This window comes from Brassica napus, chromosome C1 (genome assembly GCF_020379485.1).
Source record: "Brassica napus cultivar Da-Ae chromosome C1, Da-Ae, whole genome shotgun sequence".
Lineage (NCBI taxonomy): Eukaryota > Viridiplantae > Streptophyta > Magnoliopsida > Brassicales > Brassicaceae > Brassica > Brassica napus.
This window is the reverse complement of record NC_063444.1, coordinates 42111173-42173435: the sequence shown is the minus strand read 5'-3', so window position 1 is coordinate 42173435 and position 62263 is coordinate 42111173. Positions and strand designations below refer to the sequence as shown.

Genomic DNA, 62263 nt, shown 5'->3' with positions numbered 1-62263 from the left:
AGGACAAATAGTAGTATCGTTTTGCAGCTCTCGCTACGAGTATTACTTGAATACATTGATATTTCAAAGTGGACCATACGTTATAGAAAGTTCAGCGTAACACAGAAAACAGTTTTTGAATGATTGTGTTAACTGTTCTTTCCAGTATTATTGTTTTCTTTTGATACACATAAATAGTGCGGCAATATTCGATATATGAGAATGATTGCTAAGCTGAATGGAAACATGATAATAAATATTTAAATAAAGTTGAAATAGTTACCAATTCTTAAATGCTAATTGTACATATCAAATGAAGAGAAAATAATCTGATAGGTCTATCGGTTGAAAAATAAAGAACTAAAGCACCCTAGCAATTTGATGGGCCATCTCCTGTCTCTCTAGTCTATCATTAGTTAACCTGATATTCCAAAAAGCATCTACGTAATTTTCATTTCACTTACTTAATTTATATATGCATCTACGTGTTACATGTTTTCTTTCTTTGAATATGTTGTAAATAGAGAAGAGAAAGACAAGAGAAGAGAGGAATCAGTCTATCTTATTCTATGAATAATGAACTTTTTATATAGGGATACAATACGAGAGTTTAGCTAGGAAACCAAGTACAAGTAAATTTTGGTGAACAAGATTTTTTATAATTGACATCACAATAAATATAACACTTCTCTTTGATGTCTATTATGCGCGTATGATGATGCCTCGTTAAAAATCTTACCTGGAAAATCCGGTGGGAAAAACCATGGTTAAGGGAAAAAGAGTGCGGCGCGCAATTACTTTCCCTCATGTATACAAACGTCAAGATCCTTAAGACGACGTAATCCGATAAGATGAACCAACTTCTTGAAAGTAGAAGTGAGTAGCGCTTTGGTGAATAAGTCAGCTAAATTGTCACTTGAACGAACTTGAACGACACAAACATCTCCATTATTTTGTAGATCATGGGTGAAAAATAATTTCGGTAGAATGTGCTTTGTCCTGTCTCCTTTGATGTATCCATTTTTGAGTTGAGCGATACATGCAGCATTATCCTCATACATGACTGTTGGGGATTCTTTCCATGTAGATAGACCACAATCTTCCCGTATATGTTGAATGACGGATCTTAATCATACACACTCGCGACTAGCTTCATGAATGGCTAAAATCTCTGCGTGGTTAGAAGAAGTAGCTGCAATTGTTTGCTTCATCGAACGCCAAGAGATAGCAGTTCCACCACAAGTAAACACATATCTTGTTTGTGATCTAGCATTGTGGGGATCAGACATGTATCCATCATCTGCAAAACCAATCAAACCTTCTGTGGATGAATTAGGAAAGAATATTCCCATGTCTTTCGTACCTTGGAGGTATCGAAGTATATGTTTAATCCCATTCTAATGCCTACGAGTTGGGCATGAACTAAACCTTGCCAATAGATTCACTGCAAATGATATATCAGGTCTTGTATGACTAGCAAGGTACATTAATGCCCCTATAGCACTTAAGTATGGTACTTCAGGACCAAGAACTTCTTCATTCTTCTCTCTAGGGCGGAAGGGATCTTTATTCACATCGAGTGATCTTACCACCATTGGACTACTCAAAGGATGTGCTTGATCCATAGAAAATCGTTTAGCCACCTTTTCTGTGTAAGTTTCTTGATGCACTAAGATTCCATTCTTAAGGTGCTCAATTTGTAGTCCAAACAAAACCTTGTTTTTCCAAGATCTTTCATCTCAAACTTTTTCTTCAAGTAATCCATTGTAATTGAAATTTTTCAGGAGTTCCAGTAATGTTTAAATCATCAACATACACTGCAATTATAACATATCGTTTCTCAAATCTCTTTATAAAGATACATGGACTGATATGATCGTTTTTATAGCCTTTTTTTAGCAAGTACTCACTTAGGAGATTATACCAGATACGTCCTGATTGTTTCAATCCATAAAGAGATCGATTTAACTTTATGCTATAACTTATTCGAGAATTAGAATTTGCTGCTTCTGGCAGTTTAAATCCTTCTGAGACTTTCATGTAAATGTCAGTATCTAGTGGGTCATATAAGTAAGCTGTGACAACATCCATTAAGCGTAAATCAAGTCATTCTTTTATAGCCAGACTGATAAGGAACCTGAATGTAGTAGCATCCACCACAGGAGAGTATGTTTCTTCATAGTCAATTCCTGGTATTTGTGAAAATTCTTGAGCAACTAAACGTGCTTTGTATCTCACAATCTCACCATTTTCATTCCTTTTTCGCACAAAAACCCATCTATATCCCACTGATTTTACACCTTTAGGTGTACGGACTACAGGTCCAAACACTGCTATTTCTGCAATAGATTTTAATTCAACATCTATTGATTCTTTCCATTTTGGCCAATCACTTCTTCGTGTACACTCTTCAATAGATTTTGGTTCATGATCCTCATCCATAAGATCAACTGCTACATTATATGCAAAAATATCATCGACGTCGATTTGCTTTCGGTTCCATTTCATTCCAGACATGACATAGTTAGTTGAGATCTCTTCATTATCAGGTACCTGAATTTCTTCTTGTGTCATGTTCTCTTCTGGAGATTTTTCATTTGTAGTTATTACCTCGGTTTCATTATTACCAATTTCTGCTCCTTTTCTTTTTCGAGGATTTTTATCTTTAGAACCGATAGGTCTACCACGCTTCAGGCATGCCTTAGACTCATTAGCAGGTTGATTTTGTCCTTCTTGGATATTCATTCTAACTAGAGCATTTAGAGCTGGGATATGTGACATGGTCACTCTTTTTGGGTCAGTAAATGCATCTGACAACTGGTTTGCTAAGCTTTGTAAATGAATTATCTTTTGGACTTCTAAGTCACATTCTTCAGTTCGAGGGTCAAGATAAGATAATGATAATTCATTCCAGTAATATCTTTTCCCAACTGTTTCTTTTCTTCCCCTAATGTTGGAAAAACAAACTCATTAAAATGACAGTCTGCGAATCGGGCCTTAAATAAATCCCCTGTGGATAGCTCTGAATATTTAATTATTGATGGAGAATCATATCCAACATATATTCCTAACCTTCGTTGAGGTCCCATTTTAGATCGCTGTGGTGGAGCGTCCTGAACATATAATGCACATCCAAATATCTTAAGATGGGAAATATTTGGCTCCTGACCCCTAATCAATTGTGATGGGGAGAATTGATGATTACTCGTTGGCCTTATGCGAATCAACGCTGCTGCATGTAATATAGCATGCCCCCATGCAGAGACTGGGAGTTTTGATTTCATAAGCAATGGTCTAGCAATCAACTGAAGACGTTTAATTAACGATTCAGCTAAACCATTTTGTGTGTGAACATGTGCTACAGGAAACACTTATCCCAATAGACATGCAATAATCATTAAAAGCCTGGGACATGAATTCACCAGCATTGTCTAGGCGAATTGCCTTAAGGGGAAAATCTGGAAAATGTGCTCGTAATTTGATCAATTGAGCAAGCAGTCTCGCGAACGCCAGGTTTTGCGAGTTGGTACCAAAGAAACATGTGACCATCTTGTTGATGCGTGAATTAGAACCATAAAATATCTAAAGGTTCCACATGGTGGGTGAATCAGCCCACAAATGTCTCCTTGAATACGTTCCAAGAAGTTTATTGATTCATGAATTATCTTGGCTGGTGAAGGCCTTATAATCAATTTACCTTGAGAACAAGCAGCACATGAATAATCATTAGGAAGAATCTTCTGGTTCTTCAGTGGAGGCCCATATGAATTTGTGATTATCTTTCGCATCATTGTTGAACCGGGATGACCTAACCGATCATGCCAAACAATAATATTTTCGGTAAACTTCTGGTTTACTGTGGCATTTGCCTCAATTGCACTAATCTTAATGTAATACAATCCAGTGGAAAATGTTGGTAGTCTTTCTACTACTTTCTTAGAGCCATGAATAATACTTATAATGTGAAGAAATTCAATATTTCCTTCATTCATAGTCTCAATATGATATCCATTTCTGCGAATATCTTTAAAACTCAGTAAGTTTCTTTGAGACTTAGGGGAATACAATGCATCAACAATTTCAAGTTGTGCTCCCATAGGAAGTATTATGTTTACTCTTCCGGAGCCTTCAATTATCTTTACACTACTGTTATAGTGCTCACACTTGCTTCTCTATTTATTAAATGAGAGAAATATTTCTTATTTTTCAGAATTGTGTGACTAGTAACACTGTCTGCTAAGCATAAATCTCCACCATCCATTTCTCTTCAAATAAATAAATAAAATAAATTATAATCTCATATAAAATAATAAAATAGATTAAATTCATTAATGCAAAAGAAACAACATCATAGTAAATAAAAACCAAAACCAATAACTAAAAGTCAAATTATTAAAAGTCAATAAATAAACTAAAACAAAACATCTCTTAAAAGTCAATATAAGAATACGGAAAGGTCAAGGTGAGTGGCATCACCAAAATCAAAGTCATCCTCTCCACCTTCGTACACCATGTTTGTTTCCACATTTTTTCCCTTTTGTTTTACTGACTGTTGATACAAGGCAACAAGATGTGTTGGTGTACGGCACGTACGAGCCCAATGGTCTTTACTTCCACATCGGTAGCATTCATTTTCTTGTTTGTCACCATCTTTCTTTTCTCACTTCTGGTGAGAGTTAGAGTTCTTAAAACAAACTCCTCGGACTCGAATTTGACCATATCCACGTCCACGTGTATCTCTACGACCATGTACACGACCATGTCCACGACCACGACCACGATCGCGACCACGAGTGTAGCCATTTCCGTGGCCAGTGTTGTTCTGTTCAGTCACATTCGCTTCAAGGAATGGAGCAGAACCAGTTGGACGTAGTCCATGATTTTTCATCAAAAACTCATTGTTTTGCTCAGCCACAAAGAGACAAGATATAAGTTGGGAATACTTCTGGAATCACTTTTCACGATATTATGTCTGCAGGACAACATTATTTGCATGAAAAGTAGAGAATGTCTTCTCTAACTTTCAGCTTCCGTGATTTTCTCCCCACATAACTCCAACTTGGAAGTAATTTTGAACAAGGCTGAGTTGTAATCACTTACAGACTTAAAGTCTTGTAATCTCAGATGTGCCCATTCATAACGAGCTTTAGGTAAAATCACAGTTTTCTGGTGATCATACCTTTCCTTTAAGTCGTTCCAAAGGACTTGTGGATCTTTCACCGTCAAATACTCATTTTTGAGATCTCCATGGAGGTGATGACGAAGGAATATCATAGCCTTCGCTTTATCTTGATTTTGGGCTTGATTTCCTTCTCGGATTGTACCTTCAAGTCCCTTTGCACTAAGGGAAAACTCGGCATCTAATGCCCAAGCCAAATATTTGTTTCCAGTGATATCAAGAACTTCGAATTCAAGACTAGTAAAGTTCGACATAGCTCACTGAAATAATAAAATAATAATCAAATTTTATAAATAAAATAAGTCAAAATGAAATCATCCTTTTTAAAAAGTAAATAAGCTATATATGCGTACAAAATGTAGAAGGCAATATCAATATTCTATAATCATTGCATTAACGTTTCTCACAAGTAAAAAATATTGATTCAAGTTTCCATACAAATAATATATTCTCAAGTTATTCCAGTTTAGCTAAAAGAAAGAAATAATAATAATCATGCTCCACAAAACTAAATGTGTTACCAAACTATCAATCTACACGGCAAGGCAATAATGAGTTAACAATCTACATGTATTAATGTGCTAAAATAAACTCGTGTCATGTTGACCAATTCAAGCGAAGCATATCCCCTATATATTGATAAGCATTACAACTTCTTTTTGTAGCCACATGTCATCACTAGAATAATTTTTAGAATCATTAGAGAAATATGTTGGTCCATCTAATTATATAATAAGTTTTTTATTAAACTAACAATAAATTCATCATTAATGTACTTTATTATTTCCTTAAATAAAATTTACGGAATTGTCTAATGTGGCTAAAGTATATATGACAACTAATGATTTTGAATAATAAAGATTTGATAAAAAATAGTGTATCTTCTATCATATTTGTTTAATTTTAAACTATTAAATAAATTAAACAACCACAATAACCATATAATTAAAATTTAGATTTTTATGTATATGTTATATTTTAAATTTTTACAAACGGCTATAAATTACTAAAACTGTTAAAAGTCTCACATTCAAATTTTATGATCCATGATTTAAAATTTTTGTTATGACAAAATACAAATTATTACAAAAATTATATAAGTAAAAAGTCTAATTTAATTAATTATTAAGATTAATATATATATTGTTTTAAATTAAACTATAAACCATATAAAATACAATATTTTAGTTTCAAAATTTACTTTGAACAATTTTTTTGATAAAAGTTTTGAACGACATTGACAACTTATCTTTTTTTTAAATTATAAATTACTAAAACTATTATTCCCACAATGAAAATTTTGTTATCAGTAATTTAAATTTTTTTCTATAAAAGATACAAATGATCAAAAAAACTATATGAGTAGAAATCATCATTTAATAGACATTAATATTAAAAATATACTAAAATATATTATCTATGTTAGTATCATTTAAATTTAATAACATATCCTATCAAATAAAAAAAATATTTTATGGATTAATAAAATTGATTTATATGCTCGCACCAATTTAATTATATATTTAATAGTTACTAACTTTTAATTATTTAATATATGTATTTATTATTTCATAATGTGTAAAAATATTTAATACATAAAATAATTTTTATATATAATGTTGATCCCGCGCAAGACACGTATCTTAACCTAGTCTATATGTTAAAGAACAATATTATGGGATGCAGCTATAAAAACAATATTAATAAAAATATGGTATGCAGCCGTAAAGTTCTAAGATCAATGCAGCTGTTAATAGCTAGCATGAATTAAAATGTGTACAAGCGATGTGATTAACTACTATGATTTAAAGACATTGGTAGTTCACATGTTTAATAATAAACCATGAATCTATAGCCGTATTCAATTTAATGATAGCGATTGGTTATGACTATAGACAGCTATATAAAATAACAATAAAAGAGTATTAAGCCATATAAAAGAAGTAATAGCGTATGATTACTCGTGATTCGGTTTATAACGTCGATATGATCTCAACGAGATTCAATGATTTTCATTCCTTGAAAACAAGGTCGAATCAATATGGTCGACTAAAAACTTATAAACTCAATCAATCAAGTATGTGTCTGAATTATGAATCTATTCTTACAAACCATGAATTGATAGTAAGCATGATTTGAAAGAGGATTGAACAGAAACTAAAAATATAACAGAATAAGAATATATACCTATTAACTCAAGATCGTTAGAGCTTCGTGCTGATAACGTGTTGTAAATCTTGGTGAACAAGATTTTTTATAATTGACATCACAATAAATATAACAGAATAAAAGTTTTACACGTTTGTTTGGTTTAAAATAATATCAGTGGTGACTTTATGTTTAACTAAAACGAGCTTGATGATAAAAATGATTTATTCGAGGTTGATTATTTAGTGAACGTACACTAGATTTTGCTAAAAAGAAGTTTTTTTTTTTATAGAACTCTAGTTTTATAGTCTTTTACAGTTGTTGATTTGATGCTGCTCTATATATTATATTCCCATCAAATAGTTTACGTGAGAATATAATATAATTATTTCTTGTTAGTGTAGTGAATTTTCTAAAGTTTTTCCCCACTACAATTAACATACTTTCTCTATATTCATCTCTTCTTCTCCTTCAAAGACTTAAAATACATACAAAAAATTACAAAAAATCTTATGAAGCATCTGTCCTAGTCATGTAGTGATCATCATCGAATCAAGAATTCAACAAGAGCCGATTAAAGCCATGGCTAGTCCTAGCAACAAAGGCAAAAACATAGCAGAAGGATCCACGTCTGAACAACCGCTGCCGCAGCAACCACAACCACCTCCTAATTCACCAGCGTTAAGCCGGTACGAATCACAGAAACGTCGAGACTGGAACACGTTTGGTCAGTACCTTCGTAACCAGCAGCCACCAGTACACATCTCACAGTGCAGCTCTAACAACATCCTAGACTTCCTCCAATATCTTGACCAGTTTGGAAAGACAAAGGTTCATGCACATGGATGTATTTTCTTCGGACAAGTTGAACCAGCAGGACAGTGTAACTGTCCTTTAAAACAAGCGTGGGGGAGTTTGGATGCTTTGATCGGACGGCTGAGAGCAGCATACGAGGAGAACGGAGGGTTGTCGGAGAGAAACCCATTTGCCGGCGGTGGGATTAGGGTTTTTCTAAGGGAAGTGAGAGATTCACAGGCCAAGGCAAGAGGAGTTCCGTACAATAAAAGGAAGAAGAAGAGGAGGAATCCTATGCAGAGGCATGATGTTGAAGATGGTACTACGGGGACTAGTAGCTCCAACTTGCCATCTTAGCAAGCAAACAAACAAAAAACATATAATAAAACAAAAGTTGGGGTCAATTAATGGTAAGCATTTATTTCTCTATATATTTAATCTCTGTTAGTTTGCAATTATTTATCACGTTTGATCTATTAGCAATTCTACATATGTATTTGAAATAGATCTCCACAGTAAGCTCTTGTTGCATACTTTATCTTCATATATACGTCAAATTATAAGATTAAAGCTATGCTTAAGATCATTCATATTAACATGTGAACCGCTAGAATATGATTTATAATCTTCTAATTATATATTAACATGTGAATGATGTGATTCATAGTCACTTTTGTTAACTATATGTATGTGGGTTATATATATTTTCATGAAAACGAATTGTGATTATTCAACATAGTCACTTTTAATGTATTTGGGGATCTTAGCCAGGTAGCCTTTGCTAGTTTTAACCCCTCTAGATTCAAGTAACTCTTGTATCACAATGCCATTTCTATGAATTGAATTCACAGAGAAAAAAAAAGCCTAGAGGCACACACACTCGCAAGAAAACCCTAGTGTCGGCCTAGATAGGTATACGTTTTGTATTTATGAAATGTATAAACATAGATTATAAATATGTTGCAATAAAATGGCGCTATCAATTGAAATACATCATTTTTACATTATAGATTTTATATGAAAAATATTTTATCATATTGACAGTTTGTAGACTTTTTGTTGTTGTTGATTGATTTGTAATTCTGTAGACTTTTTAATATCATACTCTATTACTTTTAATTTAATCGTGAATCTTAGTCTATTCTTAAACATGCCTGCCTGCTTGCTTCGCACGTACTGTTATGGTGTAGTGATAAAAAAGAGAGTCATGCCATGGATTAAGCCCACCCCAATGGCGTTTCAATTTTGTCTTACTAATTCAATAATTAGAATTAGAATAGATCAAAATTTGATTTGCAAACTAACTTTAAACACAAATGCAAAATTAGTTTGTATGATTATAATAGTCATGGCCTAGATATCACATTTATATAGTCTTCCCGTGCTTCGTGCATGGTGTTAATATTTTTGGTTGTGGATGGTTTGCGCAAGTGTTTCTTGTGTCTACTTGACAAAAAGAAAACTGTTTCTTGTGTGTGTTGCTAGCATCCTGGGTTTGATACAAAATGCTGTGTGATGCATGAGATATGGTTGATTAATAATGAAAACCGCCTGTTCTTTGAATAAGTTTATCCCATTTGAAAGTGGTTAGTGAATAGTGAACCGATGGGTTATGATATGGCTTGACTGTTGGCATTTGTTTCCAATCTGATGTAAAATTTTCTCGCAGACTATTAATTTTTAAAGTGTCTTGATCTTTGGTACGGTATGCTTTTCAGGATTATGAAAATATTTTTATCGGAATAATAAATGTTTTATAGGAAAAATCATGTTTTGAGGTAAGTATATACGAGTTTAACAGATTGTAAATTTATTTATTCACATTATCAAATATCAATATACAAAACTTAAATAGGTATTTGCCTTAATTTGTTTTGCTCTCTTTGAGTTCTTTGTTTTCTCCGAAGTAAATTCACATTTGTACACTTCCAATATTTTCCCACAATCTTTGGTTTCTTTAGTTATAGTGGTCAATATTTATTGCAAGTATACTTTATTTGATTTGATTCTTATGGATTTACCTTACTTTTCGACATAGAATGCTCCTCCGACCATAAGTTAATCAATTAATATTTGTGTCTAGATATATTTAGATGTTACCCTTTATCAAAAAATAAACTACAATACTACACTTTGGGTCTTTGACTTCTTTAGATTAAAAATGAACCATCTCATTAGTTTTATGTTAGTTATTACTATGTGTTTTGTTGTGAACGAAAGTAGATCCGAATGCCATCCAAACACTTTAGAATTTAAAAACCAACTTGAACCTAGTCGTATTCTCAAAGTTAACTGCAAGCCCAACAAAAACGAAATTAAAGGTACAGAAGATATAAAGTTCAATGATATATACGAGCTTGAGGTTGATAAGAGAGGAAAAACGTTTTTTCAAATCATTTAAGGCAAGGTAAGCATTCTCTTACATTATGGAGGGGGCACATTTAGAATAGCCTATACAATTCGATGTGGTCACTAATGCACATATATTGTTGGTCCCAAGAGCATTTTCAAAAGAAACTTCAAAATTTTAAATATGAACAAAAGCAATTTTAAAACTTCAAAATTTGAAGTTCTGAACAATGAAACTTCATATTTGAATTTTTTATTATACAAATCTTCATATTTGATGTTTCTTATTTTTAAGTCCTTACAATTATATGTTTTTTAGTTATCTTACTAACTTTTATAGTTATCATTTTAGTCCTCTTATTTTTTTTCATGCAAAACTCAAAATAACATTAACGAAAAATATTATACGAAACTCACAAATAGTATTATCAGTGATAGAATATAATTTCTTGACAACAATTTATTTTCCTCACACATTTCTTTAAGAGCTAATTTTTTGGCTTGGTTTTGTACATTTAACTGAGCTATCTCATAACTCTTCATCTTGTTGATGCACTTTTGTAAAGAAATAAAAAAGTTGTTCATTTGATGAAACCAAAATGTCAACGGATGAATTATTACCTTTCACAAACTTTCTTTTGAGTTTTGATTTCTTTTATCCAATCGAAGATTTCAACAATTTAGCTTGAATGTACAAATAAAAAAATGAAGAATCTTATATATTACTTTGAAATGCATTGATTTATCATATCTGAGAGCATTATGGAAATAAATTTAAGGGCTTTTTGCAAAAGTAACTCAAAACTTGAAGTCAAACAGAAAACTAACCTTTTCTTTTGACTCCTTTTTTTTTGAGATTTTAACCCCACACCTGCATTTTATCTACGAAAATGCCATTAACATTTTGTTTTTTTTTTTTTCGAAAATGGCTTCTTTACTGTCTCAACCTCATCTTCTTCAAGTATTTACAATATTGCCACTGCAATGAATAGTGGCAACAACCTTGTACGAACTGTTTGGAGCTTTTAATGCCCTTTAATGCACGTAAATCTCTTTACACTCTCTCTGTTTCAATTGTTATGAACTAAAAACAACATTTCTTTCACTTTCTCTCTATATTCATCCAAAAAACTCAAGCTTTTGATTCAAAATATGGGCTATGGTTGACAGAGCCATATTTCTTTCGTTTTTACTTACGGTTGCTTTCGTTTGAGGTTCTGGGTGGTTGGAGAAGACCCTGTGTGCAAACAAAGTCATCTCACCTAGTTTAAGGTACGAATTTGAATTTTTTTTCAAGATCTGTTCGCGTAGAAGACTTACTAGTAAGTCATCTGTATGTAGAAGACTTACTGATGAGTCTGCTGGTCAAACGGACGACTTAAATTAAGTCGTCCAGCTTTGTTTGTTAAAAAAAACACTCCAGACGACTTATATATACGTCGTCTACGAGAAACGGGCTAGTTTTGCATTTGACCGAATCGTGTCAGATCTTTGACTATTTCTGGACGACTTATAATTCAGTCGTCTCTGGGAAAGTTAAAATTTTAATATTTTATGAAAACTTGACGACTTACGTGTAAGTCGTCCTAGGTTAGTTTTGTAATTGAAAAATAAAACTTCATAATTTAACTTTAACCAGACGACTTAATATAAAGTCGTCCCTCCAGAAGACTTAATTTAAAGTCGTCCGGGGAAAGCAAAGTCGTCCAGAATTTTTCCCAATTTTCTGGTCAAACCTTGCTTATCCCGGACGACCTTAAATTAAGTCGTTTAGCTGGACGACTTTCATCTAAGTCGTCTGGAGAAAGTTAAATTTCAAGTTTTATTTTTCAATTACAAAACTAACCTTAGGACGACTTACACGTAAGTCGTCAAGTTTTCATAAAATATTGAAATTTTAACTTTCCCAGAGACGACTGAATTATAAGTCGTCCAGAAATAGTCAAAGATCTGACACGATTCGGTCAAATGCAAAACTAGCCCGTTTCTCGTAGACGACTTATATATAAGTCGTCTGAAGTTTTTTTTTTAACAAACAAAGCCGGACGACTTAGAATTAAGACGTCCGTTTGACCAGAAGACTCATCAGTAAGTCTTCTACATACAGATGACTTACTAGTAAGTCTTCTACGCGAACAGATCTTGAAAAAAATTCAAATTCGTACCTTAAACTAGGTGAGATGACTTCGTTTGCACACAAGGTCTTCTCCAACCACCCAGAACCTCAAACGAAAGCAACCGTAAGTCAAAACGAAAGAAATATGGCTCTGTCAACCATAGCCCATATTTTGAATCAAAAGCTTGAGTTTTTTGGATGAATATAGAGAGAAAGTGAAAGAAATGTTGTTTTTAGTTCATAACAATTGAAACAGAGAGAGTGTAAAGAGATTTACGTGCATTAAAGGGCATTAAAAGCTCCAAACAGTTCGTACAAGGTTGTTGCCACTATTCATTGCAGTGGCAATATTGTAAATACTTGAAGAAGATGAGGTTGAGACAGTAAAGAAGCCATTTTCGAAAAAAAAAAAAAATGTTAATGGCATTTTCGTAGATAAAATGCAGGTGTGGGGTTAAAATCTCAAAAAAAAGGAGTCAAAAGAAAAGGTTAGTTTTCTGTTTGACTTCAAGTTTTGAGTCACTTTTGCAAAAAGCCCTTGTTTTTATATACGTAACTCTGATTTGACTTGTTTTAGTTTTGATTGATTTTAGTTTGTTTCTTAGAAAACTGTAAACGTATGTAAAACCACATTTAATTTAGTAATTCCGAAGTGAAATTAGATAACAACGACCTCTTTGGTTGTTGGTCTTCGGTTTTAAGACACCTAAAAATATTAGTATAAGAAACATTTATATAGATATATGATTATGGACAATATATAGTGCTAACTACTTGAAATATTTAGATGTTTAAAGTAGGTATATGATTATGCTTTACTCTTGAATATGAATTAGACCAGCATGGTGTTATTCTCATATCCAATAATTTAAATAAAAAAATATATATCGAACTCAAATATAGTTGTTGTCAACTGCAAAATGATACGAAATCGACCCCTTTAAATCTCAAAATCTCGCTCCCTCATTCTTGTTTATCACTAGTATATTGGTTCAAACATGACAGCGTAAAACTCAAAGAGCATACCAATGTTCTAAAAATCAGTAACTAGGCGCTTTATAGAAGAGTAGTGATTAGACGAATTATTCGGGGCCTAGACGTTAGCAAAATATTGATTTATTTTATATATTTATACGTTATATAACATATTTTAGTTTTTCAGTTTAGTTATAAAATTATTGTGATGAATTATCAAAATTAAATATACAAAAAAAATTAGACAAATTTATAGATTTATAATAATATTTGTTTTCTTAATTTAACATATTTAGATAAATTTAGATCGATTTGAACCGATTTAGAACAATTTAAATCAATTTAAATCATATAAATCAGAATTTAAAAAAAAATCTGTTCTGATATAAATGAGTTGCCGGCACCTAGACCGATTTTTATAACCTTGGAAGATACATATATATCATCAACCCAGTTCTACTTATGGGAGTGATACATAAATCCATAATGGAAACTACCTACAAAGTCATAGCCATATTTGAGTAAAACTGAATAGTAACACATTTAAAGATCCTTTGACATATATATGAACACGGTTGAGATAAATAAAGTTTAATAAATTCTCCGAAATATCTCTCGTACTTAACAAATTCCTAGAATACGAATGAAGATATGGAAATTGGAAAACCAAAAGAGAAAAAGATAAATAAAATAAAACAGTCATTAATCGTAAGCCATAACAAGCATATATAAACAAACTCATAGGTAGTTGTTACGGCATGCAAGAGAACGACATAGAGGACAGCGAGCACACTTAAAAAGCCATTTATCGATGCAACGAGAGTGAAATTTGTGCATGCAATTTCTAAGCCTAATATAACCAAAACCTCCATTGAGATGTTCGAGACAAATAGGGCAGTCTTCTTCATCATCATCTTTACCTTTCCTTGAATCCTCCATCTTTTTCCAAATTTCAAAGTGCGCAAAATCACTTTGGCCCATGAATCTTCTCAGCTTCTTTCGTTTACGTTTTCGTAAATCCCTTCCCCACCTCTTACGGTGAAGGAGACAAATGTCTACTGCTATCTCAACGGTGCAGTAGCCGAAAAAGAGTCCCATGGTTAGCAAGAAAAGCCTCCGAAAGATAGCTAAATGTGGAGGATCTGTCACAGTCACTAGATAACAACCTGCATATAAGAAACATCCGCAGAAAAACCCCGAAAACATCACTTCCGCATATGACAATAGAAGCATCTGAAACTCTTTCTTTTCTTTCTTTATACGAGAAAGGCGACGAGCCATCCTAGAACATCACGCCATCCAAGGATCTGTTCAAGCACCAACCTCAAAATGTCACATTTTTCAGTTTAGGTTTTAAATATTGTTCATATCTAACATTCGTTAGATGATTCCGTATAATATTCCTTTATTTTCTCTGGACCCGTTCAGAAAATAAAATTTTTTAAAGAAATATAATAATAGTAATAGACTTATCAAAACGACAAAATAAAACATATTGGCCGTGGTGGACTTTAACCAGTAAGAGCATGAGCATCGACGGTTTATAACCGGATCACGGGCTCGGGACCATAGGCCCATTCGATTAAAAGAAAATGTTTATTGGGTTTAATATCGTGATCCGTCTCTTGCGGGTGAACCCGTATGATACGGGGTCAAGCCACGCGTCGATAGCAGAGTGGACACGCGAGTCCGCGTATAGACGGAGAAAAAAAGGGATTCGCGATAGATCATTCATTTTCACTTCTCTCTTCTAAAGCTAGGGTTTCGTTCTCTCCCTGGCGATTTTTCGTGCGAGGCGATAGCCGGATCATTTTCTCTTCTTTCTTCGATCTAATCGACGTCGTACTCTCTCGTAGACGATCTGAGGTGAGTATCCACTAGTTTCACCGATTGATTCAATCGTTTGGGGTCGTAAGCGTTTTAGGTTAAAAATCGATTTGGGGGTTTTGATTTATGGTTTTGGGGGTTTTGTCGTAGGGTTCGAAATTGAAAAGGGGGTATAGATTTCTGGTTTAAAATCGTCATGCGGGTACGTTTATTTGGGATTTGTAATCGATTTAGTTTATAGTTAGGGTTCTAAAAGGAATCGTTTTGTCTGATGCAAATGGATCCCGCAGCAGAGATAAGAGATTCAAAGAGGACAAAGGAGTACATCAACATGCTCTCTTCTGTGGCTGATTCAGAGTACGGGATTCCGACGAGGTGTCCCTGTGGTGGCAGTATCATTCACGAGGTTCGTCGGAAGGACGAATACGACACGCTTCCTGGGAAGCGGTTCTTCACGTGCAAAAACTACGAGGTACGGTACGGTTGTTCTTAATTGTATTATGAAATTTTTTTTTAAACGAGATTGATTATTGATTCAAAATTTTTTTTTCTTCTTACCAAGGCTGATGGGTTTCATTATCGTCAGCCTTGGGTCCATGGTGTCGAGGAGCAGATCGAACGCCTCACTAAGCGTCTGGCGGAGGTGGAGGTGGTGATAAATTGGGTGCCGGAGGTCGATAACCACATTCAGAGACTTGAGGTAACTAGATTCTAATTTGATTTCAATTTTGTAAAATATTTCTTAATTTTTTATGCATTGCCTAACACTGTATGATTGTTCTTTCATGTACAAGCAGAGGTTAAAGACCTCACTCGGGAGGTTGATAACCTCACTGGGCAGGTTTATAACCTCTCTATCCAGGTTGAGGTCTTGGAGAAGCTCTGCTTCGACTGAAAACAAAAGGTAACCCTTACTCTACACTGGCTAACTACAGTGGTAGCTAGCTAGAGTTTAACCACACTTAGTTGAGTTTTAAAAATTATAGGTAGTTGCGTATTCAATGGTAGTGAATGGTTGTGTATCAAATCGGTGTAGTTAAGTTTTTAAAATGGATTTGATGTTCATTCAATGATATCTGTGTAGTTATACCTATGTTGTACTTGTTATAGAGTCATTAAAACACACAAACCAAACACTAAAACTAGTATAGAGTAATTAAAACACACACAACAAACAGACACACGAAAAACCAAACACACACACCATACTTAAACTAGTTTAATCAATGCTTGGTAGTTAGACAAACACACACACGTAATCAATTTATTGTACTTTCTAACACTAAAACTAGTATTAAAACATAGGCATGATCCCCATCACAAAACACACCAAACTTTTAAAACTTCTATCTAAAACTCAATGGAACCAATTTCCCTTAACTCTCACGGGTTCGTTAACCTCCTTGCCTCCCAGAGCAGTCAACCAATAGATATTGGTTGTTCTGAGGTTCCAAAACCTGCGGAAAGGCGGAAGTGGACAACCAAAGAAGATGTGGTGCTGATCAGTGCTTGGTTGAACACCAGCAAGGATCCAATCGTGAGTAATGAGCAGAAGGCTGGCTCATTTTGGAAGCGCATAGAGGAGTGTGTGAATGCAAGCCCTCTGCTTGTTGGCTCCGTTCCTATGGAGTGGAGTCAATGTAAGCAGAGGTGGGGTAGGGTTAATGAACAGGTTTGCAAGTTCGTGGGATGTCACGGAGCTGCTTTGAAGAAGCAAGCCAGTGGACAAACTGAGAATGATGTCATGAAGGCGGCTCATGACATCTTCTTTAATGACTACAATGCCAAGTTCACTCTTGAACATTGTTGGAGGGAGCTTCGGTTTGATCAAAAATGGAGATCCCACACTTCGACACGAGATGGTGCAAAGGAGAAGAGGAAGGAACCTGCGGAAGAGGTGGGTGGCGAGCAAGATGTTAGGCCTCCCGGTGTGAAGGCTTCCAAAGCAGCAAAACGCAAGAAACACTTCAATGAACCAGCGTTTGATCAGATAGAGAGCATTTTAGAGGCAAAGAATAACTTATCCAAACACAAACTCCTAGACAGGTTGCTAGGAAAAAATGCAGAAACTCTTTCTGATCAAGAAATAGCTCTAAAAAACAAACTCATTTCAGAAATGCTTTAACGTGGTGAGTGGAAGTTTTTTTGTGCATTTATCAGTTGGTTAATCGTTTGATTTCTCTTGTTTCACTGGTTAAACAGTGTTTGAATATGTTTTGGTTTATGTATATTGATAATGTTTGTATATGTTTTGGTATCTAGATTATTGATATGTATCCGTTTTTCTTTGTAGGTCACGGGTTCAAGGAGGAGGATACGTGTGGACGTGGTTGTAGGTCTCGGTTTCTTTATGTATCATATCAAGTCACGGGTAAGGTTGATGGTTGTAGTAGTATTATGTCAGATTGAATCACAGGAGGGTGTAGTATTTTGTATGTTTCTACACTCGTTTTAGGACCTTCGGTTAATATGGGTGTATGTACCCACAGGATGTGTTTTCAAGTCACGGGTGTATGTCCCCACGACTTGCCTTTTCAACTCACGGGTGTATGTACCCGAGCAACTTGACTCATGTATCTCTATATATATAAACTATGTCTTTCTATTATTTTTGTGCATCAAAGTGTTTCACAATAGTTGTAAACTTGAAAACCAAAACTTCTAAACTTGTAAACTTCGTTGATACACTTGCTTTGATACACTCATCAACCATCACCACTTGCTCTGATACACTTTTCATCCATCACCACGGGGGTTCACCACGATTGCATAGACATCACCACCTCTACTTGTCAAAAACCAATCCATTGAGGTAAAATACATACTTTTCTTTTGTTTTTATGAGGCAACAATATCATTTACCATATAGAAAAGAAAAAAAAATGATTTCTATAACTTTAAAATCCAAAAAACAATCCCAAAAAAGATAAACATACCATATAGAAAAGAAAAAAAATGAATTATATGAAAAAAAATTATAATCCCTTTTGTTTATGAAAAAAAAATGAACTATAACTTTAAAATAAAAAAAAAAAATTCTAAAAAAGATAAACATACCATATAGAAAAGAAAAAAATTGAATTATATGAAAAAAAATATTATACTCCCTTTTGTTTATGAAAAAAAAAGGAACTATAACTTTAAAATCCAAAAAACATTTCTAAAAAAGATAAAGATACCATATAGAAAAGAAAAAAAATTAACTATAAGTTCTTCTTTTGTAGCAAGAAAAAGATCAATAAATATCATCAACAATGTCTTCCTCATCAAGCGATGAAGCAAATAAAGCTTTTGATGAAATGGTCGACAAAGTTGTTGATAATTTCATAGACACAGTAGTTGATGGTCAAACCAACTACCGGAAGAAACGAGCTTATATCGAAAGAGATCGAGAGCGAGGACACAATCAACTATGGAAAGACTATTTCATGGAAAATCCTACATACCCACCTGAAATGTTTAGGAGGCGTTTTCGAATGAACAAACCACTGTTTCTTCGCATTGTCGAGCGTCTAAGTAGTGAAGTTCCATACTTTCAGCAAACAAGAGATGCTGCGGGAAGGTACGGGCTTTCTCCCCTTCAAAAGTGTACGGCAGCTATACGTATGCTCGCATATGGTCAGTCGGGAGATACATATGACGAATATCTCCGACTTGGTGACAGTACATCACGTTTATGTTTGGCAAATTTCACTGATGCAATAATACAGTTGTTTGGAGATGAGTATCTACGAAGACCTACCCCCGAGGATCTTCAACGATTACTCGATGTTGGAGAGGTACGAGAGTTTCCGGTGATGATAGGCAGCATCGACTGTATGCACTGGGAGTGGAAAAACTACCCAACGGCTTGGAAAGGTCAGTTCACACGTGGTTCAGGAAAGCCGACAATTGTCTTAGAAGCTGTTGCATCACAAGATCTTTGGATATGGCACGCATTTTTCGGCTTACCAGGTACCCTCAACGATATCAATGTTCTAGATCGGTCACATGTTTTTGATGACATCTTACATGGTCGAGCACCTAAAGTTAAGTTCAAGGTCAACAACCACACTTATCATATGGCCTACTATCTTACTGACGGAATTTATCCAAATTGGGCAACATTTATCCAATCCATCCCACTTCCTCAAGGTCGTAAAGCCGAGAAATTTGCTGAAAAGCAAGAATCCGCCAGAAAAGATGTCGAACGGGCTTTTGGAGTATTGCAATCGAGGTTTGCAATTGTTAAAAACCCAGCTCTACAATGGGACAAGGAAAATATAGGAAAGATAATGAAAACTTGTATCATATTGCACAATATGATAGTAGAGAACGAACGACACGGATACGCTCAAATTAATACATCTGAGTTTGAGTCAGGAGAGTCCAGCAGAAGTTCAAGGGTGAGAAGCAGAGATAGTATTCATGTCGGTGATATGTTAGGCATCCGCAGAGAAGTTCGAGATTTAGAGAAGCATGCTCGATTGAAAGCTGATCTAGTGGAAAATATTTGGCAAAAGTTTGGTGATGAAGATGAATAAGCTTTGTATGTTTTTGAATTTCTTTATTTATGTAATCTACTCTTAATGTATTGAATAAAAAAATTTCAAAATTTTATAATATATTTTAATATTTTATTCATGTATTCTGAATTATTTCTAATTTTTTTTTAATTTATATTATTATTTTATTCCTATGAACTCCTTCTACGGGTTCACTAATGCAGAAAACAACAAATACAGGTTCATAACTATTTATGGCCCCACAAAAAAATATTAAAAAAATTGGATGAACCCCAATGGGGGGGTTTACCAATGCTCATGCTCTAACAGCCTTTATGTTCCTTTATTAATTAGTAAACACTTTGGATACTATATATATGGGAAATAAATCTTTTTGTATGATTTGATTTATATATCTAGCACTGATTACACTATTTTTTTTTTAGTTTAGATTGATTTTAAGTTGTTTTTCAAAAACCTGTAAACGTGTGGAAAACCAAATTTAGATAACAACGACCTCGTTGGTTGTTGGTCAATTCCGTTTTGAGATACCTAAAAATATTAGGCTGGATTACCTATTTTTGGAATGAAATGCTTTGAAATGATCAATTCTATTAATTTCATAAAAAATTTACCAGTTACCATGAATGGAATGAAATGCTAATTCCATCAATTCCAAAAAAAAAATAAACCAAATACAAAGGAAACCATTCCATGACAATTTTGTCAAGGAATAAATGGAATAAATCTATTCCATTTTTCTAAGAGCATTCCATTCCTTTCTATTCCATTTATTCCATTTTTGATTCACTAGTTACAACCTTAGTGTAAGAAACATTTATATAGACATATGATTCTTGACAATATATATAGTACTAACTACTTAAAATATTTACCTCCCATATTTTGATGTTTCAAGTAGGTATATGTTCTAAAAATGGTAGATATTTTGGCGACAAACTAGAACCAGCTATATACTTCCTGAGTTTGGTGCTTGAATGGATCCTTGGATGGCTACATATCGTCGAGCCAAATCCAGTAAGGTAATAGTATACACTTCCTACGATTCCATCGATAACTATTTTTTTTTGTACTTTCACTGAACAAAAATTTATACTTCTCAAAGGTTTTTAGAAGGTTGCCAACCTCCCTCGAAGATTTTAAAACCATGGGGTTTCTTAGTATGAGTTTTTAAGTTATTGAGGGATTTATTTAAATCAAAACAAAATTAAAAAGTTGTTACCAATCCTTGAGAAAGGATTTTGATAACCGATTAGGGTTTTTTACCCTACGTGTCAGCAAACCAGAGGAAAGACATTTATTTTTTCTTTTTTTTTTTCTCTTGTTTTTCTCCGTCTTCTCCGATTCTCAGCCAGACCAATCTGATTCTCCGCCAGACCAAGATCGTGTCTACAATCGTTGTGATTTGTGGTGTGGACTAAGTCGGCTTTTGAGCAGGATCTATGGATCGTTTGAGAAGCCGTCGGAGAAGGAGAAGGGGTATGTGCTTCCCAGGGCTGATGGTGAAAATGGTGAAAACTGTCACGTAAGAAGACTTGGAAGAAGAGCTTCGTCTGCTGGCATCTTACAGAGGCCAAACAGTGACCAAAACTGGTATGTGGTAGTTTTTTCATTAGACAAACTCTGCTTCACGTTTTAGCTTTGTGATATTGTCCTTGCTATATACATGTTGTGACTGGTTTTGATAAACCAGTGCGAGGCATGATGTATTACCAAAAGGCTTTGGAGCTCCAGGCCTTCCTTGATATGGCAAAGGATGAAGGTGCCTCACGAAACTTTGTTATGATTACTTCTAAAACCTGTACAAATTCCTGAATCTGCTTTCCCCAAAAAGAGAGGTAAGCCTTCATCCAACCAAAAACACAGTTATTGTAAAATGTTTATATATTAATCACCTAAAAATGTTTATATATGAATGATTAAAGAATATTGAAAAAATGGAATAGGTTTTCTGTCTTACCTGCAAAAACTTTTCAACCAAAAACACAGTTATTGTAAAAGGTTTTCTCTCTTACCTGCAAAAGCTTTTCAACATATTTTTAGTGTCAAGATGTGAACCTTAAAGAGATTTAAATTGTAGGCCTCTGGTTGAGAGTGGTAAGAATTCTCAGAGATACATAAAGTATACAGCTGAAGATCTTGAGAGATTGCTGGATGAGTTGTTTGAAGGAAAGTCTATGAACGAACCACGACGGTAAAATCAAACTACCAAAGCTCATTTTGTAAGGTAAATTTCTGTCAAGCTACTTTACTTCTGTCTCCGTTGTATATGGAGTGTCAACAATTCGTGTTTGTTTGTTTGTAGTTTTCTTAGTGATGAGTGTGTAAATTACTTGGAAACGAGTTATTTCTCTTTTGTATAACGTTTACGTATCAAGCTTTGAGCTAAAACCTGATCTCTGTCAGAAAGTATCAAGCTTTGAGCTTGATGATTCTCTAGTTCATTGTGTTCTTCCAAGATTTTAGGTAATTTAAATAAATGGGTTCTCACTAGTTTCCCATTCTTCTTCTTCTGATCTGTGCTTATATAGTGGTTTGATCTTTTGTCTTTAAGGTAGAAGATGGAGCAGTTCAAAGAGAGGAAGTTCGCAGAGAATGTGGTAAAGGTGTCACTTCTTCTAAAGCTCTTTGTGGTCATATGGCTTGTCACTTTGAGAGAGAGAAGAGGGTGTCATGTTCTCATTTTTTTCAGGTCAAGAAGAGTGAGTAAAGTCATCAGTCATCAGTCATCAGTCATCAGTCATTAGTCACGGACTTGTGTAGTAATCACTTGTGCAATGCTTACATACTAACTCTTGTAGTCTTGTATTCTTGCAAACTTTTGTAGTCATCAGTCACGGACTTGTAAAGCTTTGTGTCTATATAAAGTTGTGAACTCTTGTAGTCTTGTGAACTCTTGTAGTCTTGTCTATATAAACTTTGTATACCAAACTTTTATTCACAACACAACACTCTTCTTCATTCATCACACATCTTCTCTCAAGTTCCTTCTCAAGTTCTTTTTTGAAAACAAGTTTATAAACAAGTTTCCTTCGACTTGTAAACAAGTTTTATAAAAAAATTTCATCTCATGGTTTCTTTTTCTCAAAACACTTTTGAGGGATCACTTGATGAAAATTTTGATCAACATTTTGATCAAACCTTTGAGAAATTTTCCATTCATTACTTTTGAGAATTTTTCCATTCAAGCTCGGATTTTTTTTTTTTAATTATTCTCGATTATTGTATTAATCTTTATTTTTATGTTTTTTTAATCTATGTTTTAAATATTATCTTTTAATATGTTTTATTTAATAAATAAAAATTAATTTTTTTTAAGAACCCCTAATTAAGAAACTCCTATTGGACCGCTCAAAATGAGAGTTTCTTAACTAGAGTTCTTAACCCCACTTAAGTACATCTAAAATATAAAATAATCATTAAAAAACCCGATTAAGGATCATGGGATAATCATGCTCTAAGGTCCTTAGCAGTGGGGGGGTTTCTAGCCCAGTTTCTATACAACAAAATAACAAAAAAAAAAGTCAAAAAGTACGAGAGAGAGAGAGATAGAAAACGTGAGGTACGTTTCCGTGGGAAGAAATGTCAAAAAAAAATTGAGAGACTTTGTTCCATGTGTTAATATCTTAGTGGTTTATGTTTTCTACAAATAAAATGTAATTAAAATTTTAATTAATTATAATAGAATATTGTTGAGGTATTCTAGGAAAGGTATCACTCACTGACGGTTCTCTAAATGTAGGTTAGCTAAGACACAATATATTCCACGGTAATTGTATTGTTGAACACCTTTTTCAATTCTCAGCAATTATATCCGAGTTCGATTATTATGATATAAAGAACTAATGGATATATGTTTGAAAGAGTTAGCAATATCTGAGTTTGCTAAAATGAAAAGCTCGCAAAGCTAGAAACCTAATGAAATTTACTCTCATGTTAAAAATCAACCATATCAAACCAAAACAAGCTAAAAACTAGTCCAACTAAAGGAATATTCATGCAATTCAAGATATCGGAAACAACTCTTTATTAGTATCCTCTCTATAATTGGACTTGGATGTTCAACCTGGAGCAAACCGTGAAAGATACGTTTATAGCATCTTTTGATATCATCTTCTCTACGTAGGTCCACTTTTGATCTGATCTTATTATCTATATTATATGGAATGTTGTGTTTTTAAAAAACTGCATCGTGGTTACTTTCATATCGATGAATATTTTATATATCGAGAAAATATATGATTAAAGGCTGGAGAAAATGACGTGTGCTATAATTTCCCCAAGACTCGAAAGAACGATATTATCGTGCTGAGAGATCGGCAAGTTGTGGTTACTGCTTGACTGCTTTTCAATTTTCCATTTTATAAAAGCTTCTTACTATATTAAAACATTTCAAAACGTTAATTATTGTATAATTTTAATAAAGATATGACTGATATTTTGCAACGATCACTCAAATTACTCTAAATCGGTTAAAATTGTTCTAAACTTCTTAAATTTAAAAGTTGGTTGCAGTTTGCATTTGCGGTTGCGGTTGCGGGGTAATTTTTTTTAAAACAATAGAAACACAAAAATAAAATAAAAATTTTTTAAATGAAATAATAGAAATACTAAAATATATCTATTAATATTTTAATTTATTTTATAAAATTTGAAAATAAAAATATTTGCTATAATTTTTTAAAAATTAAAAATATAATATATAAATATAATTTTATAGTTATTGTAATATATGATATTTAATATTTTTATAATTATATAAAATATAAATATTGTTAATTATTTAACTATTATTGTATGTGGTTGTTAACCAATCATAAGTATTCTGCAAACACACTAATTTTTAACAGCGATATTAGTCATACAAATATTTTAAAACAGTTTAAAACTGCAACTACCCGCATCTTCGGCCCCTATGGTTATACGCCCTAAATCAACAGGAACGTGACGCACGAAATGGCGTAATTTCCTCAACAAGACCACATGCATCAAATATAAAATATTCAACAAAACGATGTCAACGACTCGTGTAAGTAAATTACTTATATTTTTAAAACATTTCGTTTGGTGCCAATAGTTTCATTAATACGACTATAGTAGTATAGTTTAAGCAACATATATGTTACTAACTAGTCCAAAAGAATTTATAATTTTTATATTATTGAAGTACATAAACAAAAGTTGCAAGAAAAGTACACTGACAATAATAACAATTTTTAGAGTTATCGAATGTTAGAGTAGTGACATAATCACATATTCACATGGTGTATTAAACTATTAGTACTATATCCGGTGATTTGAGGATTAAACTACACATTTATAGTTGACAAAAAAAAAACTACACATTTATAAAATACAGAATATGTAAAATTTTCTCTTTTTTTGTTTGCAGAAAATGATTAAACGTGCAAATGTTTTTTCTTACGTTCAAAAAAAAAGAAAAAAATGTTTTTTCTTGGTCAAAGAGAACGTGCAAGGAAGTAATAATAGTAATTACTAAATACTTTTAAAATTTAATGAAAATCAGTAAAACAAAAGGTGAATTAGGCCAAAATACCAAAATAAATTACTAATTAGGAAACTACCCAAAACATAAATCATTTGGGCTTCGTATTGCAAGTAGGATAGACGAAAAGACCAAACAGTCATTCTCTCTCTTACTGTTAAGAGTAGGTGTATTATAGGTTGGAGGCTAATGGTTTAAAAGATACCTGGGGGAGATGGTAATGATTAACTTAAGATATATCCCCCTTCTCTTTTACGTGTGGTTGGCTACTAAAAAGAAGCCAAATGGCAAGCTCTCTCTTATGTACTATCCAGATAACTCACTCGAAAGTAATAAATTCTGATTTAAAACATGTTCTGTTTTCTGCATTAACTTTGTTAAATTATTGTTTCAATCCGTGCATGCTCGTATTTATTTGGTCGTAGGAGTCAGTGATGATGGGCACCTGAAATTTATTATGAACATGAAATCTCATGAGTACTAGTTTAATGTAATAATCAATGTATAAAAGAATAATTAGCCAGCTAATATCAGTGTTCTTCCAAATAGTTGTACCACTCCTCCATCTCTGTGTATTGGTTGCAGATTTTTGTAGTTACAAAAGCTTACTTCAAAATATTTTGGTAATGCAGTCAGTCGCCAAAATATTAGTTTGCTCCATTGAAACCTGATTGTCATTGTGGCCAATTATTTAAGTTAATATGTCTTTGTATTGTTTGTAGTCGGCTACTAATAATATTGGATGAGCATATTTAAAGTTGGCCATTGAGTGCCATTGCTACAAAAAGGAAGTTCATAAGGGAGAACGAGGATGCGTTATTACACATAGAGAAATCAGTACCAAAGTTTTATGCAAATAACCGACCCATGAGAGGGTGGTCCCCTACAACAACTCAAAACAAAAAAAAAAACAGAAAGTACACAAAGATTAGGTCACTCAAATCAGAGGACTCCAAGGTTATCTTCATAGATCATGACTGCCATTCTTTCCACCTCAACGTCAAGGACATCCGGAGTAATGCATTTGCAGACATCAGCCCCCTCTACAATGTGAGCTTGAATTAGAAGCATAATGGTGATACCAGAATCAAACTAGCAGAGGAGTGGAACAGTATGGGGTCTCTCAATGCTGAGTGTCTTCATACCTAGCAAACACTACGTGCATTCCAAATAGGTTAACATGAGGACGTGTAATAGAAATAAACATATGTACTGCTGCAGTGGTTGACTATTCATACCTTGGCAGGTAAATGTGAAAACATTTCGACAATTGCAGTCAACTCTCTGCTATCAAGAGATGAGTCACCAACATTTATAACACTGTAATTGTAACAGAAAAACGATAATAATTAAATTAGACAGCTAAACATATATGTGATCGGAAATTTTATAAAGGTAGCAGGATAATCAGAGAGACTTACAATGAATGTTCGGGTAAAATGCCCAGGTCTAGAATTTATTTCGCTGGACCTTGACAAGAATGACAAAATTAGCAAATAATGTGGTAGAAGCAGAACAAACAAAAAGGGTCACAAACGTCATTGGCGATCCAAACAAAACATAGTGTCTGCAATCTTTATGAATAAAAGCTAAGTACATTCGTAGCAATGTAGTGTGGAGTGCATTGTTGCTAATATTAGTACGTCAAAATCCAAATATAAATTTGGACAATTCTGGAAAAAGAACGAGGATGTCTTACCATGTCTTCTCCACCTGTATTGTCAGTTCCGTCACCCTCAGGGACTTTTTTCAGTCTCACGATCGTTGGCCCTGGAACCTGAAACAATTACATGAATAACAATGTTAAAAATGAGAAAATTTGTTGAAATTTGTAGAGTATAAACATCATACAATGAGAGAAATATTTATAAATCAAAGCTATAAGCAAATTCATAGCAAGGTGGTGAGCAAATGTATGTTGCTAACATGAGCAAATCGAAATTCAAAGAAAAAGGGACACAAACGTCTATGGTGGTCCAAACAAAACATAGTGTCGGCAATCTTTATGAATAAAAGCTAAGTACATGCGTAGCAATGTAGCGTAGAGTGAATTATTGTTAATATTAGTACGTCAAAATCCAAATATAAATATGGACAGTTCTGGGAAAAACGAGGATGTCTTACCATGTCTTCTCCATATGTATTGTCGGTCCCGTCACACTCAGGGACTTCTTCAGCCTCACGATTGTTGGCCAGTGGAACCTGAAACATTTAAGTGAATAAAAATGTTAAAAAAATGAGAAAATGTGTTGCAGTTTGTAGAGAACGGTTGGTATTTGTGAGCAGCACAAACCTGCTTCAAGTAATAGTTATCATCAGACCAGCTGACATGAGGCATTTGGAACATTTGGTAACCATACTTGGTGCTAAACCGTTTCGGAAGCCTCATAAAGTTCCAAACTTCATCTCTTAATGATCAATGAAATGTCTCACATCAAAAAGGATGCTTTAGTTTGCTAAAGAGCTAAAAATTGTTCAGGACACCAAACATGAGAGATCAGTACCTAGGATCAGCCCAAAAATATGTTTTGTCTAGCTCAGGAGCTGAGGTTTAATAGCCGATCAACAGCCACCATGTCACAAATGTAAAAAATAAATGCGTCAGAAGATTAAGAAAAACATCAAAATCTGAAAAATAGGTCATAAGAGCAAGGGACAAACCACGGATCACATTTGATTCAGTCCACCATTACACGATACAAGCAGAATACCATTGCTGGTATAATTTCCTGCAAAAGAAAAAAAAAAATCAATTTTTAATCAAACATTTCAAGCACCAGCAAAGATGAAAACAAATACAACTCTAATTAACTGACTCGTAGGAGGAAGAGGAGGCGGGTATGGAACTGGTTCCATGGGAGATGAGAATCTGGAAGTGTGATTGGTTAAACCAGTTAAAATCCGGGTATGCCAAAGCTTACCGGCGGCGAACCAGACTTGTAATCGAAGCTTCGGAGGCGAAAGCTTATGATCTAACGTCCATCTACCTCCCTGGAAGATCGTCTTCGCCGCAGCTCCATGAGATAGAATGCTCAGAAACCTATAACTTTTTCGATCTTGGGAAGGTTCCGAAGGAAATGCAGAGATGGAATTGAATTAGATGACAAAGGCGAAATGAAATGCTCACGAAACAGAGCTTCTTCTCTCTTCCTTGTCTTCTTATGAATCTCAACTGATTTTTTTTCTTTCTTTTCCGTATAAATTCGAAATTTTATAATAATAAAAAAATATGAAACAAAGTGGTAACAGTGAGAAAAATGAATAACTGCTTCTATTTAGATATAAGAAATATTTTGGCTACATGCAGACATTAGGTTATGAACTTATGATATTTTTAAGTTTTCTCTCTCTTCTCCGTTCTCTATCTAAATCTTTCACGGAGGAGATGATAAGAAAACTCAATCTCTCTTTTATTGTCTGATCATCTTGATCAGATCCTTTGAGAGAAAAAGCGAGGGAGTTCATCCCTTTATCTCACTGGTTTCTACTTTCGGTGAAGGTTTCCCGAGGTTCGGGCTTTTGGTTCCAGCATATAGTGGTTCCTACAACACGATATGGCTGGCTTATTGACTCCGGCGATTCACTTTTCACTCTAGTGATGTCGGCTGGAACCAGGGTAGCGATTTTGAATGGTTTACGGTTAAGATCTGAAGCGGTAGAAGTTTCTGCCTTGTGTTCGGTGGTTTGGCTCCTGGAAGAGATCTCGATTTAGATCGATTGAAGCTCTCTGAAGAACGAACACAAAGGTATGTGTTACAGACGATGAATTTCCCTTACCTTCCAACATAGTCGTTGGAGGTTCCTTTCGTCGTGGTGGTCCCGGGTGATTCCGGTGGTTTCGAGAAGTTTAGTCCGATGGAGACGTCGGGCGGTGAAGAAAATGGGAAGTTAGCTGTGTTTCCCGGCGAGGTTCCGGCGAAACGATTCGTGTCTCTCCGGAGGAGGAGAATACGAAGGGAGTTAATGACACCTGTTGCCTCGTTGTTGAGGTTCTAACACCTGTCTTTCGACGTGTTAGGTTTTCGGTGAAGCCCGGATGGGCCTTCGTTTTGGGCTTTTCCTTATGTTTTTTCTTTGTTTTAGTTTTTTCGGTTGGGCCTTGGTCTTGTTCTGTATGGACTTTGCTTTCTGGACTTTGTCCATAAATAATAATACTCAGATGGAAAAAAAAAAGGTTATGAACTTATGATCAAATAAAAATAGGGGCATATTGGTCATAGAAATGTCGACAAAACCAAAGCAAATCCAAAATGTGTATCCACCTAATTATGAGATTTTGTTTGTGCGCAGAGTGCAATTACTCTCAAACAAACGCATTTATGACACACGCGATCCATTCGCGAGTCAGCCAACAATTTCGCATGTTGTTACGAATAAAGTTAAAAAGGTAAATTAATTAAATTGGCGCTTCGCATCTCGTGATTTTTTTTTTTTTTTCGCATCTCGTGATTCATTCACGTTAAAAATTTGTCTAGAGCTCGTAAAATAACCCACGTGACTCACTACGTGTCGAACAATTAAAATAAATGCCACACGCATAAATCGCACTTCACGACGACGCACGTGCTTTAAGACCGTCTATATCCAGTGACGGAACCGGACAAACCTGTAATGGTCTTTTGCGCCAATGATAAAGGAGAAAAAGGAATCTTTTTGGTTTATTTTTAAATTTTAAAAGTTTATAAATAAATAAATCGTGGTGTTCACATGCCTCATGCGATGCTTTAAAAGAGAAAACTCGGTGTGTGTGTTTAACTTCATCCCACGTTTTTCATTTTCCTCCGTCATTCTCATTTCTTCCTTTTTTCCGGTGACCCTTTAAGCTTTTTCTTCGTGCCGATATTTGTTTGATTCCGGTGTTTACAAATCGCTCGAGGTTTGAGATCGAATCATCGTGGTTGCTCCGCGGCTTTGTATAACATGGAGAGAGATTTTCTCGGGCTGGGTTCAAAAAATTCACCGATCACTGTGAAGGAGGAAACCAGTGAAAGCTCCAGAGATTCAGGTTAATTTTAAATCTCTCTGTTGGACTAAATTCTTCAACCTTATTAGTCGATTTGTTGTGGATCCTGGATTAATTATGTGTTAGGAGTTACTACTAGATTGAGAATATGTTTTTTTTTTAACCCGATCGACTTTGTTGTTTGGTCGGAGATTGGATTGTCAGTTTGTCTCCTGGAGGAGAACATTGTCCTTAGCTTTCTCGGGAAACGAACTGTGGAATTTTATGAAATTAGTATTACTCCTACTTTGTTTAGGAAACCGGTGAAAAACATGTTTTAGGTCGTACAGATCTTTAAGCTTGTTTTTAGGTCGACACAATCAAAACTCTAGGAGAAATTTTGTTTTCATGAGTCTGATACTAACCGAGAAAAGTATTAGTTAATTTTAGAAACGAATACGTAAAATGCTGGAAAAGAAAGATTGAGTAGAGACAAAAACATAGAGAATAGAGACGGTTGGTAGTAGATTAGTATACAGATAATTTTCACTTCTTTTTTTTTTTTTGAAAAAGTTTTAAGATTATTTATATTCGATGATTAAATATTTGATTGTGTGTTGATTAAGTGAAAGTGGTGTTGGGCATTATAATCAATAATATATAACTGAATGTACAATGAGAATTAATAGTTTTCTCACCACGATGAATAAACAAATTACGTCCACTTTGTTTTCTTATTAGCCAAAACGTGGCATTCCATAAAAGTAGTGCATCGACCATGTGCTGTGTTATGTATAAAGTTGAATCTCTCTTTAATTTTAAATTAAATAGTAATAGTAATAAAATATAATGATTTTGAATAATTGTCTATTTATTTATTTATGTGGGACATGGTTTCTAAAGGTGGTTTTGTTGCCTCGTTGAATTTGTAAACAGTATCGGTTTCTTTATCACATAGTTGGTGACATCTTTTTCTTAGGTTGGGTGTTGAATTATCTGCCTCTTAAATTTATTTGTATGATCTCGAGACATTTATGGTTTAACGGTAACCACTTCATGTCTGACTTTTAAACTGATGTAGTTCGTTTGTTTCGTTTCCTTTTGCAGCCCCGAGTAGAGGAATGAAGTGGTCATTCCCAAACAAAGCCTGTGCTACCTCTACTCCTCAGTTTCTAGCTTTCAGGCCATCCCAAGAAAACAGACATAGAAACCTTGGAAACTATCATCTGCCACACTCTGGTTCCTTCATGCCATCATCCGTAGCTGATGTTTATGATTCCTCCAACCGGAGCACTCCTTACAGTTCTGTTCAGGTATTTACCATATCAATACCTATGTATACCCAATTATCAGATTGATTGGAGTTTATAGACCCATGTGGCGTTAGGTCAAGTTTGGAACAAGTTTCTTTTGTGATTCCTGATTGATCAACACTTAGTGATTTGTTTGGAGTGTAAGATAAGCTTCAGTCTAAACAGTTTCCTTACAATTATATTATGTTTTTTTTTTTTTTGGTTTCAGGGAGTTAGGATGTTCCCTAGTTCAAAACAACATGAAGAAGCTATCTCAGTTTCAATGTCTAGGCCGGGTCTCCAGTCTCATTATGCACCAGGAGGAACAAGCTTCATCAACAATAGCGTAAACTCGCAACCTTTGGTAGGAGTTCCTATCATGGCACCTCCAGTATCAGTCCTTCCTCCTCCAGGTTCCATTGTTGGGACAACTGATATTAGGTACGTACCCACTGCTTCTATCATTTCTTTGTTATTCATCATATCATGTATTGAAGTAACATAATCTATTTCATGGCTGACTCAAACTTTCTTCTTTTGTCAGATGTTCTTCCAAGCCATCAGGATCATCACCTGCTCAGTTGACCATCTTTTATGCCGGTTCAGTTTGTGTTTATAATGACATATCTCCTGAAAAGGTAACTCAAATCACTTTCTCCCATATGTGCTTTAATCATTTGCTTTACTAATATCATTCCTCCATCGCAGGCCAAGGCGATAATGTTACTTGCTGGAAACGGTTCCCCTATGCCACAAGCCTTTTTACCACCACAAACTCATCAACAAGTGGTCCATCATGCCCGTGCCTCCGTTGATTCTTCAGCTATGCCTCCTAGCTTCATGCCCACAGTCTCTTATCTCAGCCCTGAAGCTGGAAGTAGCTCAAATGGGTTCGGAGCAGCTAAAGCAGCAAGAGACTTTACAACAACATACCTCAGCAACCAAACTAACGCATCCAATATCAACTCTTCAATGGCAGCTTCTTGTTCTGCCAATGTACCTCAAACAGGTAAAATAGGTAAACCAAAGTCTTTTTTATACCTAATGCTAACTAAACTCGCCTAGCTTTACTGCTATTTGTATGGGATGTAGCTTCATTCTGGTTATGTTTCTTATGCAGTGGCTTTACCTCAGGCTCGGAAAGCATCTATAGCCAGATTCTTAGAGAAACGCAAAGAAAGGTACACACAGCAATTCTTCATAGACGAAACCAATTAAAGATCTCTCAGACTTAACTCTCTCACACTTTTGGTTTTGCAGGGTCACAAGCCTATCGCCATATTGCTTAGACAAGAAGTCATCAACAGATTGTCGCACACCACTGTCTGAATGCATAAGTTCTTCTCTCAGCTCTGCAACCTAATCTCATTTGCAGTGATAGCTTTGCTTCCGACCAATCCAGACCCATATTTTGGTGGTTTTTAGGTTATTGTATTTTTTGTTACAGAATTTTCCATTCTCTCCTTTCCTCTGGTTACGCTGAGTTTATTCTTAGCTTATACATGTGTAATTCTTTTTTTACATACACTGAGTTTTTCTTCAATAGTTGTATAACTTCGATCATCTTATTTTGGCCGAATGCAACAATTACTTGGAAAATTTGTAGAAAATGTTGGTTTCTTTATTTTTTGTACATATCATTCTTCAATCAGTTCAATTGGGTTGTCTCAATATGGAAAAGCCGTTTAGGAATGCGATATTAAAAGCTTCTCAACTATGGACGTCGATGAATCAAATATGATAATATGATACCATGTCAAGGAAATGGCACCAACATCAGAGGACATGATAAGTTTACTACTGGGTCATTTTTAAAGAAATATCTGCAATAATTAGAACACATAGATTGAATGAGGTTTTCTTCTCTCTAAAAAACCGATTGAACACATATTTTCAGGTATATATCATAACTAGGTTTCCTTTGTTCCTCTAAAAATAGAGGTGAGGAGGAAGAGGCTAATGTGGGAGCAACAGAGTTCATAAGCCGAGGGAAGACGGCAAACGAAAGCATTAGTGCTCCCGTCTATTTTGGCAGCTAAAAGGACTGAAGCACCACTTTCTCAAGCGCCCAGTGACGTACTGCCTTGTTATCAAGGCGATAAAATAAAATTCATAGACGCAGAGACTTTTACAGAGACTAACTAAACTAACTATCGATGACACATTCTTGATATGGGCATGTACTATATATTGACAGCTACATCTTGAAAACCCTAATTGTACGCTTCGTGAACCCTGATGCTAATGAGCTTATTTTCCCCTTATTGGGCCTTTCAGATTTTTTTGACTAAGTAGCTAAACTCATTTGTTTGATCCAGTAGTACTAGATTGGTAGTGGTGATTGCTAGTTGCTACTCGTTAGCTTAATTATTTTTCTTAATAACCCAGAGTATCCTGGCCTCTATCGAAATAAGTCCAGACTAGCGGTGAGTATCCGTATCTAACCATGCTATCGGCCAGAATATGTCTCGGTCACCGGACGTTCGAACCCGAATCTGTATTAAAGCCGAAACTTCCTTAAAACTACTAGCGCGTCCTTCTTTAGTTTAACTTAACTTCTCTTGAAACTACTAGGTTGTCCTCCCTTGGTTTAACTTAACTCCTCTTAGTGTATCCATTTTCGTTTACTCATGTGTTTTTCCCATGAGCATGCTTTAATTTTACTAACATTTAGGATTTGTTTGATTGAAAGTCCAAAGATGTTACCTTAGGCTACAAGGTTTGTTTATGGAAACCTGATGACAAACCATAATCTCAGCGATAAAAAAATACTCGGTTTGCCGCCATAAGAGGAGGCTCAAAATCAATCAAAACTTATCTTTAAAAGTGAGTTGGTGTTCATTACTGAATTACATTTACAGACTTGGTTATCCTCTAATAATCCAATCTTCAAAATTTATTTTATTATTTCCATCTCATTAAGTTATTTACTCCATATCATTACAGTTTTTAGTTAAAGCAAAACACTTGAAATGTTTTTTTTTTCCTCTTTTATTTGAATTGAAATAAAATGCTTTCTGTTTTGTCATAAAATAAAACTGACCAGTGGTTGACGTTTAAGGAATAGCTGTGTTTGGTCGCTTAATTACTCCTTGTATCGGAGTCGGACACTCTCTCTCTCTCGAAGATCTCAGGGGCAATCCACAGATCGAATAGAGGAGTATCTCCATCAGTTATCCACTCGAAGCTGCATTTTTTTTACCGTTGCTGAAGCTCTCCAATTTCTGAGTCTTCATGTAAGTTTGATCTGGATCGATTTCGTCTATTTACTCTTTTCGGATTCAACTTTTTTTTTTTTTTTTGGGATTTTGACGGACAAATGAATATACAAAAAAATTGACTAACTTTGGCTCTTCTGTGATGCAGTTTCTGAGGAATGAATTTCTTGCTCCGATCTGCTTCCTCCGCTACTCACCGCCCCCCGGTGAGCGAACCACCACCACCACCGCCTCAACCTCCGCCTGAAGCAACTTTGGAAAGAGCCGAAGAGCCTTTCCCACAATATCCATCCCTCGAGGATCATATAGATGGATCTGGAGACGACCATGGAAATGGAGAGTCAAATGCAAACACCGGTGGCTCTGGTGTTGAGCGGTTCTCAGATGTATCTGAGGAAGAAGGATGGATCTCAATTCCATATCGTAAGAATACTATCACTTACTCCAAGTTTTGATTTTTTAAAAAGTAACTGTCTTCTCTACTTGTCCTAATGTGGTGGTTGGTGATCTCTTATTACAGAGGAGATCCCTGACAACTGGTCTGAGTCAGTTGATATTCAGTCACTACGGTCCCTAGATCGCTCCTTTGTGTTTCCTGGTATGGCACTGTCCCTCAACCCCATCTCATCATTTTAGCTATTTTGTAACATCAGTGAGACATTTTTCTATTTTAGGGGAACAGATTCAAATGCTAGCATGCTTATCCGACAGTAAAGCAGACACAGATGTCATCACTCCTTTCAAAGTGGCCGAGGTGATGAGCAGAACTGTACAGAGAAAAATCCCTCACAAACAAAACGGAGATATCTCTGACGGGGAGAGTTACGAGAGTATACCATTAGGGGACCCTGACGGCCATTTCGCAGCTCAGAATGGGCACAGTCCTGGTAAAGAGAGTGTGGATTCACAAAAAGATGGTGAATCCATCTTGAGGATGGAAGATCACAAGAGACGGACGGAAGACTTGCTTTCCAGGTTTCAGAAGTCTCATTTCTTCGTTAGGATTGCAGAGTCTGGCGAGCCTCTTTGGTCAAAGAAAAGCTCTATGGCTGCAGATACGGAGGAGGGAGATGAAAAGAGACCTTGTGTTAGTGCTTTCGTGGATAGTGGGGAGTTCGATCCTGATGTTGCTGGAGGTGTAGCTAGGAGTAGAGCAAAATGCTGCGCCTTACCCAATGGAGACATAGTGGTATGTGATAGTACTTTTGTTACTTTCTGTCTTATTAGTTGTTGATTCTCACACAAGACCTTTGTTTGGAAGGGTGCAGGTCTCTTTACAAGTTTATATCGTTGACTGTCCCAAAGAACCAATCATTGAGATACTGCAGTTTGAGAAGCATCAGGACAGGGACCCACTTTCTGACTCGGATCATGAACACAAGGATCCATATGGGAATCTTCTAAAATGGTTGATACCATTGGATAACAATATTTCTCAGCAACCACGTTCTTTGCCACCTCCTATAAGCTCTAGCCCAGGTCTCAGCAGCAGTGCACACAAGCCAGCAATCTCTTCCGTCTCAGGCTCTCAGCTCTTCTCGTTCGGCCATTTTAGAAGCTACTCCATGTCTTCTCTGCCGCCGAACACTGCACCGGTTACCGGACCCGTGAAAACACAGAGCTCTAAACCATCGTTTGACATTGAAGACTGGGACATTTATTCAGCTCAAACGTTAAGAAACGGTCAGAAGCGTGGGACTGAAGAGCTCTTATCTTTCCGGGGTGTTCCCTTGGGGCGGGATAGGTTCTCTGTTCGTTGCGGACTCGAAGGCATCTGCGTTCCCGGCAGGAGGTGGAGGAGGAAACTCGAAATCATTCAGCCTATTGAGATCAATTCCTTTGCAGCTGACTGCAATACAGATGACCTTCTCTGCGTTCAGATTAAGAATGTTGCTCCTACACACACTCCAGATATTGTAATATACGTTGACGCAATAACGATTGTTTTTGAAGAGGCGGGGAAAAGTGCTTCTCCTTGTACAGTGCCAATCGCATGTATTGAAGCTGGAAACGAGCATAGTTTGCCGAATTTAACTCTCAGGTTTGCTTAAACGACCAGTAAGTTTCAGAAGTCTTTCAGTAACTTAACTCACAGTTTGCTAACGTTTCAGGAAAGGTGAGGAGCACTCATTCATCGTGAGGCCTGCCTTTTCTGTTGGGAGTAATGTCAAACCCTCTGCTGCAAGAAAAGAACTCAAATCATCGAGTTTGTCTCTTCCGTCTGTAAATTTTGAGAGAAAAGGGAGCGGTTTAAGTGGTGATCAGTATGCGGTTATGGTGTCATGTCGATGCAACTACACAGGTAGATCACCGTTGCTGTGGTTTGTAGCCATGTTTGTTTCTTTATTATGCTTAGATCTATTGCGGTTTCTTCAATGGTTTTTTCATTTCTTGGTTGGATTCAGAATCAAGGCTGTTTTTCAAACAACGGACAAAGTGGAGACCACGAGTTTCCAGGGACCTGATGATCTCTGTTGCTTCTGAAATGTCAGGAGAGCCTTGTGGCCCCCATGGGAGAGCCTCCCAGCTACCTGTTCAGGTCATTCTCTCTCTGACTATCCCTAGACGTTAATATGACAATGCATGAACAAATGGGAGGCATTCCCAGCTGCAAGTAGCACTCAAACTTTGATAACATGTTGTCGCTAACACTAACTTGTGGCTAGTAGTTTTACTGTTTTACCCATCCTCGTTTAACGCTGGCTTTGTATTTTATGAATAACCTGTGGAGTCTTTTGTATTTGTAGCTCATACTTATATTCTCTACTGGTTTCAGATATTAACTCTTCAGGCATCAAATCTGACACCTGAAGATCTGTCATTAACGGTTCTCGCTCCAGCATCATTCACATCGCCTCCGTCTGTGGTGTCCCTAAATTCCACGCCTACCTCTCCTGTAAGCCCATTCCCAGGGTTCTCTGAGTTCACAGAGATGGTACAAAGCGAGAAACGCAACACAACAACAAGGCGTAAAGTGCAACCGTTACCCTCAATGCCACTGGAGACGACAAGGACAGAGACTACAACAAATGACGAAATGAACTCTGCTTCTTCCAACAACCCTTCAGATGTTGTTCCAAAGAGCGGCTTAGGGTGTACACATCTCTGGCTACAAAGTCGAGTTCCCTTGGGGTAAAAACCTATAATACCAACATGATTTTAGTTCAGGTTGTTACCATTGTAAACTGATAACCTTGGTTTTACTTTGTAAATGTGTCAGATGCGTTCCTTCGAAATCTACAGCGACGATCAAGCTAGAGCTTCTCCCTTTGACTGACGGCATAATCACTCTTGACACTCTCCAAGTCCACGTCAAGGAGAAAGGTAAACACAAACACTTCTCCCTTTCTATGAAAACATCCCATATGAACAAAGTAAAGTTTCGAAAATAAATAATGATCTGTTCATTGTAGATTTTTCAAAATGATTTTTTTATTTGCTGATAAAGAATCTTCAATATGGGTTGATGTGAGTCCTAATCATAAAGTGTTAGATGCTCCTGTTTAATGACTCAACACCAAATGCTCGTTGTAGAATGTTCAAAATGTTTCTTTTTTTTTTCTTTGGTAAAGAATCTTCAAAATGTTTCGTTTTTCTTTTTCTTTCTTTGATAAAGAATCTTCAAAACGTTAGATGCTCCTGTTTGAAACACTAAATGGGCTTGTGTGTGTGTGTGGCGGCAGGTCGTAGGTACATACCGGATCAGTCACTGAAGATAAACGCAACGTCAAGCATTTCCTCTGGAATGTTTTAGTCTTTTTATTCAAGATAAAGCCAATACCACTTTTTATTCAAACACTGAGCAGTGACATTTAACAGGTCCATGTTCATCTCAATAGGGCTTCATTAAAAAAATTGTGTGTTTAAAACATCCAAAAGATGTTTCAAGGTTTGAAAGAAATGTTATATGATGTAAAACCACTTTTGTCTCCTATTTATTTGAACACAAGATATGAACTAAATTACTGTCATATAACCTATTATAATTATTTTCTCTTTAGAATTTCATAAAAAAATATATTGGTAACAAATAATTATTTTTAGTTATTAATAAATATTTTTAAAATTGTACAATTCGTATCAATACTAATTTTACACTTCTTTTGTTAATTAAATAATTTTTAGTTAATTAATATCAAATAAATTCTTACAATTTTTTTTTGGTTAGGACTTAAAAGTATTATACAAATTTTTTTTGTTTAGGATTTTTTTTATAAAAAAGGAAAACAAATATCAAATATTCTTTTACAATTTTGTAGGATTTTAGAAAAGGAAATTAACATTACATAATCTATTACTATTATATTTTGTCTAGGATTTAAAAAAAATAAAATTTCTATCAAATAATTATTTCCAGTCAATACTAACTATTTTTTAAAGTTGCAATTTTCAAAATTCATTTTTTTTCAATATCATTAATATTTTTACAATTTTTCTTGTAAATTGAATAATTGTTACTATCATGTTTATCATTAAATTTTTGAAGTAAAAATTACAATTAAATAAAATTTGACAATTCTCTCTAGTCACGATTTAAAAAAAGGAAAAAAAATTTTATCGATTAAGATTAGAAAATAAATTCTTTTAGAAATCTATTTTGTTTAAAATTTTAGGAAAAGAAGAAGTTATTTTTACATAATAGAAGTTTTTATTGACACATTCACAATCTAATTTTTTTAATTCACATATATCATAATCATATCAGGTAAAATATTTGAAGTTAATTTTGATTTATATTTTTTAACACAAAATTATTAAAAAGTAAAGTTAGTTAATTATAATAAAAACAAGATTACTTTTACGTTTTTATTTTATTTAGACTTTTAAAACGAAAATTAATTATTTTATTTCTTTTAGATTTTAATACAACTATTTTATTTTTAATAGAAAAATTCTGCTTATTTTAATAGAAATTAATTATTTGATTTCTTTTAAAACGGAAATTAACTATTTGTAGCTGTTTTTTGTCATAATTTTTTAACATACAATTATCTATTAAAAAATAAAGTTATTTACTTATAAGAAAATAGTAAGAGTACTTTTACAATTTTCTTTTAATTATGCTTTTAAAAAAGTAATATTCTTTATTTTTAAGTTAGTTTTTTTCATGTTAATAATTTATTGTATTTGTGTGATTTTATAATTCGTTTTTGTTTAACATTTTTTTCTTAAAAGTTAATGTTTATCTTTTATAATTCGCTATCTTTAGTATATTTTAAAACAAACATTATAATGAAAAATAATAATAACAACAATAATAATAATATTAATAATAATAATAATAGTAATAATAATAATAATAATAATAATAATAATAATAATAATAATAATAATAATAATAATAATAATAATTAGACTCTTAAATAAAATTTATAATTAATTTTTAAGAAAAATCGTTTTTATTATTTTAGTATATATATTTTTGATTGTGATATAGTTTAACATATATCATATTTTTAAATATTTAACTACTATGTGTCACAATCATGTTAATTAGCAATTTTGAAGAAACAAGCTCAATATAATCTTTTATAATTATATTTTCATTAAAAGTTTAAAAAAGAAAAAATATATTAAATAAATTGTTTTCAAATCTATTTCTTAGGATTTTGAAAAATGAAAATTTCTAAAAACATTACTACTAAATATTTTTTAAAAATCGTTTTTACTATTAAATAATTTTTAAAAGTAGTTTTTTCAAAATTCATTTTTATTATCTTATTATATATATTTTTAATATTTTATATATTTAAACACATGTCACAATATTAGAAAGAAAATTATTATCAAATAATCTCTTGCAATTATCTTTAGATTATGATTTTAAAAAAGAAAAATTACTATTAAATAATTTATATATAAATAAAAAATTTAATAAATTTTTTTTTGTTTGTTAATATCTTAGTATATATATTTTTAATTATGAGATAGATTAAAACATGTCACAATCTTAAATATATAATTGATATGTGTCGCGATCATGTTAATTAGTAACTTTGAAAAATGAAGGTTTATATAATAAGGTGTGTGCTGCATTCTATGGCCTTTTCTCTTATTTTGAAATGTTTTTGATAAAAGTTTACTTGTATTTACGCTAATGATCACAAAGATATTAGGAAAAAATTGGACATGAAATCTAAGGTAGAAAGCATATGGAATGTGGTGAGCACCGGAACTTAGATGCACCCGATGGCAGAGGATCATAGCTCTAGCAAAAACCCTTAACGAAATCTTGGGGTGGGGGAGACGACGACGAAGATGGCGACGCCGTTGTCTAAACTCGTAACGAAATCGAAACCTCACAGCCACGTGTGCTCCACCTCCCATTCCCTTCAGAGACAATTCTGGCTACGGCACTTCTCCGCCGTCGCCGATTCTTCGCTATCCACCTCCGCCGCGCTTGGAAGCCAAACGAGTTCTCCCGCTCCGCCGCAAGGTTTGTCATCAGCCATACTATCTCTCCCAATGCTTGAGGTTGGGATATAGCGAATTGAGAGCCTTTTTTTTAAGTTTCAGATAAGAAAAGAGGGTCGAATTGGTCACGGTTGCTGTTGTTCTTGCCTGGTGTGATTACCTTCGGCCTCGGATCATGGCAAATCGTTAGAAGGGATGAAAAGGTCGGTCTTTTTTCTTCTTGAGCTCTTTAGAATCAGTAAAGGTTTCACCTTTGTCCTCTCCTTCGTGTTTCTAGCTTGATTGGAGTTTGTTTTAGCTGGAATTTTGTATATTTTTTTATACGTGTCTTAAGCATTGACGAGCTTCAGACCAATACTTGTGGTTTTGTAATGAGGGAAAGTAGTCAGATCTACGTTCTGACTGGAGACTCACACACCGATCTCTATGTATAGCAAAAGTGTTATTTGTGTGCCCCATGTACATTAGTTTCAGTGAGACTTGTGTATCACGATGATGTTGGGCTGTTCGTAACTCTTTCGTCTAAGTAATAGATATGTTAATACTTGAGAGCTCTTATAATGCATCATTCTCAGTGTTGGCTACAGCTCCCATGTCTTGCTTGCACCTTCTCTTTCTATTCTGTTTCTTGATTTCTTTTCCCTTTTTCTTTATCTTCTCAATGGTTGCTGAAGCTGGTATGCTTCTGGCTTAGTAGAACCCAAAGCTTGATTCGCTCCTTGTTAAAAGCAGATCAAAACACTGGAGTACCAACAACAACGGCTGAAAATGGAACCTATGAAACTAAATACAGAACATCCTCCGGATGCCTTGGAGTTTAGACGGGTTAGTTGCAAGGGTGTGTTTGACGAGAAAAAATCTATCTATTTGGGTCCACGGTCTAGGTCCATATCCGGAGTGACTGAAAATGGATTCTATGTCATCACGCCTCTGATGCCAATCCCCGGTGACCTGCATAGGTGAGGGTAATGATCCTTTCTCCTTGCTTTTAAGTCTTTCTATAACCATTCATCCATGTTGTTGAAAAATCAACTTTTTGTCAACCAGCATGCAGTCGCCTATTCTGGTGAATCGCGGATGGGTTCCTCGGAGTTGGTGGGAGAAGTCAACAGAATCTACTGAGGCTGACTTCGTTACAAATGAGTCAACAAAAGCTAAACCACTCTCCCATGAACAAAGTTCCTGGTGGAAGTTTTGGTCTAAGACGCCAGTGATTACTAAGGTTGGTCTTGTTACCCACCCTCTTGTTCAGAAACTTCTTTCATTTTGCGTCTTTATCAAATCTATTACAAACGTTTTGACTTGTGGAAACTGAAACCTTGCAGGAGGATGTGCCAACGGTTAAGCCTGTAGGAGTTATTGGTGTGATTAGGGGCGGGGAGAACCCGAGCATATTTGTTCCAGCCAATGATCCAAGCACCGGGCAGTGGTTCTATGTAGACGTTCCCGCAATGGCTCGAGCCATAGGTCTTCCTGAAAACACAATCTACGTAGAGGACGTTCATGAAGACATAGATCGGAGTAGACCGTATCCTGTCCCCAGGGACATGAACACTTTGATCCGCAGTAAAGTCATGCCACAGGACCATCTCAATTACTCAATAACATGGTAACTACATACAGATACATGAGTTGTTCTTGGAATTGTTTTGTCTTATATTGTGCTATGGTTTAATGAGAGAGAGATATGTGCTTGTGTCCGTGTCTGATGAAAGCAGGTACTCTCTCTCGGCGGCTGTCACGTACATGGCTTACAAGAGGCTCAAGCCAAAGTCTTCCCGCAGATAAGCTTTCCCTGATCAATTCAAATCTCATTCTTTTTGTCACTTGTCTACTTAAGTAATAATTGTAGTAGATGATGGGTTTAGGTTGAAACTTTCATAACCTAAAGGGGCACACTGGAATACAAATGATGTAACATTTTATTCAATTAAAATCTGAATATTCCACTGTCAATAGGATCTTTTGCCGCAGTGTTGTTGACTGTTTCGTTGTATTAAAATCTGATAATTCTGCATCAAACCATTCTCTTAAAAGATGAACTGTAGCAATCGATTTACGTATGCAATCTAACTAGGAATAATGACTTCATAATTGTGATTTTGGATCTCTTTCTGAGTTAGCAGCATAGAAACGTGTAGACATGATAATGAAAAGGTGCAAAAGGTCTTGCATGGTTTAATAGAAAAATATATGCGCTGAATGTAAGAGTAGAGCCAAAGCAAAGAAAAATATGTACTATGCGAGTAAGACCTAAAAGCAAAAGAAGAACAAAACATTTAGCATTTTCAAGTTTGTTAAACCAACATAAGGATCACATTTTTTAGTGTTACAAATTGGTTAAACCAACATAGAGATTACATCTGTGGATACTTTGTGTGTGCTGTGTAAAGAAGAGCAGGAGACTTGCAAGCACTTATTTTTTGGATGTCGTTATGCTGGAAAAGTGTGGAGAGATTTGATTGGAGGGGTTATGAAGGATGAGTTCACTGTGGATTGGGATGAGATATATGGGAAACAATCTCTAATCCTAGCACCAGATACTCAAAAACAGAGATGTTCCTGATTCAGTACTCTTTTCAAACCCTGCTGCATAGTATATGGGGAGAAAGAAATGCAAGAAGACATGGTGAATGTCCAAGAAATGAGAGGGTCTTGGTTACTTGGGTGGAAAAAACAATGAGACTGAAACTACCGGCAGTAAAGGGAAATGGCCACAAGTATCTTGAAGAGAGCTTGAGTGTCTGGTTTGGAGCGAGAATGATAAACCCATGATTCTTTATTGCGATTACTTTTTGAGTTTGTAGATACAATAATACTGATGCACTTGATGTAAAAAAGTTTTGATTGAATAAATTTTACGTTCATTCAAAAAAAAAAAAGAAAAAAAAAAAAGAGATTACATCTAACATTACAATAATAAGCTGGGTTAAAACTAATGTTGACCTGACTAACAAGGAGAGTAGAGTTGACTTGTCATTCATCGAGTAAATGCACTCTAACAGCGGAAACCACTCGTCCTGAGAGTTCAAGTTCACAAACCACAGTGTCTCCTGTTCTCAAGTTGCACCTTTCACATACAGCTGCCCAGCCAAGGAAACTATGTGAACCGCCGTAATCCTTGGTGTAGCCATCGAGTTTTTCTCCATCGGGAAGAAGGAAGTACATGTGGGTATTAGGAGGACTAAACTCTAAGTCATACTCCTCGATCACCCACGTATTCACATACTACTTGTTCAAACATTAAAAAGGACAAAAGTCTGAATTAGAAGCAAATAGACATAAGCCAAGTCTGCAAAGAAACTTAACATGCCTACAACTATTACCAGGACTATGTTCGGCTTCGTTAGCGTCTTCTCGAAGTAAGGGTTTCTCGGATTTAAGAGGTATCGCTTAGGGTTTTCGACATGAGCATAACCCTTTCTTGCTCGGCTACTTGTTCCTCCATTTGCTGAAAATTCAGACGACAAATACAATTAAAAAAAAAGGCCTTAAAATGAAAATAATAGGTTTGAGTATGATGAGCATGAGTATGATTTGTTTCAATGGTCTTTACCAGAGGCATAGGCAGGGGTTGTCTCCTGGTGAAATGGTTGAGTCTCAGGTTCACCTTCAAGAGGTACTGAAGTGATCTCGTTCCCATCTTTCTTGAAGATTCTCACTTGAAAATACATTGTGTCTTGGTGTGTGAAAAGCAAGGTATCATCTGTATCTAAAAGGTTGTCATCCACAAACTCATCCCAATCTTCTTCGACCATAAACAGACCATTCTTTTCTTGCTGGAGCCAACATTGCCAGGAATTGTTCCAGAGAACACTAAGCACCACCCTGTGTACAAAAGCCTCACCAGCGCTTCTCACAAACTCTTCCGGAAAAATCCTCTTAAGAAAGCCACAAATCAGAAACAGTCGTTAACAAAATATATAAATACTGATATTAGACGAGAAACACGTGAGACTGAAAGCTATGACTGAGGAAAGCATAAGCTCTTTCGAGCAGAACAGAGAGAGTTACCATGGATTTAGATTTCCAGTTTTGTCCTATAGACAAAGACTTAATGAAGCTGGGGTTGCTCAGATTTTCTCGGTTCTCACTCTCGGGAAACATTAGCCCTGTTCGTTTGGTTGCCGCAGGTTTCAGCGTCAGCGGCAGCGTCAATGAAGACAGTTGTTGTTCGTTTCGCAGACGTTGACGCTGACGCTGCCGCATATTATATCATGACCGTAGGTTTTATCGGCGTCAGCCGCAGGACGTGGCGTTCGGACGCGGCGTCAGACGCAACTTCCTGCGTCAACGAAACGAACAAGAGTTGACGCAAAATGTTGACGCTGCCGCTGCCGCCGGTACCTGCGGCAACCAAACGAACAGCCCTATGGAGCCTCAAAAGGTCCCTTTTATTAGTATAGATGGAGTCTCAAAATGTCCCTTATATTTACGTTTTCTAAATTTCTTGCTTTTATATCAGATTATAAATTATGATAGATGTTTAATGTAATATTTCTATTTTTTATATTGTATATTTACTTTTTTTTTTATATTGTATATTTACTTATTATTGTTTAATGTAACATTTCTATTTCTTATATTATATATTTATTTATTATTTATTTTTCTTTATATGTATTTTTATTTTTATTTTTTGTTAATGCCACGTGTCATCTTTCGGGAGAAGTTTTTTCCGTTGATGTGGACGCCCTATGGAGCCTCAAAAGATCTCTTTTATTAGTATAGATTCCGGCTATCTGAAAATACTAAATTATAATTATATGCTTGAATATAGTAATTATTTTTAAAATATGATATCCAAAAAATATTTAAAATATCTGAAGATATTTGGAATTATCCAAAATACCTAAAACTTTCTGTGAATTAATTTTCATGTTAATTTAAAATATTTTGTTTTATATTATTTAAATTTATGTTGTATATTTTTATCTTTAAATTTTAAGATATATTTAAAATTTTCAGTTTTGTATATAGTTTATAAATGGATTCACAAACCCGAATTCGAATTTGGATCGAAATTTATCAGTATCCAAATGTGGCTTTAATCGTTAACCGCAAAAATCTGAAAATGCCCACCCCTAATTCAAAGCCAGAGTACTTTTTGTAAGAAATTTGGTTTAGTTTGGTTTACTGTTTACCTGCCCACAACCAGAACAAGATAAAACTAAAATCACTCTTTCCGGTTCTATGGACCAATCAAACCGGCCCTTTATTCCAATCATCTAACACCTGAAACATCCAATCTAAACCCCACCAGTTTCACTCAAACTGAAAACTCAAACAGCATCGTGTGCTTGTACTTCTCACCAGCCTTAACCACAACAGACGGGAAATTCAGCTGGTTAATCGCGTTCGGGAAGCCTTGCGTCTCAAGGCACACACCTGCATGCTTCCCATAAACCGCATTCCCTTTCCCAACCACTCCATTCACATAGTTCCCGGTATAAAACTGCATTCCGGGAGCATTGGTCCACAAGTCAAGTATCCTCGAGCTCGCACCGTCTCTTAGCTTCACTGCGTGTTTCAGCCCGTCCTTCTCTTGATCAGTACAGTCCAACACGTAGTTGTGGTCGTATCCTAAACCCACCTCTTCAATAGACTCGCCAATTCGTTTCTCCTCGGTGAAATCGAACGGAGTTCCCTTTACCGGCAAGATCTCCCCTGTAGGAACTGTGAACTGATCCACAGGAGTGACATGAGACCCCCAAATCTGGATCCTATGGTCAAGAATGTTTCCTGAGTCGTGACCCGCTAAGTTCCAGTATGTATGCTGAGCTAAGCTGATGGGAGTGTCTTTGTTCTCCGGAACTGCCTCCATGTCAAGTCTCATGGTCGTGGCTGACGTGAGAGTGTATGTCGCCATGACGGCAGCCGCACCGGGGTAACCTGTGAAAGGGGTCAATACACATTGATTATATATTTAGCTTATGGAATCGCATATATATAACAATGAGATGTAACCTTCTTCTCCATCGGCGCTGTGATATTTGAAAATGATGAAAGGTTTATCACCGTCTTTCTTGTGTCCAGCAACGTCCCATATCTTCTTATCGAAACCTTTGTTACCACCTGCATATAGAGAGAGAGTAGCATTTATGTTGCACACATCTGATTAACTTTGAGAAAATGCTATTGAAGCATACAGAAGAAGAGAGAATGGTTTCTATACCGTGGAGGCTGTTGGGAGGCTTGTTGATGGGAAGAGTGTAGTCGACTCCATTGAGACTAAACTTGCCCTCTTTGATCCGATTTGCTACACGGCCAACTATGCAACCAAAGTAGGGTGCAAGCCCTTTCTGTAACAATCATATAATACATATTACAGTTAAGATTCATATAAAAGTATATAACACATTACCATTGTCACAGCATCCAGATATTTTTATCATAAACAAAAATATTCACTACAAAACCTGAACATATATATATATATTTCTTAACAAAATGATTCAGACACTATGCATGCTAAGAATTCCAGACACATCTGTTGTTGTTCCTTTCTTCTTCTTCTTCTTTTTTGTAACACTTCCTTATAAATACTTTATTCACAAATTCAGACAACAGAAATCACATGGGTGGAGTTTGAAACCAGATACATCCAAAGCCATTAATAAGACCTCCTTTAAAAAAAAAAGTTAGGTAAATTTACCGCGTACGGATCCACGGAGTCGAATCCGAGAACTACATCAGCCGATTTCCCTTTTCAATTGTTCAAAAAATCAAACTCGACCATCAGATGATTAATTCGGATGTGGAGAAAAGGAAAACATATAAAACGGATGAATATAGAGACGATCGAGAACGAACCGTTCTTGTCGGGGACAAACAAGGAGGTGATGGTGGCACCATAATTTGAGATCTTGACATGCATTGATCCATTGTTGAGCTCGAAGATCTCAGGAGTGTTGTTCTTGCTCTGATCTGCCATTACCGATAGTTTCAAAGGTCAAATTAGGGTTGAGGATTAGAAGGAGGAGATGCCAAGTGATTAGGTTCTGTTGATATGCAAAGAGAGAAACGAGGGGGAAGTGATCAGTTTTGTTATCTTAATGTATCAGTGCTGACGTCATCTTAGTCCCAAACTCCTCTGTTGTTTTCTTTGATTTGGCCCTTTTCTGTATATTTTTTTTACCATACTATGATCCAAAAATCAGACTTTTTACCTTGCTACTAGATTTTGATGGGATTAATTTTTTTGACAATAACCTTTCTTTTATCTAAATTTTTAATTTTATATATAACTAATGTTTACATGAACTATTTTTTAATTGGTATATTAGATAGATTACGATTTTAGGCGAGAATTTTTACCCGCACAAAACATAATATTATTTTAATTAAAATATTTATAGAATTATCATTTTCAGTTTTATTTCTCGTTTTAGTATTTACTTTTTAATTTTATATCTATTAATAGAAGGCGAAAATATATTTTATGTTATCAAATATAATCAAATTTTAATCCTATTATATATAATTTTCATTATTCATAACATTTAGTTTTTGATCTGTTAATTTTCACAAGTACAGTTATTGTAAATTTAATATGATATATTTTTTTTACTAAATAACCTATGTTCTTTTAAATAAATCTAAAATTTTTAAGAAGTATCAAAAATATTGTATTACTATATTTGTATCGAAGTAGGATAATATATTTATTTAAGTCATTTCGCTTAATTTTATTTTATGTTTTATGACATTTAAATAAGATAGTTTTTTTTATTTGCTCTTCTTCTTGGTAAAAACTTTGGCCAAAACTGAAATAGGATCATTTTTATTAAAAATATATCTACCATTAGTTTTTGTTAGGTATTAAATTACAATATGGAAACTGACATTTATATGAATTTAGATTTATCAAAAGTTGATAGTTAGTAACAAATTGGGTGGTTAGTTATTAATTTTTTGAACTATTCGTTGAAAACAAACAGTTTTTTTGGTTAAATAAAAAAATTATGAATATTTCTATGTATTGGTTGATTTATTATAACAAAATCCCACCTTTTGATACATATATGATTTTTCTTATACACGAAAATTATATATATTTTAGAAATGTTCTATGTATAGAAATATTACTCAGTTTGAAATTATTATATTATACCTTCAATTATATTATGTTTTTATGTTTAGAATTTATTCTATTAAAATATTAAATATATTGATTAGATATTATTTGGAGTAATGTAAATGAACCAAATATATTGAAAAAAAATCTTAAGATTAATATTTGATGTATTAGGCATACTTGATTTTTTTTATTAGTTTAATATGGTAAAAAAAATATATATCCAAATTTATTTATTTGTTGTATTGAATATTTCAGATTGTAAGTTTAGACCTCATGTTCGAATGACTTTTGTTATTTAGACCTCATTTTCAAAAGTCTCCCAAAACCAACAGTTAGTCTGTATATAAAAATTTGAAGACGATATACTTATATCATAGGTAATAGGAGGTAGACCTTATATTATAATTAGGCCTGAGACTTATTATCCGAGATCCGGATTCGATCCGAGATCCGCTCCGGATCCGCTCCGAAAATAGGATATCCGGGGTGTCCGGATCCGAATCCGGATAGTAAAATCTTGGATCCATGCAAACCGAATCCGGATCCAGATATCTTAATTTTTAGGTCCGGATATCCGGATCCGGATCCGTATTTTTAAAATACATTAAATTTTTAAATTTTATTAATATTTATATTTGATATATTAATATTTATACATGAATTAATCTTATAATATTATATTTTAGTTTTTACAATATTATAAACATATATAAATATATTTATAAATATTTAATTTATGTATTATATTAAAAAAAAATTAGTATTTTTTATTAAAAAAATTATTTTTAATTATTTTGACGGATCCGGATCTGGATCCGGATATCCGCGGATAATAGAATATCGAGACGGATATCCGAAACCCGAATATCCGGAAACCACGAATCCAGATCCAGATATTAAATCCACGGATCCGACGGATCCGGATCCGGATACCCTAAATTTTTCGGATATCCGGATCCGTCCCATGGCTAATTATAATATTGCATTCTAATAATAATCTATGAAAATTTAAGCCTTCTGTAAAAAAACAAAATACGAAACCTCTCAAGTGTTCACAATGTTTGGTATAGTTTGCTTTTAAACAGTTTCTTGTATAGGGTTAGTGAGTTACAGTTATATACTTGTATTATTTGCTTAAAATTAATATGTATGTCCACTTTTTTTCCCATCTGATTAACATTATTAAAAGGCCTAAGCCCAACAGGGCAAAACCCAAACAAAATACAAAAGCTCCATACAAGGCAACCGAAGAAAACAAAAGAAACACACGCGTCTAGACATCTGCATGAAAGAACCACGTGTTTTGACCTCATCTACCGAGGAAGACACGCGTCCCATAGCCTCCACCGCTTTCGCCGCCTCGAGCTTCACCACCGGAGACCTAAACGACGAAACACCGGAATCCACCATGCCACACCGGAGACACATCAATCACACACATCTCCATCATCTTCTCCAACATAATTCATCACCGGATCAACCAGAACACTTAATCGCCGGATTCTCCCGGGAACTCAGACCACAACTACCGAAGAAACTTCCAACGACTGTATTGGAAGATTAGGGAATTTAGTAGCGACGAACACAAACCTGAGTTTTGGAGAGCTTCAATCGAATATATCGAGATCTCATCCTAACTCAGACCACCAAACACAATCGAAACATAACAGCTAACTCCACTCGAGATCGAAACTCCAAAACAAACTCCAATATCCGTCAGAGCGAAGATCAATCGATGTTGGAGAAGAACGAACCAAGGCCGGATGATTCCGCCAAGGAGAACGCGAAATCACCGGAGTCAAAAGCCGGATGATTCCGCCAAGGAGAACGCGAACCACCGGAGTCAAGAGCCGGCTACACAGCATCAAAGGAACCACCGTATACCGGAGTCGGCGATGAAGGGACCACCGTGATTCTCTCTCTTCTCCCAAAAATTTAAGAGAGAAAGGAGAGAGAATCTACCATCCCTTCTCACAAGGCCACTAATATGTATGTCCACTTATATAAAGAGATGGCTTCTTAAATAAAATAAATAAATAACTGAACACAACATTTATCAATAGGTCATGTTCTTATTTAAATAGAATAGGTGATCTAAAAATCAGATCGGACCGAGCGGTCAAACCGGTACCATGACTTATTAAAGAAACTGAGTCAGATTTGGTTTAAAACCGGAATTTGAAAAAAAAACTGGTAAAACCAACTTAAAATCGGTAGAATGATATCTTGCATATTTGCATTGTTTTAGTCATTCATTCCTGCACATGTTGAATCATTTAGATTAATATTTAGGCATCTTTAGGTTCTATATTGCATACATAAGTGATAAGTCTTTATTAGGTGTTGGAGCTTCCTTTGGAGTTTTTGGAGGTATTTGGAGACATTTGGGCTCTTAAGGAGTAGAAAATGATCATCTTAGCGAAATGGGATTTGGAGCGAGGTTCTGAAGCGACCTAATGCACCCGCTCTAGACGATTGGAGTGTAGAGCGACCCACTGGAGCGAGGTATGACACCCGCTCTGTACCAGAGCGACTTCTCGCAGCGAGGTAGCGTACCCGCTCTGGGCCCAACATCCCGTCGACAACTTTCGAGAACCGGAGCGACCAAGACGGAGCGAGGTGGGTACATCGCGCGTCAAATCCATGAAGTGCGAAGGAAGCCATAGCGACGTCTCGGAGCGAGGTGGCGAACCCGCAGTGAAGCTGGAGCGAGGTCACGAACCCGCGCGCAAAATTTATATTTGGTCGATTTTTCATGTTTTGCTGGACATTCTCAGACTTGTTTTTGAGGCCCACTAGGTTTTTAGGAGTCCTATAAATACTCTCTAAACCTAAAATTAGGACTTATCTTGTTTTCTATCAAATCAAAGACCACTTTGGAGTGAAAGATCTAATCTTGATCATTATCTTTTGTGATTGCTTGATTGCTTTGATCATTAATCATGTTTAGACTTAGATCAACTAATGATTTAATGTCTACCATGATAATGAGTAAGTAGTCATCTTTGGATTCATGGGCTAGGATGATTAGGATGATTAAGTGATGATCTAGAATATTTTAGAGTAGATTAATATGTTTCCTTGCTTGATTGAGTGATCTTAATGCTAATCTAGAGTTGGGCATTTTAGATTAGAACTCTAGACATTTCATTGCCCGGAAGGTGTTCGATGAAATGTCTGAGCCAACTCAACATGCTCTTAACTTACCCTACCAAAGAGATTTGATGTTAGGGGAGTTTAGAAAGTTGAATGATCTGTTCTTAATGATTGCTTGATTGATACAAACCAAAGGAATTTGATGTTTGATCAATGAGAGTAAATGAGATTTTGTCTTGGAAAAGAACTTGCTTAGAATTGCTATCTAGACTTGGGGGAATGTGTTGATTGAAACCTTGTCATTTTAGATTAAATCTTAGTCATCTGAAATCAAAATCCTATGCCTATGATTCCTCCTTTATCCATTTGATTGAAAGTTGCTAGTTAGTTGTGTTAGAATCTTGTTAGTTTAATCAAACCACTTTATTGAACTGAATGCACTTAGATTAAGTTTGAACATGCATTCTCTTTGCATCAAAATACTTAGAAATAGATTGACATCTTAAATACTACATGATTTGAATTAGGACCCTTGAAAAGTCCATTTCAAATTTGGCGCCGTTGCCAATTCTAAGTCTTATTATTATTATAGCTAGTACTGATACTCTCTCCTAGCTCTTTTGTATCTCAGGTGCATGAACTTGCGGAGCAGAGGCTCAACAGACCTAGTTCCAAGAGTTGAAGACATTGGAGCACTTGAAAGGGAGATTGCAAGGAGAAGAAGAGAGGAAGAGCAACAGGCTCACCTAGACAGATTGGGGTTTGTGATAGATCAACATCAGAATCAGCCTCAAGATGGAGATGGCATTGGCCAAGGAGCTGCCAACCTTAGGCCACAACACCCACAACACCAAGCTAGAGCTATTGGCACACATGATGAGCCCAATATCCATGGGCATAGAGATGGCATCAGAGCACCAGCTGTGGAAAACAACAACTTTGAGATCAAGTCAAGCTTGATAAACATGATCCAGAGCAACAAGTACCATGGTCTTGCCTTGGAGGATCCACTAGACCACTTGGATAACTTTGATAAGCTGTGTGGTACAACAAAGTATGATATTTGTAGAGTTCTCTTCTCTGGTTGTATGTGTGTGTGTATAAACTCCAATGGAGAAAGATGAGAGCTTGTTCTAGGTGATTTAGAAAGAGAGATTGATGAGAGAGTTTATGAGAGAATAAGAGACTTAGAAACAGAGATTAAGAGACTGAGAGATTAATAGAATAAGAGATTAGAGATTAGGGTTTTAGATTCAACAACAAGTTTATCATTCATGAAGAGGAGAGGGGAACTCCCCCTTACTCCCTTTGGAGTTTACAATTATTTACAAGAGGCTTAAATACATAAATGGAGGCTGGATACATCAGATAACCTAAGCATGTGAAGTCAACATAAAGGGGAGCGCCCATTTTGAATTCTATGGACCAGAATCATCACATGCTTGGCCAATGGGAGTCTTTGGCGTGTCTGGCCTTTACAGGCTGTCATGAGCTGTCTTGTGGACTGAATACTTGGCTGTGATTGGTCTGTGTGAGCTGGAGAGAAAGGCACCTTCCTGGTTGCTTTCTAAGGCATCTTTGAATATGCCAAATGGATCTTTCTCCCTTGGATAGTCTCACACGCCCTTCTCCTTGCCTTGTCTCCCAAGACATGATCAGACTTGGCTGTACGAATGTCAGGACCGTACACCTTGTGCCCTAAGATTGCACATTCCTCAAATGTGCTCAAATGGCCGAAATGATAAGTTTCGGGTCGATCATGTCCGTACGGTCCGTACCGTTCGTCCGTCCGTCCGTACAGGTCGATCCCTAACTTTGCACCACCGACCATAATCTTCCAAACTCTTCCAATGTCTTGTAAACACCTTCAAGACACTTCTTAGATCTTGTCTCTTCTTTGCATCAGCTTCTAAACACTTCCGAAGCTTAATATAATTCTTCTGAAGATCTTCTGGAGCTTGCCCTATTTATAAACAAGCTCCATCTTCTCTTCAGTTCAACACTCCCTCTCAAGCTTGAATCTAGGAGATCCTAAGTCAAGCTTGGAACACTGAAGAGTCTCCCTCATTAAAAACCTTACAAGGAAAACCCATTGGGACAAAACCTTTCAAGGGAAAAAGAGTAGAGATCTCCAAGGCCTAGGGATTGGCCAGTGAGCTCTTGTGCCTTGAAACCAGTGTGGTTGGACACAAGAAGCTCTGGATCACGGCCTAAACAGGTGCAGCAACACTTCAAGGCTTGCACACACTTCACCACACCTTTGGATTCTTCTATAGAACCGGCTTAGTGTCTCCCCCTTTCACATGACTTCATGCCATCTTGAAAGGCTAGGAACGACCTGATCCTCTCCATTGAGTCTCCAAGTATGGTACCTGATACATCATTCCACAAGTGTATCAGTACTTATCAAGTAACATAACTCAATCAATTCATACTCAATCAATTCATGCTTATAAACCGTCTTAGTAAGACTAGTATTCCTCATAGATTACTAGATATGTTGCCGTCTAGTAAAACCGTCTTAGTAAGACTGTCCGGTCGCTACGTAGCGACCGAGCTTTGACTTCGAGCTCGGTCGCTTCGTAGCGACTGAGCTTTGGCTCGGACTTGGTTGCTACGCAGCGACCGGACAGCGTGTATGCGTGGTAATTACGCAACGGTCGAGCTTGGTTAGTTTGGTTTGAATCTTCAAGGATACTTCTTCGTAAAAACTTCGTGTTTATATTTTACGAAAGTTACATCTTCCTTTTTACTATCTCTTTCGGAAATACGATCTCCGAGGATTTTTGGGTGGTAATTTCGTCGTAACCGTTTTTGACCCCAACAGTTAGCCCCCCAGCCCATTAGGATCATGCATCGTAGGATCCTAGCGTGCGGTTGGGCATGTTTGGCAAGTTAGGCGTGATGGATGGAATTAATATCCGAAAGTCCGAGCTTGAACAGTAAATCCTCATGCTTATAAGAAGGGAGGTAACTTGTTTCATAATTTTTTCACTTTTTTGTCTTTCTCTAAGATCTTTCTTAAGAAAAAAATTTTCTTTCTTTCTCTCCACCCTTTTCCTCTATTTTCTTAGGAGAAGTTTAAAGATGTTGAGCAAGAAAAAGATTGCGAAAAAAGGGTCTTCATCCGCGAGTGCTTACGAAGAGCTCATTGTTCCGAAGATGGAGTTCGTGCCTCACTCGGTACATCCTGCCGAGAACGAGGCATGGTGGGTTGCTCATTATGGCTCGTTGACCCCTCCCAAGGAGAAGTCGTTCCCGGTCCTGACCCATCGTGGAGTCGAGAAAGGGGATGCAAGCAGGAGTACCGACGAGTTTCTCGCGATCATGCGATCGTTCTACCATATCCCGGATGCTGTGGAGTTCCGGGTTCCTCGCCGTGGGGAATGTGCTAACAGCCCCCCAGAGGGTTACTTCACTTGCTACGAGGCGTTCGTAGTGCGTTGTCGCCTATGGTTCCCAATACCCGAAATTCTCGTCCGAGTGTTGGACCGTTTCGAAGTTGCGATAAGCCAGTTGACTCCCCTTGCCATTCAGCATCTTATTGGGATCCTGATCCTAAGCTACGAGCATGGCCTTTCCCTTTCCGTCGATCATTATGAAGCGCTTTTGAGGCTTCAACTTGTCACAGATACGGATAAGCATAGGTTGGTCCCTCGGAAATTTATGTCAGTGGTTAAGAAGTTCATTTCGAACTTCAACTCGTGGAAGAAGTTCTTTTTCTTTGTTCGTATAGACGCTGCGTCCGTCGAAGAGAGTTGCATTCCACTGTTCCGGAGGTTGCCGAATGATCGTCCCTTCATCAACCCTCTTGCTCCGTTCCCTGAGGACATCATTGCGGTGAGGGATCTTCTCAGGAACGGTCCCTTCTTCTGGACTTCTTTTACGCCGAAGAGGGTTCGGAAGGCACTGAGATTCGTGCAACCCGGTCCTGCTTTGGCTGCGGACACGGGAAGCGACTCCGAATCTGACGACCAGAATCCCGTCGAAGCTCCAACAGCTGTGCCGGAGTCGAGCTCTCGGAAGGGAAAAGATGTCGATCTTGGCGACATAGAATTTTCGATGGATGACTCTATGCTTCCAGGATGGGATCCGAACCTTGCTTACGGCGATGGGAGTGGTTCGAGCGAGGTCCCTATTCCGGATTTCGATGATTTCTTTGCTGATCTGCCACCGGGTTTCGATGCTCCTCCTCCTACGAAAGAATCGGCGAGGCCGAGAGTCGTTGCGGAAGGATCTCGCATCATCAATGGGGTTAGTTTTTTGAGAATTTTTTGGTGATTGTCCTATGTATATATATATTTATAACATGTCAATCGATTTTGCAGGGCCTGAGCTTGCTGGGCTCGGCCATTGAGGCGGGTCATAGAGAAGCCATGGTCTACCGCTTCAAAGCGGAGAAAGCGGAGCGGGATCTCGCTTGCGTGCAAGGCGAGATGTTGGAGCGAGAGGCGCAACTTACTCGTGATCATGCGCGGGCCATCCGCAAAGCGGAAAGGAAAGGCAAGAGGGAAATCGTCGAGGTGATGAAGACTCGTGCCTCTCAATTCCAGGTTGAGTATGGGAACCTCAAGAATGCCTTTACCTTGGTGGGTGACTTTCGTGAGTGCCGCGGTTCGGTCGGAAGTCTTTGGAGGACGCGAGCCGATGACTATGCGTTTGAGGAGGAAATGAGCTTGATGAAGAGTGGGATGAATGAGCGTGCCCACGCTGAGGCGCTTATCCCTCCGATCGACGAGCGGATTCAAGGGTTCTGGGATTCCATCCCGGTTTCCCCTGATACCGAGGAGGTACTGGGTTTCCCGATGATGGCGAGGAAGTGGATCGTCCCGCGGATGCGTTCGGTGCTTCGTTGTCCGGGGACTTTGACTTTGGATTATGAGAGGTGGAATAGTTATCGAAAGAGAGATGCTCGTCTTTCTGTTTCATGTTTATGGCCGATTGTGGCCGAGAGATTTGTACGGGCCTGTTTTGGCCGTTTTTATCGTTTATCGGGATTGGCCGTTGGTGGCTTTGAATCCCCTTACCGCTTTACGCGGTTATTTATATGATGAATGTTTTCGTTTTTGAGTTTTCCTGAGTAGGTTTGAAGTAAATATGAGTTGTCGTCTCATATTTAATTCCGATGAGACGTTCAATCTGTTGGTTCGTTCGTGATTTTCGTAAAAATTATTTATCTTTACGATTTTCGAGAACATTGAGATACGAACGGAGAGACATGGTTTAGGATCTCGTATCTTTTAGATATCATGCCTTGAGATGTTTGAGACCAGAGCGTTGGGTTTAGGGCAAGACCTAGGTTTACTTTCGGTTAAGGTTTATGCGGTGACTAGCCGGCTATCGTTTTTCCTGTTGCGATTTCTTCCTGATTCGCACCGATTTAAAGTCCGCGATATGTTCTCGGCTTATATGACTTGTATGGTACGAATCGAGCATCTTCTCAGAATTAACTGGAAGTGCTAAACCAAAATTTCGGATTTTTGTTGTAGCGCGCTTTTGTCCTTGTGCTGGACGTTTTTAAAGATCAAAAGAGTGATCGAATTGCGTTTGTTTAAAGACGGCTGGCGTGTTCGTCGGGGCCAATCAACGAACGGGGTGTAAGGTTTTGGTGGTCGCGTTCGGACAATTTGTTCGCATTATCTTCGAATTTTAACTTTGCGACGTCTCGCAGTTGTTTCGAGGATTATACGTGTATCTTTGTGCGTTTGAAGGATGATGATTTTTTTACGATTTTTGGGCCGGATGAGGCTGCAGACAAGAGTCTTAATGTTTCCAGGCGTGTCCTGAAAAATTTTTGTTTTTAACTGAAGCGTAAACGTTTTCCGATAAAAAGGACAACGTATATTGTAGTAAAAGTTTTTGAAGTTTCTTAAACACTCGATTACAATAATGGCGATTTTTTAAGTGGGAGTATACGAGTTTACGCACCCACTCCGCCCCTTTTAGAGAGGGGGATAGCTGAACTCGCCTTTTGACGAGCTGCCTACGTACCCCTTCCGAGGATCAAGCCATCTCGTAGTTCTGTTTCATGCCGCGAGTGTTCTTACTCGGCGGTAGATGTCGCGATGTCCGCCTTGACCTTGTCGATCGTGGCTGGGTCAACGCTATTTTCCGGATGTTCCGGTTGAGTTGTAGCGTGGGCTTCAGACTTGTGTCGAGCTTCGACGTCCGATGCGTTTGCGTTGGTAGACGTTTTTAATTCGTTTTTTCCCGGGGTGCTTTTGGCCGAAGATTGGTCTATCTTCGTGCGCTTGCCGTTGATAGCTGCAGAAGTCGTGATTTGCCTTAACTTGTGCTCTGCGAGGAAGCATAGCCGCGACTGTTTTTGGCACCCCCAGATGGCCGCGACTCCGCTTGGGTTGGGAATTTGAGACCCAAGTGGAAGGTTGACGGAACTGCCTGCATGGCGTTGAGCCATGGGGTTCCCATGATCACGTTGTAGATAGCGGGATGATCGACCACCGCGAACTCGACGATTTTCGTGATCTCCTTGGCCATGACTGGCAATTGGATCGATCCAAGAGTCATCGATACTTCGCCTGAAAAACCCGTGAGTGGTTTTGGCGTCGGAATTACTTCTCCGAGTTCGATGCTCATCCGTTTGAGAGTGTCGCAGAAGATTACGTTGACCGTGCTTTCCGTGTCGACGAGTACCCTTCCGACTTCTAAGTCTTGTATAACGAGATCTATGACGAGCGGGTCGCAGTGAGGTTGATCGATGCCGCCGGCCTCTTCCTTTGTGAAGGTGATCGAGCAATTTTGGCCATCTCGGGGAGGAGACCATGTAGACCAATTTGCGCTCGACTCCGCCTTCCGTTGGTAAGCCTTGATGGCCGACACAGTGTCGCCGCAGTATTGTGATCCTCCGATGATCATATTGACTCTGCGGCGATTGTTATCGTTCCCTTTGTCGTCTGGCCTCCTGCCGCGTTTATCCCCAGGCTGGTTTTGTTGAGGGGATTTTTCAGCGGACGGATTTCTGTCCGTCTTTGGAGGGCGATCAGAATCGAGGATCAGATCCTTGACGCTAGTTACTTCCGAGAGCTCTCCAGCGAGTAGCTTCGCGGCCAGTCTTGCTCCCAAGACTTTGCAGTTGGTTGTGGAATGTCCTCGGGATTGGTGGAACTCGCAGAAGGTGTTTTCGTCATACCCTTGATTGCGAGTCCATGTGTTGCCCGTGGTCCGACCCTGATCTGAGTTGATCGCATAGCTATGCGCCCCCTGGAGATCTTCCCCCTCGTGATGGACGTACTTGCCGTGACGAGAGTTCTTCTTTTTCCCTTTCGGGTCCACGTCTTTCGAGGATGGTCTTACCGCCTTATGTTTTTGCGATAAGACTTTAGTTTCCTCCTCTACTATGATGTAGTCCGTTGCTTTGTGGAAGGCGTCCTGGATCGTTCGTGGTTTGTCGAGAGTTATCCACTTTCTGAATTTCGACTTGTACCAGAGCGTCTTTCTCAGCGCGTCGATGGCCACTTTGTCGCTTATCCCACTTCGTCTTCCCTCTGGGAGAGACTCCAGAGGTCTACTTCAGAAGTTTCTCTGTCTATGAATACAGAGTATTGCTTGAGAAATTCCGATGCGAGCTGTCGGAAACTCTCGATGGTGTTACGACGAAGGCGTGCGAACCATTCAAGTGCTGCTCCTTCCAGGTTTTCAACGAACAGGCGGCAGTAGCCGGCATCCTTTTTGCCGTCCTTCAGTCTAGCTCTTCCCATCGCGATGTGGAAAACCTGAAGGTGCGCTTTTGGATCGGCCGTACCATCGTACTTTGGTACTTTGATTTTTCCCGGATCGGACACCCTCATGTCCGAAATGCGATTGGTAAAAGGGGTCTTCCGAGCTCCTTCCAACAGTCGATCGATTTCGGGGGCAGCACTAGTAGCATGATGGATTTGAGACTTTACGGCCCTCACTTCTGCCGCAGTCTTGGTGATGTAGTCGCGAAGATCGCGGATATCCGATATCTCGTCAGTAGATTTCCGAGCCTGTCGGTGTTTACTGCGAGTGAGCTCGGTTTGTCTTTCAGCCAGCTCCTCCTGTTCATTTCAATACGTGATTTCTTCCTCTTCTGTCATTGGTTTTTCGAACGGGGAGCCTTCCCGAGCAGATCGGCTTCTGGTCCTTCTCAGATGTCTGTCGACGTCCTCGTCGGTGTCGTTGGAAACATCGCTAGGATCCAGGTCAATGTGTTCGGCTTCGTTATCCTCCGAGTCCTTTGCAGGGGGCGGAAGACTTTCAGGGTTCCCCTTTTCGATGGGAGATTTCTCGCTAGGGTTTTGACCGGAAGGTCGTTCCCGCGCGACTCCTGATCTGTCGAGAGGGGTAGCGAAGTCGAGCCTCTTCCCGTGGATTTTGGTGGTTCCGCGGGGGCGGATTGCTTGGGTCCTTGCCGTTAAGGTTTCAACCTGTTGGGTCAAGGTATTCACGAGCTTATCCTGTTCTTCTGACCTTTTCTCATAGGTGGCGAACATCTTTTTAAACTCCTCGAGCGTCGCGGCGTTGGCTTGTGCGTTGGAGTGTGGAGATCGGTGCCGCTGCCTCCGTTAAGAGGAGTTTGCACGTTATCCGCGTCGTTAGTTGACATGTTTGATCGAGAGTGATGTGGCTTTTGCGGGTTAGATTGATCCGTATCCCCCTCCTTCTAGCGCCAAACTGTGGGAACCGAAATTCGCACTGTCGATTTCCGTTTAAATAAGGAAACTAGGAAAACCCTAATTTCCCAGAGGACCCGGATATCTGCTAATTACCACACGTCAAGCAATCAGAACACGAGAATAACAACAATAAGAATAAGAAATCAAAAAAGAGAGCAAAGTAGATCTTATTCCGAATCTGCGTATGAGCGTTTACAACAAGGTATAAGCCTGGGCTCGAGAGCTGTCGGCGAGATTCCTAGTTCTAGCAACCCTAAGACGGCTAAACCTAATTGAGTCGCAGCTCGAAATAACAAAACTGTAAAATTGCCCAAATTGCTCTAAGTGCTAAGTTTGCTCTGAAAAGTGCTCTGCCATGCTCCTCGCCTAGGACGCCTTATATACTAGCTCCAAGGTCGGTTTACGCTTTTACTCTTCTGCCCTTAAGCCGTCATAGCATAAAAATGGAGATATTCCATTTTCCCGATCTTCCAAATATCTTCAAAACTTCCGTATTTATCCGCGGGAACTTGACATTTATCCTTCCTTGTGGACCAAGCGTAAACCGTGCTGCGGTTTATGGGATTTTGGTTAGGAAATCGTAGGATGGGCCTCGATTTGTGTTTTAGATCCCTTTGGGCCGTCTTCCGACTCGACACGTTTACTACGAATTCTATTTGATAAAGAACGAATTTTCCGCGGTTTCTAATCCGCAAAGTTTGATCGATGAATTTGAATAGCGGAAAACATGGACTGAGCTTGCTACGGTCTTTGGGAGATAGCATTCGAAGGTTTGACGAGAATGCATGGATTGATGTCGTATCGATGTTCGGAAAGGTTCAATCGCTACACAGCGACTGAACTTCGGCTCGAGCCCGGTTGCTACGTAGCGACCGAGCAGGACGAACGCTCCGAGTGGGACGATCGTTCAGTCGCTACGTAGCGACCAAGCTTGGCCAAGCTCGGTCGCTACGTAGCGACCGAGCGGGACGATCGCTCGGTCGCTACGTAGCGACCAAACTTCGGCTCGAGCTCGGTCGCTACGTAGCGACCGAGCGGGATGAGCGCTCGGTCGCTACGTAGCGACCGAGCGGGATGATCGCTCGGTCGCTACGTAGCGACCGAGCGGGACGATCGCTCGGTCGCTACGTTGCGACCGAGCTTTGGCTCGAGCTCGGTCGCTACGTAGCGACCGAGCGGGATGAT

At 37.0% G+C, this 62263-nt stretch overlaps 10 protein-coding genes and 2 long non-coding RNA genes across 23 annotated transcripts; 7 read left to right on the top strand and 5 right to left on the bottom strand.

Annotated features, from left to right (window-relative positions):
- Window positions 1-1109: 1109 nt before the first annotated feature.
- LOC125580041 (secreted RxLR effector protein 161-like) lies at window positions 1110-1574 on the bottom strand. The gene is made up of 2 exons (XM_048743989.1): window positions 1388-1574; window positions 1110-1279 (listed from the first exon to the last, which is right to left on the bottom strand). The coding sequence occupies exons 1-2, from the start codon at window positions 1572-1574 to the stop codon at window positions 1110-1112; spliced, it is 357 nt and encodes a 118-aa protein (XP_048599946.1).
- Window positions 1575-4995: 3421 nt separating this feature from the next.
- LOC125580040 lies at window positions 4996-5412 on the bottom strand. Its single transcript, XM_048743988.1, has one exon. It carries the CDS (start codon window positions 5410-5412, stop codon window positions 4996-4998), a length of 417 nt encoding a protein of 138 aa, XP_048599945.1.
- Window positions 5413-7583: 2171 nt separating this feature from the next.
- On the top strand, window positions 7584-8784 carry LOC125580273 (protein LIGHT-DEPENDENT SHORT HYPOCOTYLS 7-like). Its single transcript, XM_048744568.1, has one exon. It carries the CDS (start codon window positions 7889-7891, stop codon window positions 8456-8458), a length of 570 nt encoding a protein of 189 aa, XP_048600525.1. The 5' UTR covers window positions 7584-7888; the 3' UTR covers window positions 8459-8784.
- A 7944-nt stretch (window positions 8785-16728) lies between these two features.
- LOC106408083 (glutathione S-transferase T2-like) lies at window positions 16729-17493 on the top strand. Its single transcript, XM_022706731.2, has one exon. The coding sequence runs from the start codon at window positions 16729-16731 to the stop codon at window positions 17491-17493; it is 765 nt and encodes a 254-aa protein (XP_022562452.2).
- A 1129-nt stretch (window positions 17494-18622) lies between these two features.
- LOC125580039 lies at window positions 18623-19891 on the top strand. Its single transcript, XM_048743987.1, has 2 exons — window positions 18623-19184; window positions 19503-19891. Exons 1-2 carry the CDS (start codon window positions 18623-18625, stop codon window positions 19889-19891), a joined length of 951 nt encoding a protein of 316 aa, XP_048599944.1.
- A 1332-nt stretch (window positions 19892-21223) lies between these two features.
- Window positions 21224-22838, top strand: LOC106435210. 5 transcript variants are annotated; one of them, XR_002655378.2, is made up of 5 exons: window positions 21224-21466; window positions 21567-21711; window positions 21954-22339; window positions 22428-22479; window positions 22566-22838. It is a non-coding gene; the product is annotated as an uncharacterized LOC106435210 (long non-coding RNA). The 5 variants fall into 5 exon arrangements; XR_007318042.1 differs by adding an exon at window positions 21820-21874 and having other exon boundaries at window positions 21954-22479; XR_002655376.2 differs by having other exon boundaries at window positions 22428-22838.
- A 3316-nt stretch (window positions 22839-26154) lies between these two features.
- LOC106435202 lies at window positions 26155-28665 on the bottom strand. Of its 6 annotated transcripts, none has more exons than XR_002655373.2 (9): window positions 28196-28651; window positions 28041-28108; window positions 27884-27923; window positions 27673-27807; window positions 27504-27581; window positions 27079-27156; window positions 26801-26849; window positions 26618-26699; window positions 26155-26534 (listed from the first exon to the last, which is right to left on the bottom strand). It is a non-coding gene; the product is annotated as an uncharacterized LOC106435202 (long non-coding RNA). The 6 variants fall into 6 exon arrangements; XR_001286924.3 differs by having other exon boundaries at window positions 27673-27787; window positions 28301-28649; XR_001286922.3 differs by having other exon boundaries at window positions 27673-27787; window positions 28196-28644.
- Window positions 28666-30098: 1433 nt separating this feature from the next.
- LOC106435207 (protein TIFY 6B-like) lies at window positions 30099-33237 on the top strand. Of its 2 annotated transcripts, none has more exons than XM_022695195.2 (7): window positions 30099-30384; window positions 31429-31634; window positions 31843-32054; window positions 32158-32251; window positions 32322-32622; window positions 32734-32794; window positions 32874-33237. In XM_022695195.2, exons 1-7 carry the CDS (start codon window positions 30300-30302, stop codon window positions 32974-32976), a joined length of 1062 nt encoding a protein of 353 aa, XP_022550916.1. In that variant the 5' UTR covers window positions 30099-30299; the 3' UTR covers window positions 32977-33237. The 2 variants fall into 2 exon arrangements, with proteins under 2 accessions (XP_022550916.1, XP_022550915.1); XM_022695194.2 differs by having other exon boundaries at window positions 32322-32631.
- A 1371-nt stretch (window positions 33238-34608) lies between these two features.
- On the top strand, window positions 34609-38793 carry LOC111202379. The gene is made up of 10 exons (XM_022695199.2): window positions 34609-34849; window positions 34980-35254; window positions 35352-35429; window positions 35506-36020; window positions 36100-36872; window positions 36943-37133; window positions 37237-37370; window positions 37608-37963; window positions 38052-38155; window positions 38515-38793. Exons 2-10 carry the CDS (start codon window positions 34990-34992, stop codon window positions 38583-38585), a joined length of 2487 nt encoding a protein of 828 aa, XP_022550920.2. The 5' UTR covers window positions 34609-34849; window positions 34980-34989; the 3' UTR covers window positions 38586-38793.
- A 2154-nt stretch (window positions 38794-40947) lies between these two features.
- LOC106435201 (surfeit locus protein 1-like) lies at window positions 40948-43201 on the top strand. 2 transcript variants are annotated; one of them, XM_013876069.3, is made up of 6 exons: window positions 40948-41267; window positions 41348-41448; window positions 41978-42204; window positions 42293-42467; window positions 42571-42854; window positions 42961-43201. In XM_013876069.3, exons 1-6 carry the CDS (start codon window positions 41090-41092, stop codon window positions 43031-43033), a joined length of 1038 nt encoding a protein of 345 aa, XP_013731523.3. In that variant the 5' UTR covers window positions 40948-41089; the 3' UTR covers window positions 43034-43201. The 2 variants fall into 2 exon arrangements, with proteins under 2 accessions (XP_013731523.3, XP_013731522.3); XM_013876068.3 differs by having other exon boundaries at window positions 40956-41267; window positions 42964-43201.
- A 498-nt stretch (window positions 43202-43699) lies between these two features.
- On the bottom strand, window positions 43700-45791 carry LOC106435200 (B3 domain-containing protein At5g25470-like). The gene is made up of 4 exons (XM_013876066.3): window positions 45260-45791; window positions 44802-45126; window positions 44572-44696; window positions 43700-44473 (listed from the first exon to the last, which is right to left on the bottom strand). The coding sequence occupies exons 1-4, from the start codon at window positions 45452-45454 to the stop codon at window positions 44222-44224; spliced, it is 897 nt and encodes a 298-aa protein (XP_013731520.3). The 5' UTR covers window positions 45455-45791; the 3' UTR covers window positions 43700-44221.
- Window positions 45792-46330: 539 nt separating this feature from the next.
- On the bottom strand, window positions 46331-48313 carry LOC111202378 (galactose mutarotase). Its single transcript, XM_022695193.2, has 5 exons — window positions 48059-48313; window positions 47901-47950; window positions 47421-47547; window positions 47213-47320; window positions 46331-47137 (listed from the first exon to the last, which is right to left on the bottom strand). The coding sequence occupies exons 1-5, from the start codon at window positions 48177-48179 to the stop codon at window positions 46515-46517; spliced, it is 1029 nt and encodes a 342-aa protein (XP_022550914.1). The 5' UTR covers window positions 48180-48313; the 3' UTR covers window positions 46331-46514.
- Between the last annotated feature and the right edge of the window lie 13950 nt (window positions 48314-62263).

Coding starts and splice junctions, on each gene's coding strand:
- LOC125580041 (XM_048743989.1), bottom strand. CDS start 1,574: ATGGTGGTAAGATCACTCGATGTGAATAAAGATCCCTTCCGCCCTAGA. Junction 1,280..1,387: donor GTTTAGTTCATGCCCAACTC/GTAGGCATTAGA, acceptor TTGGTTTTGCAG/ATGATGGATACATGTCTGAT.
- LOC125580040 (XM_048743988.1), bottom strand. CDS start 5,412: ATGTCGAACTTTACTAGTCTTGAATTCGAAGTTCTTGATATCACTGGA.
- LOC125580273 (XM_048744568.1), top strand. CDS start 7,889: ATGGCTAGTCCTAGCAACAAAGGCAAAAACATAGCAGAAGGATCCACG.
- LOC106408083 (XM_022706731.2), top strand. CDS start 16,729: ATGGAACCAATTTCCCTTAACTCTCACGGGTTCGTTAACCTCCTTGCC.
- LOC125580039 (XM_048743987.1), top strand. CDS start 18,623: ATGTCTTCCTCATCAAGCGATGAAGCAAATAAAGCTTTTGATGAAATG. Junction 19,185..19,502: donor GATGATAGGCAGCATCGACT/GTATGCACTGGG, acceptor CACTTCCTCAAG/GTCGTAAAGCCGAGAAATTT.
- LOC106435207 (XM_022695194.2), top strand. CDS start 30,300: ATGGAGAGAGATTTTCTCGGGCTGGGTTCAAAAAATTCACCGATCACT. Junction 32,632..32,733: donor ACCTCAAACAGGTAAAATAG/GTAAACCAAAGT, acceptor TTTCTTATGCAG/TGGCTTTACCTCAGGCTCGG. Junction 32,795..32,873: donor TTAGAGAAACGCAAAGAAAG/GTACACACAGCA, acceptor TTGGTTTTGCAG/GGTCACAAGCCTATCGCCAT.
- LOC111202379 (XM_022695199.2), top strand. CDS start 34,990: ATGAATTTCTTGCTCCGATCTGCTTCCTCCGCTACTCACCGCCCCCCG. Junction 36,021..36,099: donor TACCCAATGGAGACATAGTG/GTATGTGATAGT, acceptor GGAAGGGTGCAG/GTCTCTTTACAAGTTTATAT. Junction 37,964..38,051: donor CAAAGTCGAGTTCCCTTGGG/GTAAAAACCTAT, acceptor TAAATGTGTCAG/ATGCGTTCCTTCGAAATCTA.
- LOC106435201 (XM_013876069.3), top strand. CDS start 41,090: ATGGCGACGCCGTTGTCTAAACTCGTAACGAAATCGAAACCTCACAGC. Junction 41,449..41,977: donor TCGTTAGAAGGGATGAAAAG/GTCGGTCTTTTT, acceptor TGTTAAAAGCAG/ATCAAAACACTGGAGTACCA. Junction 42,205..42,292: donor ATCCCCGGTGACCTGCATAG/GTGAGGGTAATG, acceptor TTTGTCAACCAG/CATGCAGTCGCCTATTCTGG.
- LOC106435200 (XM_013876066.3), bottom strand. CDS start 45,454: ATGCGGCAGCGTCAGCGTCAACGTCTGCGAAACGAACAACAACTGTCT. Junction 44,697..44,801: donor AACCCCTGCCTATGCCTCTG/GTAAAGACCATT, acceptor CTGAATTTTCAG/CAAATGGAGGAACAAGTAGC. Junction 44,474..44,571: donor CGAAGCCGAACATAGTCCTG/GTAATAGTTGTA, acceptor TTGAACAAGTAG/TATGTGAATACGTGGGTGAT.
- LOC111202378 (XM_022695193.2), bottom strand. CDS start 48,179: ATGGCAGATCAGAGCAAGAACAACACTCCTGAGATCTTCGAGCTCAAC. Junction 47,548..47,900: donor ACTCCGTGGATCCGTACGCG/GTAAATTTACCT, acceptor TGATTGTTACAG/AAAGGGCTTGCACCCTACTT. Junction 47,138..47,212: donor CAGCGCCGATGGAGAAGAAG/GTTACATCTCAT, acceptor CCCCTTTCACAG/GTTACCCCGGTGCGGCTGCC.